Below are 72,089 nucleotides of genomic sequence, written 5' to 3' on the forward strand. Positions count from 1 at the left end.
TCTGTTGCAATGCCTAATGTTAGTAAAGACTAAAATATTTGATAACTGAATGTACAAAAACAATCATTGAGCAATTATTGTGGCCAAGTCTATGTTCCCCAAGCTGGTGTTTCAATTTTATGAAGTCCATTCAAAATTCTTAGCTGCCAAGAGAAAACTTGAGTAATGTCTCTTGGCAAATCACTATAATTCCTTTCATTTATCTCTGTTTAAAAGTGCTTTTCTCTCTTAAAAAAAGTCAATCTGTAAACAGTTCTAATAGATGCCATCTAATAAAAGAATACATGTATCTAAAAGGGAAAGTGAGCAAGACAGACAAATCAAAGATATTATGGAGAGAAAGAAAATCTAAAATGACATAAAGAGACTCCTTGAATTTTGAATCTAAGGAAGATCTAAGAGAACAAATATTTTATTGGAACAGTAGCAGAAAGAATATTAGATTTAGTTATTTAAAATAAAACAGTTAAAAACCAGTATCTTCCTGTCTGGAGGAAGAAAATAAGCTGGTAAATAAACACATGTTGAATGTACAAAAGAATTAACCTAGGGAGAGTTGTGTGATTAGGAATGAGAATGATGATGGTCTGGTATATATTTTTCACGTGTCACAAGAAAGAAACACCCATTAGAATCCACACAGTGGGCAATAAGTAGCTCAGTAGGAATGTTGAGCTGGGAGGATGAAGTTTAACAGAGCAACACTGTGAAGTATGGGCAGGCCTGGCCAAGCAAACATGTCGTTAAAAATCACACAATGGCAGAGCTGATAAAAACACATCTGCTTTCTTTCCTTGTACACAAGACAATAAATGCTTCTAGTTAACTTCAAGTCTTACCCCTGGAAACTTTGGTATTGCAGATGTAAAGTAAATTAAGACAAGAGGAAAAGAGGCAAATTTATTGGAAAAAAAAAAAAACAACATGCAAATTTAGAAAGCTCAGCATGTAGATAATTGAAAGCAGGAAGGAAATTTTTCTAGATAGTATTCTAATTCACATGGCTTAATTTTCTACTGTTAAAGGATAGCACAGCCCTGACCCTGAAACGTTTGATTTAACAAGCAAAATGCTTCAGAGGAAAGCAATGTATTTTCATGGCTCTCATAAGGAGCAAGGCTATTATCCCAGTTAGGCAGAATTTTCTGCTTATTAATTAGTTTTTAATTAATTTATTTATTTTTATCGTTAGGCTTTCTGAATTTTCTTAATTTTAGTCCTTAACTTAAGCCCATTAATTGTTTCTCACTGTGCACATGTAAGGCTCCACCATGATCTGCTGATCTGGGCCCGATCTCTTCCTCATCTCTTCTCCTATCACTCTTACCACTTCCTCCCTCTGCCTCCTCCTCACTGACTTCTGAGCAGCCCTTGAACACATCAAGGACATTCCCAAAAGAGGGGTTTTACCCCTGTTTTCTCTAACACAGGGACCCTTAACGCTTCCCTGTGCACAGGTCCTCTGGCAGTCAAGTAAAGCCAATGCACACTCTCTGAATGATGTTCCATAAGTCATAAAATAAAATTCACAGGACTACAAGTGTGACCAATTATATGGAGACAAACTTTAAAAATATTTTTAAGCTAAATGTGCTTTATAGTAACATATATGCTTCTTTATTAATTCATCAAAAGAACAAGATCTAGCCCCAAGTCTAGATCTAGCCCCAAGATCTAGCCCCAACAATAGCCATAATGTAAAAGTAGTGGTGAGTGTAAATGTCTGAACAATGTTATATAAGTAAAGATATCTGTAAATTTTTTGGGTAACAAAATTACAGTTGCTGTTAGGACTCCTCTGGATTCTTGATAAAATTTATAATTGAAAGAAATACTAATTTTCAGTTAAAGGTTAATGAGAATCACATTTTAATTTTTTTCTAAACTAAGTTCATGGATGACGTAAGTTCTAGGGGGAAATATAGATCAAAAACTCCTACTTAATGACACATTCTTTTCCCAGGTATCTCCTTTACTCACATTTCCTGTCCTTCACTTATCTACTTGTGTCCCTTAGAATGAGGTTTTCCTTAAGAACCTTAGTAAAATAGCACCCCCTGTGTTAGTCATTGCCTATCCTCCTTACACTATTTTATTTTTCTTCATAGCATATATTGACCTACTTTATATTTACTCATTTTAAAATTTTCTGTCTTCATTACTATTATCTGTTCATTGGTATTTAAGCTGTGTGAGGATAGGGGTTTTCTTCTCTTTCAATCACTGCCGTATGTTCAGCTTTTAGTACAGTGCCTGGAACAGATTGAGCCTTCAGTGGATATTTGTTGAATGCATTGGATGAATGAATGATCTTTTAACATGGCCTATAAAATTTTTTAAGATCTCACCTCTGATTGTTTTGCTAGTCTCATCTTGCACTGCTACCTTCCTGGTTTACTATGCACACCCCAGACACTCTTGTCTTCACTCTGTTTTCTGGAGGAACCAAGTACCATCCTGCTTCAAAGCTCTCACCCAGGCATCTCAAAGTCTTTGGAGTGGTCCCCTTCCCTCCCTCTCCCACTCCACTTGGCCTGGTGAACGTCTACTCATCCTGCAAGTCTCAGAGTGCCTTACTTAACACTGCGTGAAGCCATGAGACAGATCTCACTATCATATACACGTATAGCTTATATGTCTTTCATTACACTCTTCAGAAATGTAATCAAATGATCGTTTGCATAATCTTTCATACGGCATCTGTTGTTCAAGCTAGACTGTGTCTTTCTGGAAGCAAGTCGCTTGCTTTTAGAAGTGCCCATCCAACATTTTATAAAATAGAATGAATAAATCAAAGAAGTCACAGAGACTACCCACTACAGATCCTTCTAAATGTAAAACTTGGAACACAATAACAAAGTTAGTTGGCCTAGCTTGAGCAATCATTGCCTGCACCTGTTGTCTTTGAATTCAATTCTAATGAGATGGCAGAGACCACTCATAAACATTTACGAAGACAAGGAGTTTGGCACAAACTGGCACTGGGCTGAAAACTCTGTGATGTTATTTCTTGTTCAGTAGCTTTCCAATATCACAGCCACCAGTTCCATCCGAAAGTGTTGCCAAAAATTTGATCTCCAGAAGGAGCTTTTTTCCCCCCAGCTTAATTATAAAGCCTGAATTTAGAAGAAATTCAGCATTTTCATATAATTTTATCTTAGGGGTCATAAGCCTCTTCATGTTATTCTATAACCACTAGCTTTCAGTAAACAAAATACGGTATTAAGAGATATGCTTCATATAAAGCAAGCAGTGTAAGCAAAAGGAAAGGCACTCTCCTTTTTCTTTGTCCTATTGTTTACAGTCATGGTTAGGACAGTGATGCTTGATCTTAAGAGTGAAGAATATTCAGTGCAGATGCCTGAGTTGACAAAAGATTTGTGAAAACCAAAACCAAACCAAGCTAACAAATTCAGCAATGTTATTAGAGTCCTCCAGAAGTAAAGGGTGATAAATCTGAGGGGAGACTTCTAAATATAAATTCATCCCTTCAGGAAATACCTTCAGTTTCTCTATAAAATCAATACAGCCATTTTGTCACATTTCTGGAATACTTCATTACTAACTGTTCAGTTGTAATTAGGTGTTTGGGAATTTTTTATGCCATGCTCCTCTGTATTAACTGTCACAAGACTATACCACAGTGCCAGTATTTTGGAAGAAATCTCATAGAATAGTGAGAGACTGATACTCTCATCAGTGAACAGGACAGAAAACATCAATATATTAGAAAAAGAAACTCAAGGAAAATTAAATAAATTATTCTGAACTTTAATCCCAGGTAATTAAGAGTAGAAAAATAACTGAATTAGTGTCAACATTATTACTTAGAAGTAATTTTCATGTCCATCTAACACTTTGGGAAGTGAAGCAAACATACCCAAGAATCTCTTGAAAGTTCAGAAATATTGATAGTTGTAAAAGAGAATAATTTTTACAAACTTGAAGCTATTTTGGAAGGCTTTTTTATAAAGACAAAAGCCTGCTTTTGAAATGGTTGTAAGTAAAATGAATTAAATTACCTTGGATAAAGATTAACTGATATATTCCTGAATTATTTCTGCAGCAGTTTAGAGCATTTAATAAAAATTTCCATGGCAAATAGTATACTCTGTCAGCATATCTGTGGAAGAGAAATAGTGATTGATGATGGAATTATACGTTTCAGGCTTGAATTCCATGGATCATAGTAAAGTCCTGACACTGTCCTGTTGCACTAGAAGGATATCCATGGTTGGCGTGTTCATGGGTTTACATTCATATATATAATTGCCACTGACCATTGTTTAGGGCACTCTACAATGTGATCACTGAAGCAAGAGTTAATTTTGTCCTGTATACCTCTTTCTCCTTCCCCCTCTCTCTAACACACACACACACACACACACACACACACACACACACACACCAACATCCACGCACACACACACGGGTTCACAAAGCTAGTTTTGAGAAGAGAAAAGTCAGACAAAAACTTTTATGATAACTTGTCTACATTGCACAATATAAACAACTAAGCTTCATACCAGTAGGAAACAAGTGATAAGTCATTTCTTAGCAGCATCATAGCAATTTTGAAAAAATCCTTTTGGTTTGCCTTTATTAAAAATATTTGCTCATGGAGATTTTTTGCAAGTCAAACAGTGAGTTTGTTCACTTGTACACATCTACATTAAATGCATTTTTGTTCAGCTGGTGAGAAATCAATTGCAAAACAACTCTTCATCAAAATTAACATTTGAAAAACTCAAACTGGCAACTGGTCTCATCAGCTGCGATATATTCAATTAACATAAGTCATGTTCTGTGTGGCAGATACTTTTCTAGGCAACAGGAATATAAAGCTTCCGTAAGGGTTGAGGAGAAGGAAATTTATATTAGAATAATAGGGAATTCATGTGAGAAGCAAGCAGTTCTTAAGAGGAAGGGATCAACTCTTCTCAGGCAGGGAAAGGAAGAGTTCAGAAAGAATTGTACATTTGAATAAGTTTTTAGAGAAGAGTAGGTAATATCTACGTAGAAAAAAATGATGAGACAGCAACAAATCATTAAGAAACTGAGATCATATTATCCTTTCCTTGCACCAAGATCACAAAGTAACAGTCAGATATGCCAGAAGGGAGGGAGAGAGGAAAAAAAATATATATGTATATGTATATTTTTGACATGCCAAAATAGATGACATGTCATAGAATAGATCATGAAACATGAATATACATTAAATTAGTTATGCACTTTTCAGGAGAAAAAATATACCACAGTACTATTTATTCTACCACTATGTAAACAGCAAAGCAACTTGATTAAGAAAGACACTTAAACTGGAAATCATCTCTGAGCACCTCTTATCTTATTTGATCTGTTGCCACTGCTTGTGCTGGTGGCTGGGGGGCGAGGGCACAGACTGCACAGGTGCTGTGCAGGGCCCCCAGGCCCCACTCTGATGCTGCTTTAAAGAAGAATACTCAGGTAGAGGGAAATAGTACAGTGTGGTCAAAGCATGCGAATAGGGTGGCATGGATGTAGCTTCAAGTGTACCCCATAAGCATCAAATTATTTCTGACAAAGGTGATTTCACTGGAGTAGGTTACTTCTCTCAGGGTGGGAACAGGCAGGAAATGTTTGAGAAACAAGGGATCTAGCCTTTTCTTTTGGCTGAGTTGTTTTCTAAGGAACTGCCCTTCAGAAATTAGAATTTCAGGATTTTGCTTTCCTAAGTAGATTATTTAAACTAAGGTGAGAATCTGGAAAATGGGAGGGATTTGGAGAAGCTGTATAGAGAACATATGAAAGAAGCTGCTAATAGCCAGAGAGCTTGGAGGGGTAAGATTAAAGAATTTCAGAATATATTTTATAAAACTTTACTTTAAGGTGAGCATCTCTCCCTGAAATCTTTCATAAAATCTACATTACCTGCCATAAGCACTGTGGTTGGATTGTTGGTTTTCTAACAAAGACTTTGTATGAGCCACAGTGTGGAACAAGAGCTGAGAGTACTCATGAAAGACCAAGCAATTATGGATTCTAACTGGATTTTGTAAATTATAAAGAAGTATTATGCCATTTATTGAAAGAAGTATTAACTGTTAATGAAATATGAGCATTTGAACGTGAAGCTTTTACTAGATATAGCTTAAGAAAATAAACTCAAGCCTTCATTGTCCAGAACACGATGATTAAACAAAGTTAAAATAAAGAATTCTAAGGTAAGAAATATATGTAAAAATGGTAAAAAGTATGTATCTTTTAAGCTATTTTTTGGTGGAATGGAGAGATTTCTTCCCTTTTTTTTTTTTTTTGGTAGAAGGAACTTTGACAATGCTACATGTAGCCAGCAAATCGTATTTAAATCATGTCCATGTTTGCTTTGTTTAGATTTATAATAATTTCTTTTTTAAAAAAAAAAAGAATTAAATTAATTTATTTAATTTTGGCTGCGTTAGGTTTTCATTGCTGCGCGTGGGCTTTCTTTAGTTGCGGCAAGTGGGGCTACTCTTCTTTGAGGTGCACAGGCTTCTCATTGTGGTGGCCTCTCTTGTTGTGGAGCACAGGCTCTAGGCATGCAGGCTTCAGTAGTTGTGGCATGCGGGCTCAGTAGTTGTGGCTTGTGTGCTCTAGAGCACAGGCTCAGTAGTTGTGGTGCATGGGCTTAGTTGCTCCGCGGCATGTGGGATCTTCCCAGACCAGGGCTCTAACCTGTGTCCCCTGCATTGGCAGGCAGATTCTTAACCACTGTGCCACCAGGGAAACCCCACGGATTTGTAATAATTTCTTGTTGAGTACTTACTATGTGCTTGTCACTTGATCCTGCAATTTTCGCCAAATCCAGGGATTTAATGGGGAGCTCTGAGATATGGCCTGCAGTCTCCAATGGAGGGCTTAACACATATTATCTGATTTTAGCTCCCTTCATCAGTGCTGTGTCAGGACAGGAAGGGAACCATGGGAGGGAGTGTACCTGCGGGCAGGGAATTAGCCTGGGAAGTGAGAGGTGAGGCTGACTGGATGTGAAGCCTTAAGAAAGCTGCTCAATATTCCTGAGATTCAGATGCAGTGTCACTATTCTACCAAAGTTTAACTGAAATTGTAAATGTAAAATAAAATTTCTCCCCAGTAATATTACTGAACCTAATGTGGGTCTCCTCGTCCATGTGCAGTAAAGCCAATCTATTAACACTGGGTTGCAGTGAAGGAAAGTACATTTATTGCAGGACACCAGTCAAGGAGAACAGACAGCTCATGCTCAAAAGACCCGAACTCCTGGATGGTTTTCAGGAAAGGGGTTTTAAAGGCAGTGTGAGAGAGGGGGCTGCAGGGTATGTGATCAGCTCATGCACAATTCTCAGACTGGTTGGCATCAAAGTGAAGTTTCAAGCATCATCAACCTTCTGTTTTCAACCAGTCTAGGGTCTATGTTCTTGCAGTCAGCAGTTTTCATCTGGTGGGGGTCTGCTTCCTTTAAAAACAACTTAGGAATGTGTGTCAAGCCTTTATCTGTATCTTTCAGGGAACAGGGAGTTTGGTGATTCTGCTATGTGGTGGATTTATTGTCTAAATTGTCACCAGTTTCCCAGCCCGACAACTATTCTTTGTTTCTACATCTTCACATTTCCTGATCATTAACTCTTGAGTCAGTCTTTTGAGACTCAAGGGAGGCCTGGGATACTAAAGCAAAAGCCTTTTACTTCAAAGGACAGGGACACAAGGGCTTGTATACAGTTTCCAAAAATTCTAGTTATCTCCCACACAACATAACTGGTAGAATTTCACCCAAGATATCTGCAAATAGAAAAATTTTAAGATTCAATTATATTTTAATATTTTGCAATAGAAATCTTGATCTACTTATTTTTCTTATATTCCATATGTATGTATGCATTTTATATTTGTCCTCTTTGTGGATTCCATGCCTGTTACTGCTAATCTAACCATCTTTTCTGAGAGAAACAGCTCTAGAAAGGTAATTCCTGAGAGTATTTTTTAAATATTTGAGTTCTTTTTCTAATCTTCAAGGAGCTTTGCTGCTATTATTTCTATTCTACTGCTTTTTTTTTTGTCTCTATCACTTTACCTTACATACTCATTTATGTTTACTGGAAATATGATTTTAAGGGTGGAATAAGTTACAAGTATATGACTATAGTTTTCCTGATGGAGACCACAAGAACAACTTCTCTCATGTATCAAATTTGCAATCGTTCATTGAGCTTTACCAGAGGCACCAGTGAGATGTCATCTCTTGAACGCTCTGACCCCATATACCTGATTGTGTTTCTTTCTTTCTTCACATTAGCTGCTTGGATGGCTTTGAGATAAATGTGTTGCACTTCTAGAACATGCACAGAATTTCATGACCTGTCCTTGTGCATCTCATCCTGCAGCATGTTATTTTTCTATCCTACCATAACCCCATACCTCATTTTTCTCACTTATTTTACCTTTATTTTGTCCTGCAGACAACTCTGTCAACCTCCATTAAAACTTTCTAGACTACAATAAGGTATGTAACTTATATTTAACTAAAGAAATTCAACAAAGGAACTTCTGAGGAAAGGTTCCAGTTTGAGCAATAACAAATAACAGTTAAATGTAGTTACATCAACAGTTTAAAATGTTTTTAAAAAGTAACTAGAAAAATATAAATCCAAAGGACACTCAAATTTGTGGGCAAATTCACACCAAACTCCTTCATTTTTTTTTTTTTTTGAAGACTTTATGATGTCTAAATCAGGGGTTGGTGGGCTAAATCTAAATAAATTTTACTGGAACTCAGCTACATCCATTCACTTACATATTGTCTGTGGCTGCTTTCAGCCTATAATTGCAGAGGGAAGGAGTTGGAACAGAGAGTATATGGCCCACAAATCCTACAATTTACTATCTGACCAGTTATAGGACAAAATTTGCTGACCCATGCTCTAGGTGATTTTGTTAACTTACTGAGTTCTTTTCAGACAGTGAGTGTTGCACCTGTATAGTGCCACCTGTGGTGAGCCCAGGAGGCCCAAGCTGGAAATGCGGTATAGAGTATCTGCTAAAGAAATTCCTAACTCTGGTTTCTCCATCAGTATTAATTACAACACAGGCCTCTGGGGTCAAACATACCTACTCATCAGGGAGAGTTATTTATTTTAGAGAATGTGAGCAAACATAATTCACATATCTATTTTTGTCTGGTGAATAACCAGATGATCTATAATAGATTTGTTACATAAAACAATTTCCATGTACATGGAGAAAATATTCAATTTTCCTAATGGACTCATACATTACAGTTCATATACTTAAGATACTCTTCTATTTTTAAAAAGTGAATTAAATTTGTCGGGAGACCAAAAATTCTCTAGTAGAAACAGAATGGACAACCTCTGTTTTGATCAGCTTAATCCAATGACATATCTCAAAAAAGGAAAGCCATCTTTTTCCACCCGTATCACATGTGTCTGTCTGCCTGTTTGGGAAAGGGCTATGAAATCTAAGGGGAGTTATTATGTTACTGATGAAAAGCTCCAATCTGTAACACATATGTGCATTTCAGTATATAGTATCTGCTTATTTTCATTAAATTGCATTAAATGCTTCAATATGTAGCAGAGTCATCTTCCTTAGGAAGCATATACTTGTGGAATTCTTTGTGGTATCCTTGGGAATCCCTTTACCATGTATCCATGGCATCCTGCCCCTACTAGACTCATTCCTCCCTGTACCCTGGTATATTTATTGACAGGGTCATTTTTCCTTTCTTACTCTAAGATTTTGCTCTGTCCCTAAGCTGCTGTTTTTGAACTGAAAAATAAAGGGGGAGGGGCAAGGGATAATATATTTGAGGAAAAAATATAACACTACTAGAAATTACTGCATGATAACTGTTTTCTTACTTAAAGGCAGAGACAGAATTTTTCTCTCATTTTCCCCCACAAACTACTATACATTAGACCTAAGCTAAAGTTTGAAGTAGCAGAACAATGAAAGCTGATATTTTCCAAGCTGAGAGAATTTCACCAGTCACACATATTCACCATATTAGGTAAATGGAAATGAATAACCACTTTTTTAGAAACTTTTATTCTCTGTTACAAGGCATACAATCTATATATGAACTTTAAAAAAGTAGTTGATTTTAAAATTTCCTCTTTTAACATACACTGTTTTTGTTATTACTGGAAAAAATAATTGCAAATGTACCTCAACATTTAAGTATTATTTTACTTTATGCTTTTGTAAGCATCTGATAGCACACAAGTGTTTTTCTTTTCAGTTATTCTAGGTTAACCATTCATCTTTGTAATCACTTAGCAGTGCACCAGACACATAGTAGATACTAAATAAGGTTTCTTTTTAACCAAACTGAACTTCAAGTCCCCAAATCCATCTTATTTCCAAGTTTTCCACTTTATCAGCTAAAAGTCATCATCCTGTTAATTTTGAGGACAAATAACTCACTTTTTGAAACATGAAAATCAGATACAAGCTGTTATTTATTTATTTTTTGTACACCAGAAAAACAAGTGAAATGCCAGAAAAAATAATTCTAGATGAAATTCAATTATTGCTTGTTAGTTTCAAGTACAAATATCTGGAGGATATTTGCTTCCTATAAAGTACAAAAAAACTCCGGGTGGGTGGAGGGCACATGGCATACTGTGATACATAGGTGTAATCAGTAAAGTATCTGAAACTCTGGAAATCAAATAAGTGTAGAACTTGATGAGACTATTTTCTCTCATTTGGGTGAGTCATTATAACAAGCAAACTCACACTTAGAGTTTAAAAACTTGTGTTTACACTCAGCCAAGTATTGCTGTAGTTTCTTCCTATGCCTAGTGGGGGATCTCAGTAAGGTGGCAAAGATGACAGTCACAGCCTTAACCTGTAGACACCCATTAGTCACTGCATACATACTTGACCTTCTGTTTTCCTCTGCACCACTTTTGGGGTAGGAAAACCTGCATCAGACAGAAAGAGAGGGAAGAATTTCCTTCCAAGTCTAGGTGCTTGTAGCTATTTTGAAACAAATCAGCAATTCCTATCAAGTTACATAGAAGAAGTGAAAATATGTATTAAAATAGTATTTGTTTTTATTTATAGACAACGCCTCTCAAAACAACTCACTTATGTAAGAAGATAATTCAGAATTTGTTGTCATTAGTAATGGTAACAATAAAAATTAATAGCTTAAGAATAGTGTATATATCAGGCACTATTTTAAGCAATTTATACACAATTAATTTGTTTAATCTTCAATACTTCACAAGTCTGAGGCAAAGTAAGGTTAAATAATTTATCCAAGGTCACACAAAAGGGATAAATAATCTGTCTCCAGATCCAAGCCATCTCCCCAAGCTCATATTAAAATAAGCATATAGGTACTTTGAGGTCTCAGATTTCTATCAACATCCCTCTAACATTAGCAGGAAGCATGGGTTCTATTACAGAAGAGGGACTCAAATGAGTCGCATCCTATTTGAGAGGCTGTAGGCTACAGTGGTTAAAAGCACCAATTCTTCAGCTAGGATTTTGAACCCTGGATTAGAGGCCCTTAAAGTTACATAATCTCTCTCTGGTTTACTTTCCTATTCTGTTATGTGACGATAATGATAGTACCTACCTCATAGAATCATCATGATGATTAAACGGACTAATATGCATAAAATGTTTAGACTAGTACCTGGCAATTAGGAAGCACTATATAAATGTAATTGATGATTATGATTATGACTGTTGTGAGTTGAATTGTGCCCCCCAAAATATATGTTGAGATTCTAATCCCCAGTGAATGTGATTGTACTGATATTTGGAAATAGAGTCTTTGCAGATGTAAACTGAGATAGGTTTATACTGGATTAGGGTGAGCCCTAAATCCAATACTGGTGTCCTTATAAGGAGAGAGAGATTTGGAGATACAGAGAGACCTAGGGAACAAGGCCATGTGATAACAGAGGCAGAGATTGGAGTTATGTTGCCACAAGCCAAGAAATGCCAAGGATTGCAAACCAGAAACTAGGAAGAGGCAAGGAAGGATTTTTCCCTTCAGAAGGAGCATGGCTCTGCCAACATTTTGATTTTGGACTTAACTCTAGAACTTTGAAGATGATGATGATGATGATGATGGTGGTGGTGGTGGTGGTGGTGGTGGTGGTGGTGATGATTTCTTAGTCTTAGGTTGAAGTTTATTAATTCAGTCAGAAATTTCTGTCAACTATTATATGTCAGACATCAAGCTAGTCTAAAATTATATGGTTTAAATGGATTTATTAAATATGGCTTACTCATTACAAGCCTTAAATATTTTAGAATCAGAATGTAATATTTGGAAGTGAAAGTACCATATTTAAATTTGTAGTTGTTCACACAAGGTCACTATAGATGTAGAAGTGATGCAAGTATTTTGAACTAGTTCCCACATCATATGTCATAGATGGCAATTATCAATCTGAGAAACCACCTAAAGAATTAAACTAATAGGAATTCAGCACATATTTCTGGAGGATAATGTCATTTTGAGATCTGGAAATTCATTTTATTATTTGGTTTGTTCTGGTTAAATTATTTTAAAGATTTATTTTCTCATCCATGTATCAAGAATGTGTTTTCTGATGCTCATTCCTAGAGCAAAGGCAATGAAAAGTTCTGGCAAAGCTTATGACTTTTGCTGAATTGTAATATTGTAAATTAAATATTGTGATATAAATTTGACTATCTGATGAGATGACTTCATGCATTCCAGACCTGAAAATGAGTTCATGTTCTCTTTTTGGGCCACGACAAAAGAAAAGTATTGTGTCCATGTGGAAGAATATGGAGAAATAAACTATTTTTATGTTATGGAGCAGAGTTGCTAGCCATATACTTTTATTATATCTGAGTCAGTATATGCTTGTGAAGTGTATTTGAATGTCACTTGGTCTATCAGAAAAACGCATTGCAATTCTCAGTTGGTCATTACATTAAGCAAAATACATGGTATGAAAACAGCTAGAATGAGAAAAATAAAGATGGATACATTGATAGGAGTATTTTATATTCCTGTTATGAGCTATATTTCTTTGAATTCAACCTTCAAGGTCAAACATTATTACATCAAATTTTAAATCTTAGAAAGATGGAGAAGACAATTTGCACATAGTGTAATGTGTGTGTTTCTGTGTGCACATTATCAGATTATTCTAAAATCAATATTGCCATCTAGAGAAAAGCTCTAATTCAATCTGATAACAAAGCAGTGTTTTCTTTTTTAATAAAAAGTAGAATATTACTCTCATTTTTTCTCAGTGTCAATTCAGATTTCATAATAATGATAAGCCATTTGAAAGTAAATTAGACAGACTAAACTCTTCAGAAATTAATGTTGCAAGAAAATATCTAAAAATAGATATGTACAAAATCAAGTAAATCTAAGGAAAAACATGCTCACTATTTTCTGATTTATTTTTTCAATATAAATAAATATCTCAGATCAGATTTCAAGAGACACAGTAAGGAGATAGTAGCTAAACTGTTAATTTGGTTTTGCCAAATTCCTTACATAATTGCCCCCCTTCTTACTCTTTACAAATACACTCTTCCACATGAGTAGAGAAATGGCAGCCATCAATTGGTTTATCCATTCCTTCATACTAAACCATTTATCAAGTCCTGATACATGCAAGACATTAGGGAAAATGAGTAAAATAAGACAAGCAAGGGAACTGGTATTCATTTAAGAGATTTTATAGGAGCAGACAAGACAATCCTTCTAGATGTGAACAGATGTTTCTGCTTCCCTGGTTGGTTTAGCCTTGACCCAGGTGATCTTCCCCTGGCCATCTCTTCTTTCAAAGCTCTTATCCCTCTGGAGTTCACCAATCTGGGAAACAAGGGCAGAGACACAACCTCTCACACCATGGAGGAGATATACAGACTACTGTCAGTTACAACCACAATACGTGCTACCAAGCACACATGTTTAGTGGCTTTTTAGGAAAACCATAGGTAAGAAATTGCAATGGTCTCAGGAGTTCCCTGGCAGCCCAGTGGTTAGGATTTGGTGCTTTCACTGCCTTGCCTAGGGTTCAATCCCTGGTCAAGGAACTAAGATTCCACAGGCTACGTGGCGCCGCCAAAAAATAAAAATAAAAATAAAAAAAGAAATTGCATTGGTCTCAAACCATCTCAAAATGGTCTCTAGAATTTGGGCCATTGATCAAAGTTATAAATAATTTCATCTTGTACTTCTTATATTTTAGATAGTTTGCATGTTCATTCTTATGGGATCTTTTCATCTGAAGCTGGTCTTATTAACCAATCTGAAAATTAGATCTCTAGGAATTAAAGACTTAGTCCTTTTATATATACTTTTATATGAAGACCATAATAAGTCAGAGTATAAATTTTATATTACTTTTGGACTAAAAGATTATATTAGTTTGCTAGGGCTGCCTTAACTAAGTACTACAGACTGGGTGGCTTAAACAAAATAAATTTGTTTTCTTCTAGTTCTGGAGGCTAGAAGTCTAAGATCAAGGTGTTGGCAAGTTTGGTTTCTTCTGAGGCCTCTCTCCTTGACTTGCAGATGGCTACTTTCTCACTGTGTCCTCACAGGTTGTCCCCCTGTCTTTGTGTGCTGAGTCCTAAACTCTTCTCAGAAGGACAAAGTCATATTGAATAAGGGCCCACCCTAATGACTCCTTTTTAATTTAGTTGCCTCTTTAAAGACCCTATCTCCAATACAGTTACATTCTGAGGTATTAGGGGGTTAGGGCTTCAACAAAGGAATTTTGAGGGGACACAAGTAAGCCCATAACAAAGGCATAACTTAAAACATTCAAAAATTACTAGAAAGTTAAATTTAGCAGCTAAGGTGTGAAACTAAACACATCTTTGAAAGATGAAGTAAAACTTTCTAAAATATTAACTTTAATCAGATTGAAGATCTGTAGCTAATTAGTTTAACTGGACTAATATTTTTCCTGAAAATCTTCCAAAACTGTAAAGGACCCACTCAAGACAAAAATGAATGTCTCATAATATCTTAATTTTTTTTAACTTCCAAAACCTACCAAATTGGTAGCACTTGCTTGCCTATAGAGAGAACTTTTAAAATGCCATGGAATACTATTTAAGTAATTTCCTCTTCCCTCATATTTAGAGATACCACTCTTCTGTAATCTATAATCAGCCACAACAATTACTTGAGCTGTTTTATGTCAATAATTATCCTTTTTATTATAAGACGCAGATAAAACACTTGTTCTCTAAAAGCTGAACTCCACTCCTAAGAATGAGGGTCATTCCTGAGGACATGAAAAGAAAAAAAAAGAATAGTAGTGTGTAGTAGGATACACTTTTGTCTCCCAAATGTCTCTACTGTCCAAGGGGAGAGGTTTTTAAGGGCAGTACAATTATAGAGTTTAATTTTTAAAAACTATTGCTTTGATCTATGTTAAATTGGAACAAAAATCTCCTGGGGGAAATATTTAGGCTAATTTCTGTCATCTGAATTTTTTTAAGGATAAGATTTGTAAGAAGGAAGAATAAGGCATTAACACCAAGTGCCTAAGTGCACGTGTGTTTGGTGGTGGAGGCTGTGGTTGCAGTGGGTTTTGACGTGTCTAAGAAATTGCTGGGGAATACTGGTGGGAGGATGAGAGGCAGGAAGGTAGGATGAAGGGGTGGAACAGAGAAAAAGTGAGAACAGGACACTGAACAAAATAACCGGTTAAGTGTGTTATTTCAGACCAGCTCTTTAATCACACTGACATAGGACTGCCAAACATATTAGTGAATCTGTTTCTTTTGTGTGTGTGTTTGAGAGTTTCAAAAATCTCTTCTCCAGTTGCTGCCTAAAAGAATGATATTAATTTTAATCAGTGGTATCACTAAAGATTAGGCCCAGTCATTAAAAAACTTTTTAAAAAGACACTTTGTGAACACACAAAGTGAGGAGTAATAATCAGACATTACTCTGCTATTTATTTAAAATAAAGGTATTGGGAGACCTTCAAGATGGTGGAGGAGTAAGACATGGAGATCACCTTTCTCCCCACAAATACATCAAAAATGCATATACATGTGGAACAACTCCTACAGAACACCTATTGAATGCTGGCAGAAGACCTCAGACTTCCCACAAGGCAAGAAACTCCCCACATACCTGGGTAGGGCAAAAGAAAAAAGGAAAAACAGAGACAAAGAATAGGGACGGGACCTGCACCACTGGGAGGGAGCTGTGAAGGAGAAAAAGTTTCCACATATTAGGAAGCCCCTTCACTGGTGGAGATGGGGGGTGGCGGGGGGGGGGAAGCTTCAGAGCCACGGAGGAGAGCACAGCAACAGGGGTGCAGAGGGCAAAGCGGAGAGATTTCCACACAGAGGATCACTGCGGACCAGCACTCACCACCCTGAGAGACTTGTCTTCTCACCTGCCAGGGCGGGTGAGGGCTGGGAGCTGAGGCTTGGGCTTCGGAGGTCAGATCCCAGGGAGAGGACTGAGGTTGGCTGTGTGAACACAGACTGAAGGGGGCTAGGGCACCACAGCTAGGTGGGAAGGAGTCCGGGAAAAAGTCTGGAACTGTCTGAGAGGCAAGAGACCATAGTTTCGGGGTACACAAGGAGAGGGGATTCAGAACACGACCTAAACGAGTGCCAGAGACAGGCACAAGCTGCGGCTATCAGCGTGTACACCAGAGATGGGCATGAAACACTAACGCTGCTGCTGCCGCCACCAAGAAGCCTGTGTGCAAGCACAGGTCACTATCCACACCTCCCCTCCCAGGAGCCTGTGCAGCCTGCCACTGCCAGGGTCCCATGATCTAGGGACAACTTCCCTGGGAGAACACATGGCGTGCCTCAGGCTGTTGCAATGTCACGCTGGCCTCTGCCACCACAGGATGGCCCTGCATTCCATATCCCCCTCTCCCCTGGCCTGAGTGAGCTAGAGCCCCCTAATCAGCTGCCACTTTAACCCCGCCCTGTCTGGGCAAAGAACAGCTGCCAGAGGGCAACCTACACACAGAGGCGGAGACAAATCCAAAGCTGAAGCCCAGGAGCTGTGCAAACAAAGAAGCGAAAGGGAAATCTCTCCCAGCAGCCTCAGGAGCATCGGATTAAGTCTCCACAATCAACTTGATGTACCCTGCATCTCTGGAATACCTGAATAGATAACGAATCATCCCAAAATTGAAGTGGTGGACTTCGGGAGCAACTGTAGATTTTGGGTTTACTTTCTGCATCTAATTTGTTTCTGGTTTTATGTTTATCTTAGTTTAGTGTTTAGAGCTTCATTTGTTTATTGATTTAGTTGCTCTCTTCCTTTTTTTTATATATATAATTTTTTTTCTTTTTCTCTTTTTGTGAGTGTGTATATGTATGCATTTTTGTGTGATTATAGCTTTGCTTTTACCATTTGTCTTAGGATTCTGTCTGTCTGTGTTTTTTTTTTTAGTATAGTTTTTAGTGCTTGTTATCATTGGTGGATTTGTTTTTAGGTTTAGTTGCTCTCTTCTTTCTTTCTTTTTTTTTTATACTTTAAAATTTTTTTATTTTTAATAATTTTTTCTATTTTGTATTTTAATAACTATTTATTTTATTTTATTTTATTTTATTTTATTTTATTTTTTTCTTTCTTTCTTTCTTTCTTTTCTCCCTTTTCTCCTGAGCCATGTGGCTGAGAGGGTCTTGGTACTCTGACCAGGTGTCAGGCCTGTGCCTCTGAGGTGGGAGAGCTGAGTTCAGGACATTGGTCCCCCAGAGACATCATGGCCCCATGTAATATCAAATGGCAAAAGCTCTCCCAGAGGTCTCCATCCCAACACTAAGACCCAGCTCCACTCGATGACCAGCAAGCTCCAGTGCTGGACACCCCATACCAAACCACTAGCAAGACAGGAACACAAACCCACCCATTAGCAGAGAGGCTGCCTAAAATCATAATAAGTTCACAGACACTCCAAAAAACACCACCAGATGCAGTCCTGCCCACCAGAAATACAAGATCCAGCCTCATCCACCAGAACACAGGCACCAGTACCCTCCACCAAGAAGCCAACACAACACACTGAACCAACCTTACCCACTGGGGGAAGACACCAAAAATAGTGGGAACTAAGAACCTGCAGCCTGTGAAAAGGAGACCCCAAACACAGTAAGTTAAGCAAAATGAGAAGATGGAGAAATATGCAGCAGATGAAGGAGAAAGGTAAAAACCCACCAGACCAATCAATGAAGAGGAAATAGACAGACTACCTGAAAAAAACTCAGAGTAATTATAGTAAAGATGATCCAAAATCTTGGAAATACAATAGAGAAAATACAAGATACGTTTAAGAAGGACCTAGAAGAACTAAAGAGCAAACAATGATGAACAATGCAATAAATGAATTAAAAATTCTTTAGAAGGAATCAATAGCAGAATAATGGAGGCAAAAGAACGGATAAGTGACCGGGAAGATAAAATAGTGGAAATAACTACTGCAAAGCAGAATAAAGAAAAAAAAATGAAAAGAATTGAGGACAGTCTCAAAGACTTCTGGGACAACATTAAATCCACCAACATTCGAATTAAAGGGGTCCTTGAAGAAGAAGAGGAAAAAATAGGGACTGGGAAAATATTTGAAGAGATTATAGTTGAAACTTCCCTAATATGGGAAAGGAATTAGTCAATCAAGTCCAGGAGGTGCAGAGAGTCCCATACAGGATAATTCTAAGGAGAAACACAAGACACATATTAATCAAACTGTCAAAATTAAATACAAAGAAAAAATATTAAAATCAGCAAGGGAAAAGCAACAAATAATATACAAGGGAAACCCCATAAGGTTATCAGCTGATATTTCAGCAGAAACTCTTCAAGCCAGAAGGGAGAGGCAGGACATATTTAAAGGGATGAAAGGGAAAAACCTACAACCAAGATTACTCTAACCAGCAAGGATCTCATTCAGATTCGATGGAGAAATTAAAACCTTTACAAACAAGCAAAAGCTAAGAGAATTCAGCACCACAAAACCAGCTTTACAACAAATGCTAAAGGAACTTCTCTAGGCAGGAAACACAAGAGAAGGAAAAGACCTACAATAACAAACCCAAAACAATTAAGAAAATGATAATACGAACATATATATTGATAACTACCTTAAATGTAAATGGGTTAAATGCTCCAGCCAAAAGACATAGACTGGCTGAATGGATACAAAAACAAAAACCATATTTATGCTGTGTACAAGAGACCACTTCAGACCTAGGGACACATACAGAATGAAAGTGAGGGGATAGAAAAAGATACTCCTTGCAAATGGAAATCAAAAGAAAGCTGGAGTAGCAATTCTCATATCAGACAAAATAGACTTTAAAATAAAGACTAGTATAAGAGACAAAGAAGGACACTACATAATGATCAAGGGATCAATCCAAGAAGAAGATATAACAATTGTAAATATTTATGCACCCAACATAGGAGCACATCTATACATAAGGCAAATGCTAACAACCATAAAAGGGAAAATCGACAGTAACACAATAAGAGTAGGGGACTTTAACACCCCATTTTCACCAATGGACAAATCATCAAAAGTGAAAATAAATAAGGAAACCCAAGATTTAAATGATACATTAAACAAGATGGACTTAATTGATATTTATAGGACATTCCATGAAAAACAATAGAATACACTTTCCTCTCACGTGCTCATGGAACATTCTCTAAGATAGATCATATGGGTCACAAATCAAGCCTTGGTAAATTTAAGAAAATTGGAATCATATCAAGTATCTTTTCCGACCACAATGTTATGAGACTAGATTTTTTACAGGAAAAAATCTATAAAAAAATACAAAAACATGGATGCTAAACAATACACTACTAAATAACCAAAGGATCACTGAAGAAATCAAAGAGGAAATCAAAAAATACCTAGAAACAAATGACATGTAAACATGACAACTCAAAACCTATGGGGTGCAGCAAAAGTAGTTCTAAGAGGGAAGTTTATAGCAATACAATCCTAACATAAGAAGCAAGAAACATGTCAAATAAACAACCTAACCTTACACTTAAAGCAATTAGAGAAAGAAGAAGAACAACAAAAAAAAACCCCAAAGTTAGCAGAAGGAAAGAAATCATAAAGATCAGGTCAGAAATAAATGAAAAAGAAATGAAGGAAACAATAACAAAGATCAATAAAAGTAAAAGCTGGTTCTTTGAGAAGATAAACAAAATTGATAAACCATTAGCCAGGGATATGACTCAAATCAATAGAATTAGAAATGAAAAAGGAGAAGTAACAGCTGACACTGCAGAAATACTAAGAATCATGAGAGATTACTACAAGCAAGTATATGCCAATAAAATGGACAACCTGGAAAACATGGACAAATTCTTAGAAAAGCACAACCTTCCGAGACTGAACCAGGAAGAAATAAAAAATATAAACAGACCAATCACAAGCATTGAAATTGAAACTTTGATTTAAAATCTTCCAACAAACAAAAGCCCAGGACCAGATGGCTTCACAGGTGAATTCTCTCAAACATTTAGAGAAAAGCTAACACCTATACTTCTTAAACTCTTCCAAAATATAGCAGAGGGAAGAACACTCCCAAACTCATCCTACCAGACCACCATCAACCTGATACCAAAACCAGACAAAGATGTCACAAAGAAAGAAAACTCCAGGCCAATATCCCTGGTGAACATAGATGCAAAAATCCTCAACAAAATACTAGCAAACAGAATCCAACAGCACGTTAAAGGGATCATACACCATGATCAAGTGAGGTTTATCCCAGGAATGCACAGATTCTTCAATATATACAAATCAATCAATGTGATTCACCATATTAACTAATTGAAGGAGAAGAACCATATGATCATCTCAATAGATGCAGAAAAACCTTTGACAAAATACAACACCCATTTATGACAAAAACCCTCCAGAAAGTAGGCATAGAGGGAATCTACCTCAATATAATAACGGCCATATATGACAAACCTACAGCCAACATCGTTCTCAACAGTGAAAAACTGAAACCATTTCCACTAAGATCAGGAACAAGACAAGGTTGCCCACTCTCACGACTATTATTCAACATTGTTTTGGAAATTTTAGCCACAGCAATCAGAGATGAAAAAGAAATAAAAGGAATCCAAATTGGAAAAGAAGAAGTAAAGCTGTCACTGTGTGCAGATGACATGATACTATACACAGAGAATCCTAAAGATTGTACCAGGAAACTACTAGAGCTAATCAATGAATTTGGTAGAGTAGCAGGATACAAAATTAATGCACAGAAATCTCTTGCATTCCTATATACTAATGATGAAAAATCTGAAAGAGAAATTAAGGAAACACTCCCATTTACCATTGCAACAAAAAGAATAACTTACCTAGGAATAAACCTACCTAAGGAGACAAAATTCCTGTATACAGAAAACTATAAGACATTGATGAAAGAAATTAAAGATGATACAGACAGAGGGAGAGATATACCATGTTCTTGGATTGGAAAAATCAACATTGTCAAAATGACTATACTACCCAAAGCAATCTCCAGATTTAATGCAATCTCTATCAAACTACCAATGGCATTTTTCACAGGTTTAGAAGGAAAAAAATTCACAATTTGTACGGAAACAGAAAAGACCCCAAACAGCCAAAGCAATCTTGAGAAAGAAAAACAGGGCTGGAGGAATCAGGATCCCTGACTTCAGGTTATACTACAAAGCTACAGCAATCAAGAGAGTATGGTACTGGCACAAAAACAGAAATATAGATCAATGGAACAGGCTAGAAAGCCCAGAGATAAACTCACACATATATGGTCACCTTATCTTTGATAAAGGAGACAAGAATATAAAATGGAGTAAAGACAGCCTCTTCAGTAAGTGGTGCTGGGAAAACTGGACAGCTTCGTGTAAAAGAATGAAATTAGAACACTCCCTAACACCATATACAAAAATAAACTCAAAATGGATTAAAGACCTAAATATAATGCCAGATACTATAAAACTCTTGGAGGAAAACATAGGCAGAACACTCTATGACATAAATCACAGCAAGATCCTTTTTGACCCACCTCCTAGAGAAATAGAAATAAAAACAAAAATAAACAAATGGGACCTAATGAAACTTAAAAGCTTTTGCACAGCAAAGGAAACCATAAAGAAGACAAAAAGACAACCCTCAGAATGGGAGAAGATATTTACAAATGAAGCAACTTACAAAGGATTGATCTCCAAAATACACAAACAGCTCATGCAGTTGAATGTCAATAAAACAAACAACCCAATCCAAAATGGGCAGAAGACCTAAATAGACATTTCTCCAAAGAAGATATACAGATTGCAAAAAAACACATGTAAGGATGCTCATCATAACTAATCATTAGAGAAATGCAAATCAAAACTACAATGAGGTATCACCTCATACCGGTCAGAATGGCCATCATCAAACAGTCTACAAACAATAAATGCTGGAGAAGGTGTGGAGAAAAGGGAGCCTTCTTACACTGTCGGTGGCAATGTAAATTGATATAGCCACTATCAAGAACAGTATGGAGGTTCTTTAAAATACTAAAAATAGAACTACCATACGACCCAGCAATCCCACTACTGGGCATATACCCTGAGAAAACCATACTTCAAAAACAGTCATGTACCACAGTGTTCATTGCAGCTCTATTTACAATAACCAGGACATGGAAGCAACCTAAGTGTCCATCGACAGATGAATGGATAAAGAAGATGTGGCACATATATACAATGGAATATTACTCAGCCATAAAAAGAAACGAAATTGAGTTATTTGTAGGGAGGTGGATGGACCTAAAGACTGTCATACAGAGTGAAGTAAGTTAGAAAGAGAAAAACAAATACCATATGCTAACACATATATATGGAATCTAAAACAAAGAAACAAAAATGGTTCTGAAGAACCTAGGGGCAGGACAGGAATAACGACAGAAACATAGAAAATGGACTTGAGGATGTGGGGAGGAGGAAGGGTAAGCTGGGATGAAGTGAGAGAGTGTCATGGACATATACTCACTACCAAATGTAAAACAGATATCTAGTGGGAAGCAGCCGCATAGCACAGGGAGATCAGCTTGGTGCTTTGCGTCCACCTAGAGGGGTGGGATAGGGAGGGTGGGAGGGAGACGCAAGAGGGAGGAGATATGGGGATACATGTATATGTGTAGCTGATTCACTTTGTTATACAGCAGAAACTAACACACCGTTGTAAAGCAATTATGCTCCAATAAAGAGGTTAAAAATTAAAAATAATTTAAAAATGAAATAAAATAAAGGTATTAAACAAACCCAACATCATCATTTTGCTCTCAAAATTCTTAATAGTCCTTCATAAGCCTACCATCACAATCATATTTCCAACTGCTTTCGTACTTTGTGATGCTCTCATTTTGGCTTTTTAGATCACATTACTGTTTTCTTCCTGGAGAGAGTTTATTCTACATACATAATTTTAAATTATATTTTAATAATACATAAAGTAACAGGACTGTTTTCTCTAATAGTTTTGTTATCAGAGAGACCATTCTGATAACACAAAGACTACAATTGAATGTGCACTTGATATTGATTTAACTTGCTCTATAATGATGAGAAGCTCTGGAAACCACTTGGAGATTGTAAGGTAGACTCTGGGAAGGTGGGTCCTGATGGACTCCAAAAGCATGAATACTGCTGTCTTTCTGTTACTAGCTAATGGGAACCACTGTCCAAAATAAGCAACAGTGTGGAGAAGGACGGCTCTCCTCCACAGTCTTAACTCTTAGTGCCTGTGGGGTGAAAGCTTTGAGAGACAGGACAATACACCTCCTTGATGGGGTCAGGGTTAAAGCAGTTGCAGGATGTGCATGGAACCATGCTTATGCTTGGGGGAAGCAAACACTTACTACACACTATTTCATTGCTTTAATCGCTGAGGTTACAACAACTAATACATAGTTCCTGCTTTCCAAGTCTTTAGTTTGGTCAGAAAGAAAACAGTTAATATTATAAAAGCAATGGAAGGGCACCAGAAGTTAATCTTAAAAAAACAAACAATTTTTAAAATAAAGAATTAGTCATTTTAAAGTTGAATGTCTGACAATGTTTAAGTTTTTAAAATATTGTCTTAAATATTATATTTTCCAAAACTCTATTCAGGAATAGAATTAGTATTCATACTAATTGTTTAATTAAAGAGAATGTTTTTTTCTATGTTTAAAAAAGTCTGTACTGACATTTCTTGTTTCTCAGTTTTCAGTGCCAAGACAGAGAACTAATTTGCCTGGTTGGGAGAAGAGGCACCTTACTCTCCAGTGGATGTTAATTACTTGAAGGCAAAAAGCAGGAGTTCTTAACTTGGGCCTATAGCTTTCCTGAAGTTATTAGCTGAATGATGTGTTGATGTAAACATTTCACAGAAGAGGATTGTAACTTTTAATAGATTTTCAAAATAATGACCCCTAATTAATAAGCAACATTTACTTTGGAGGATAATGGGAAACTAAATGCCAAGCGTTTAAATTCTATTTTCGTGATAAAAACATCACAATGACTCATATTAGTTTTGCTAAACTTTTGTCCCTAAGATCATATTTACACTATCTTCAAATAAGTCCAACTTTCCTTCATCTTTATTTCTGGAATTCATTTTCTTAACTAAAAGGTTGCATTTTCCATAATGTCTGCCTACTTCCCAGAATATCAAAGTCATTTTTCATGTCAACACTATTCTCTAAATTTAATTCCCACAACATTCTACTTTATAATATTCTGGCCATACTTACTAAATCTTTTAACAATACTATGCATTCCAAGGTCAAGCTACAACTACTATTTATTTCTTCAAAAAGAAGAGCTAAGAACTAAAATTTTAGATGTTTTTATTTATTATACACATTTCAAAATTATATCTTATAAAATAGTGCATTAAATTACAAAATGACATTTTTCCTTTTCTTAGATGTATGAATTAATGTATTTAAATTTTGACCTCTATGTTTGGCATAAACCATTGTCATCTCTAGAGCCATTTTTTGAAATATAAAACACAATTTTTTAGTGTGCCTTGTTTTAATTTTCTTCTAATATGTTTGGGATATGACAACTATAAAATCTATGCATGTTGAAATTGTAAATTTTATCTCAAACCACAAACAGCCATTTATATTTGTGAACTCCACCATCTTTTTACTGCTAGTGCCTTTTAAAATGTCTGTTAAAAGACTTGTTTGCAGTATTCAATTTCAAAATTCAGTTAATTATTGAAAATAATTACTACTTCTGTATTAAATTTATTTTATTCCTTTTTTTATGATTTCTTCAGATGATCTCTACAAATACCTAAATATATATCAAATATATAGGTAGTTAATATAGATTTAAATAATATATATACTTATGTCTAAATATATTTATGTAAATACAAATATCTATAAATATCTAGAAACTAATAACAATGTGAGCCATCTTAGGCTTGTGTGTCTTCCCTGAATGGTACTTTGTTTGTTACAAAAAAGTAATTACGAGCACACCCAGGATCTTAAGAGATTTGTTTTACCCAAAGAAGTAATTTCCTAAGCATAATTGTGGAAAAATACAACTTGGTTTATTTTGTGATGTACAAAATATATTAAATTTGGCAATCACTTTATTTACAGTATAATACTCTACTGTTCATAAAACAGTCTCCAGTGAATGATTATTTCTTAGTTTTCACACACACGACTGAATAATAATAAAAATCTCTAAATTTATAAAAACTGATCTACTCAATATCCCAGAATTGACTTGATTGATATTCAAACACTTATAAATAACAGTAGGGGAAAGTGAACTGTAGTGTACTTTTGAATATAACAAAATTAATCATCTATGATATAATGCTCTATGTGCGCATGATGTCTTCTTATGTCTCCATTTTGGAAAAACAAAATTGATACCTAAATTTTTTTCTAATTATTCTCAGTTTCTTACATTACATTTGAAATCCTTAGGAAGTTTTGGAGTCAATTATAGTTTCTCTTTTCCTTTTAAATTTTTCCTCACAATTTCATATAACTTTTTTTTCAATAAGGCTATTTAATGGTTATAAACACTGGGTATACCAGAACATATTTGACATTAATAATAGTAATTTAAATCCCATTTACATAGGGCATGAGTCAAGCAACAAATTTTCTACTAGTCCTTAACATTGAGTAATTTCAGCCAATGCTTCCACATTTCTTAGAATTACAAAATTGAATATGCCTTTACATAATATCTTTTAATCTTTATTGCTGGTTATTCTCCATATTGAAGAAAAGATTACATAGTAATGTGTAAGATCACAGTCATGGATGAGGTAACTTAGAAGCCATAATAAAGCATTACATTCAGCAATGCCAATGAAGACACAGTAAGTTTTTCTTCCCATTTAAAAATTTCACCTAGTACAATTATTCTGAAGTACAGGAAACTTCCACATAAGAATGCTTTCTAATTTTCCTTCAGGTCATCACTTCTATCATCAGAATAAGAGACCAAGAATGAGTCAGAGACAAGAGGAAATGAAGACAACTGTAGCACAGTTTATATGTCAGATTTGTAGAGCCCAATGCTTTACAAGCTTTTTACATGTGTTCTGGTACTTTGCTAATGCAGCTACAATATCTCCAGGGCCTCTAACATCCTTTCTTTCATCTCTCAAGTGGCCCATAAATGATGGTTAGGAGAACACAGGAAAAAGAAAATGACCAGAGGGGTTTTCTAGTCATTTTTTCCAGTTTGATCATTTAAAACAAATTCTTTTTCCTTTTAATTGGTTCTACCTATCTTAGAGAAACTGTTTAAATTTTACAGAATCCCATAAGCTAACCAAATACCTAAAAAAAGTTCCAATCCCTTTTCAGGTATTGACAGTGATTTTAAGGGACCCACAGGTAGAGACAATGACATTCTTGCATTGGATAGTTTATGAGCAAGTGGAATATAAGCTTCCCTCTTTCTCCCCCATCAGCAATGAAAATAAGCCTAAAAATGGACTCAAGTTCAATTAGGGATTGTTTGATTGACCTGCTGTTGAGTCAGTCCTGATTTTCTTGTCACAGATTTTAGCTACAAAATTTAGAGTGTCTGAAAATGTTGCTGTTTACAATGTGTGTGAAAACTGTGTGAGCTGTAGCCCTCCATAGCTGCTGAAATCATGCAGACTGAACATTAAATTTACCCTCCTCAGAGAAATAACTTTTCTTTCAATGCATGACCTACTTACTCTTAAATACCAAAATGGTTATATTTGGTAGCTTCCTTTCTTTTTTTTTTTTTTTTGTTCATTTGTTTGCATTTTTTGCCTTTATATTGTAAGATTAAAATAAAATTAAGCAAAGCAAATGAATGTTAAAATTCAAAGGCATTTGAAGACCTGTAACTCAATAATGAAAATCAATATAAAGATTATTTTTTACTATGAATGCAGGTTTTATAACCCCGACAACTGTACACTATACACTTGGTCTAGTTTCACTGATAAGATTCATTCACTCCACTATACTATACTTCGAAAAATCCAGTCAAGTATACACATACACATAGTTAGTAAAATCTAGGCTATTCCTTCATTTTAAGAAACTAAAAATAATTTTTATTATACTTTATAGTTCACTATTATTTTTTAATTCTAAATATATTATTCATAAGAACTATTTCAATATAGTTTGCTTTTTTCTACTTAAGCCCTGCTGCCTGCAATGAAAATGCTAAGATAAACAAATGAATAACAGAATATTCTGTATCAGCTATCTATTACTGTACAACAAATCATCTTACAATTTTAGCGGCTTAAAAAGGAAGTATGTGCTACTATTCATGAGTCTACAGGTCAGCAAAGTGGTTGTTCCAGTCTAGGACCAGCTCCTTCCTCATCTCTGGTTTTGTGTCAATTACCTTGGTAGCAGCTCTGCTTCTAGGAGCTTGCTGGATGTTGATTGGGCTGCCCTGTTCCTCTCTCCTGCTAGTTGAGGTTTATTCATCTACTCACTGAAAAAGATTCAAGAGAATGAAGCTCTTTTGAAAGTACAGCTTAAAAACATTGTAGGCTTTCTCTGATTCAGACTCAGGTCCATCCTGATAGCCAAATCCACAATTATTTGGGAGACACGCGTCTCCCTCTGGATTTACTCATGGCAGCTTTGGCCATGTCAGAAGGTTATGAGACAAGCCTCTTAAGTTTCTCAGAAACCCTTTTATCTAGCTGAAAGGGAAGCCTGGGCACTGACTTAAGTCTTAATAAAGGGTTTTATAATAACACACTAGATTTGATCTTGTCCTCACAACTTGTTTTATGTTGGAACCCTTACTAGTTGGGAAGACAGAATATAAGAAACAATTTTGTTTTTATTTTTTTTTAGATCTCTCTAAATTTTTCTTGAAAACTGATCAGGTCTTTCTCTAGTTCAGAGACTGGCAAACTCAGAGCTGCAGGCCGAATTCAACCCACCTTCTATTTTTGTATAGACTATGAGCTAAGACTATTCGTTAAATTTTCTTTTTTTTGGTTAAAAAAAATCAAAAGAAGGATAACATTTTGTGATACATGCAAATTATGTCATATTCACATTTCAGTGTTCATAAATAGGGTTTTTTTGAAACTCAACCACACTCATTCATTTACATATTCTCTCGTTTTTGCACTGCAGTAACCTAGTTTGTCGTGGTCCGAACGCAGGTTGGAAAAGAATTTCCAGACACAAGGCAGAATGTAAAGAAGACAGAATTTATTAAAGGGAAGGGTCGCTGCCAGAACAGCGGGCCGACTTCCTGATAATCAGGGAGAGCCGACCCCAAGCAAGGGTTACTGGTCTGTTTTTATAGCTAGGGAACAAAGAACTTTCGAGTCACCTGCTGACTGGGCAGGGTATGCATACTTCCAGTGTGCAGAGCTGGAGAAGAACGGGACAAATACCTTTCCTTATATGGGCTGGGAAAGGGACAGGGCATGCTGCTTGGGAGGGCTCAGGGATACTGTAACAGCCACTATGTGACAGAGTGATAAGAGTCCTGTAACTCTTTGTTCTGGCAATGTTGGCCCTTGTTCAGGTTTATCTTGTTCTTTGTCCCTGGAGCACCACATTTCTCCCTCTCTTTGTTTATAGAGCCAATCCTTTGGCCCTATTCGACACCCTGCTCATGTCTACCTATCTGCTTAGCTCCTTCTCAGGCATTCGGGAACCCTTTTTGTAAGGAGAAGGAGGGATGATCTCTCTCTGGCTACTTCCTGCTGGGCAGGGGCGTCATAGGGGCCCTGGGTTCCTGATGCCTGCTCTCTGTCAGGGTATTCCTAGACAGGGGGTGGAGGCTCCATGGAACATTGATGGCAGCTTGTGCAAGTGTTTTCCGGGTGTTGACGGGCTGGTATCCCTGTCGCCTTACCATTTGGAGGTTTATTTGTTGTATTCTAGAAGAGACAAACTTAACAAAGAGGTTAAAAATATATGGCGCGAAGATCAGTAAAAGTAGGAAGGCTATTACAGGACCTAGGAAAGGGGTTAGCCAACAGAACCAGGACCAGATATTAGTCTTGAAATCTCACCAGTCGAATCCCCCTGAGGTTCCCTTCATGTAAAACCCGTTAGCTCTTTGGATAATATTCCAAAGGTTAGTTTGAATTTTGCCCGATTGGTTGACAAAAAATAGCAATCCTCCTTTAACACTGCACAGGTCCCACCTTGGTTAGCTGTTAGTAAGTCTAAAGCGCTCCTATTCTGTAAAATCATTCCTGCTAGAGAATTTATTTGTTCTTGCAGAGTGTTAATTTGAGCTGCTAGGTAGGCAAACTGTTGTGTGAATTCAAGAGAGAGCTATCGGGCGGTGAAAATAGAGTTTAAAAGTCCACTTGAGCCTGTTCCTACCCCTGTTAGGAGGATCAAGGAATGATGAATGGGACCAGAGAAGGAGGCTGAATAAGTAGCCCCAGTGTCAATGAGAAAGGTTATAGTAGCCCCTGCCACATCCAGGGTTACCCAGGTCTCCTCTGGTCTTATGGGGAACATAGGGGCCTATAGGTTAAGCCCCAGGCACCTTCAGTCATCTGCATCCAGGAGCCCTAGATCTAGAGCACACGCCGTTTCTTGTTCCTGATAATCAATTACCACTGACAAGGGCAATTGGCCTTGTCCTCGGCCCAGGGGGCCGGGACCCGAAATACCCTGGGTATTGGATGATTGTGGCATTGGCCTACCCACTCGATGGCAAGAGGGACAACTCCTCTTCCAATGGCCCTTTTGATGACAGTAAGGGCATGGGGTATAGAGTGGCGGGGTGAGGCAGTTCCTGACAGTGTGCCCCTGCTGACCGCACTGGTAGCAGGTCAGCGGTGGTTTTTGAGAAGAGGAGGGGATTCCCGTAGGTCCCTGTTGTGGGAGGGACTGACTAATGGCAAGAGCCGTATATTGAGCCTGTCGCTTTAATTTTTCCTCCTCTCTCAGTTCTTGCCTGTTCCTGGAAATTACTTCCCTGTTGTTAAAGACCTTAAAGGCTGTGTCAAGTAGGACAGAGAATGGAGTTTGTGGGCCCTGTTCTAATTTTTGTAATTTTTGTCTGATGTCAGGGGATGCTTGGCTTATAAAATGAACTGCAGGTATGGCCTGACCTTCAGGGCTCTCAGGGTCTAGCTTGGTGTATTTCCTCATAGCCTCTGCTAATCAGGCCTGAACAAGGGCTGGATTCTCAGAGGGTTCCTGTGTAACTTCTCTGAGCTTATTATAATTGACAGGTTTGATGATTGCCTTTTTCATACCTTCTAATAGACAGGTAATCATGTAATTTCTCCTAGTGAGCCCTCCTCTTGGCCATTTTCATTTGCTTGGTATTTCCATCCTGGGTCCACCCGTGGGACTGCTTCTGCCCCCACTTGGTTCTCATTAGGATTTTGAGAATGTGCCTCAACTGCCCAGGCCTGAGCCAAGGCCCAGATCCTGGTCTTCTCTTCATGAGTACAGCAGGTAGTTAGGACCACATGAATATCTTGCCAGGTTTGGTCAAAGGCTATGGTAAGGGCCTGAAATTCCCTGATAAAGTGAAGGGATCCTGGCTGAAGGAGCCTAGTTTCCCTTGGACATGAGAGAGATCAGACATGGGGAAGGGGACATGAACTCTGATAGTGCCTAAGTCTCCGTTAGAGACCTCTCATAGGGGAAGCATATTGGGACTTGGTTTGGAGCGTTGGGTTGTCCGTGACCGAGGGTGGGGAGGGGAAAGTGGATCCACGTCTGGGTCAGGGGGTGGAGGTTGGGGAGGAGGCGGGTGAGACCGGGGACAAGAAGGCTCTTCTAAAATATCTGCTGGAGGGGAGATGGGGAGGGGCGAGGCAGTCAAGCTGGTGGAGGGAGAGAAGGGGGAGGGCGAGACAGTAGAGCGGCAATGGAGAGACACGTGCGGCAGGAGTCCCTCAGGCTCGGATTCTGACTGAGGGCCAGGAAGACCTGGATGTACGGAACCTCAGAATCCTTTCCCAGCCTCTGGCAATAAAGATCAAGTTGGAAGATCGTGTTATAATTTAGCATCCTATTAAGAGGCCATTGTTCTTGGTCCCCCAGTTTGTACTGGGGCCAAGCTGTGTGACAAAAGAAAATGAGCCTCTTCTTTTTGAGATTGTCTGGGTCAAATTCCTTCCAATTCCTGAGAATACAAGAGGTGAGTCTAAGGGGATAGACGTACTTGAACCCATTCTTAGCCTCAATGCCGAAGAATGGGTGTACTGAGAATCACTGATGGGCAAAAAGGCGCCCCTCTTTGCCTCAGTGACGTCTCCATGCAACTAAGGCACAAAAATGTCGACCATCTCAGCAGTCACGTCCGACTGACAGAGGTGACCAGGGCGATGAGAAACCGTGTGGCTAGAGCACCAGTGAACAGAGAGGAGGATTCCCATAGCCAGCTGGGAATTGACTCACCATTAGAAGATCCTCAGGGACGGGGGAGAGGATTCTCAGGACCATCTAGAGGCAATGAGGTCCTTTGGAATCAGTCTGGGCTGAGGAAGAGGAAACAGAAGTAACAGAAAAGAAGACTGAGGGTCCCGCCTTTTAACCATACCGAGGAGGCGGTGGCCAAGGGACAGTGGGCTTTGTGGTTTGTTTCAACCACTATGTGCCTCACGTTGCACGAAAGTTGTCTTGATGGGGGCAGACGCTCTAAAAGCCTGGTCTGTTCTGTGACCCCCTTATCCTTTCATGGGAGTCTTCAAGCGGCGGGCTCCCTAATGGCTTTTAAATACCCGACGCGTGCCCGCACAATACCAATCGGCCTAGTCCTCAGTCGGAAGGAAGACAGAGGGACCCTCACCCGTTCTGGGCCGCAGTTATTGGGGCGAAGTGAGCCGTGGAGCCTTCAGAACACACCAGAGTGTGGCCCTGGCCAGAGTTTCTCTGTTGCTTCCACAAACTTTTCTGTTCACAGAGGTCCCAAGGAATGAGGAGAGGAAGTGAGGAAAGAGATCCCCATTCGGGCCAGCAGAAATGTCGTGGTCCAAACGCGGGTTGGAAAAGAATTTCCAGACACAAGGCAGAACGTAAAGAAGATAGAATTTATTAAAGGGGAAGGTCACTGCCAGAACAGCGGGCCGACTTCCTGATAATCAGGGAGAGCCGACCCCAAGCAAGGGTTACTGGTCTGTTTTTATAGCTAGGGAACAAAGAACTTTCGAGTCACCTGCTGACTGGGCAGGGTATGCATACTTCCAGTGTGCAGAGCTGGAGAAGAACGGGACAAATACCTTTCCTTATATGGGCTGGGAAAGGGACAGGGCATGCTGCTTGGGAGGGCTCAGGGATACTGTAACAGCCACTATGTGACAGAGTGATAAGAGTCCTGTAACTCTTTGTTCTGGCAATGTTGGCCCTTGTTCGGGTTTATCTTGTTCTTTGTCCCTGGAGCACCACAGAGTAGAATAGTTGAGACAGAGACTGAATAGTCACAAAGTTACTATCTGGCCCTTTACAGAAAAAGTTCACTGACCTCTGGTTAACTCATATTGTTCCTTTACTACCTTATCTTGTGCTGCTAAAAGGAACCAACTGACACTTTCAACATTTTGTCTGAAAATCATTTTTGTCAACATCTATCAATTTATTAGGAACGGACCTATCGGTATAGTCTTGCCAATTGTTTTGTTGGTTTTTATCATGGGGCTCGACTTTTCCGGCTGCCAATAGCAATCTCTCAGCATTTTCCAACCTCTGTGAAATTGCTTACTGTGTTTCCATTGTCTGCTCATTGCTTTGCTCTTAAATCAGAGTATCATATTTTAAGTCAATAACATGCACTTCTATGTACCAATTTCTATACCCATTACCTCTTACAGTTTAATAAATAAACAAAAAACTCTGTGGCTTAAAACAACAAGAATTTATTATTGCCCCTGAGTCTATGAGTTAACTGGGCAGTTGCTCTGATCTTGCCTGGGCTTGTTTGTGTATCTGAAATCAACTTGTATGCTGGCTGGTCTGAGATGATCTCTATTACAGATCTCTTATTTGGCTGGCTATTGGCTGGTCCAGCAGGAAAGACTGGGCCATGGGCCTCTTGTCCTTAATCAGATGACCCTAGACCTGTCCACATAATCATCGTAGGGATGCAAAAGGATGAGTGGAAGCATGCAAGGTTTCTTGAGGTATGGACTAGGAATTAGCACTCCATAACTTCTTCCAAAGAAGTTAACAAAAGCAACCCAGCCCAAATTTAATGAGTGGAGAAATAAATTCTGCATCTTGATGAAATAATCATACAACTTACAATATTGTTTTAAGAAGCTTTTGGTATACAGAGTATATAGGCATACCGAGCACACAAGCAAATTTGTGTCTGCTCATAGTCTTCAGTTCTGAATATATTATACACAAAAGAAGAATTGTTCTATCTTTTCTAGTCCTAACATTGTAATGATGCCAAAAGAATAATGAAACACTCCCAACAGGTTATTAGCATTGGTGAAGATCATATTCAGATAGAGAATTGGGGAAAGGACATGTAAAATAACCAAAGAAATATAAGTCCAGGTAACTCAGAGTATTTTTTTAATCCTTCTTAAGTCATCTACCTAGAAGCTGTTCCTTATATTTTGAGATTCTCCTCTCTGCTCTTAGGTCTGCCATGGGATGTTCTTTATTCTGTTGCTAGTTACCCCTTGAATGCCTTTGTTATATTCCCTTTCCCCAGGATTCTATTTTCTCTTGGTGGGTGTCATTGGAATAATAAATATATGTTAGTCCACATAACTTTACCATCTTGTCTCTTTATTTTCCACAATTTCCTGTTCAAGTACTAGTACAAGGGGATTTGTCTTTACCGATTGGTGTAACTAATTACTCAGAGTAGGGTCTGAGATTTTGAACATTGAGTGCAGGCTTCCTGACCCAGAAACCAGTAGTCTACAAGAGTCTTCCTTATGCATTTTCACTGTTTTCATGCTATTAAAATATAAGAGGAAGAGGGGTGTGTCTTCACTTTAATCACTTGGGGTTATCAGATAGATAAAAAGGAGGCAAAAAACCCCATGCATTTTATGTCTGCCTTGTGAAGCTCAGGCCAAATTTCCTACTGCAATTGTTAGGACACCCCTTGGTTGGAAAAATAAATCAGAGAATCAGACACCTAGAATCAAATAGTAGGTGGGTCCGATGGGCTTTTACAAGTGGGTTTCTTGAAGGGTCACAGTGTTAATTTTGTTAACTTCTGCTGGTATTGTTTCCTTCAAGCACAGAATTGTCACCAAGCTGGAAGAATTATTTTCCTTTCCTAGAGACTCTTATGATGGGGAGCTTTGTCTGGGATTTGTATGGTGGTTGCAAAGGCACCTTAGACTGAGAGTCTTTCTTCTAAACATAAGATGGGAGAGAAGCAAAGTTTTTAAAACTTGTTTTGTATGACTGCCGACAAAAGGGAAAGTATCCAAAGAATTAGACTTTTTAAGAGGTTGATTTATAGAGAGCCTTATTTATAACTTACTTCTTTGTAATCAGGGGTTTACCTCTCTAAAAGAGGAACTTGCTTTGGGGGCAACTCCACCTCCTACTTGTTAAGAGCGAGATGTGGTCTTCCCATTTACTCAGATGCTGAGTCCTATTCATTTCCAGTATTATCCAAAATGTCACTTCCTCAGACAATCCTCCACTCTGATTTTTTAAAAAAATATTTATTTACTTATTTATTTTTTAAGACTACTTTTTAGAGCAGATTTAGTGAAGAGCCTTTGTGTGTTTGTGTGGGACAGCCCCCAACTTCCAGATGAGGTCTTACGTTCTCCAGAGCCTGGTATTCATTGGTTACTTTAAAAAGACCCAGCAGACACATTTACAGTGTCCAATATCTGAGGCCAAATCACTTCTCTATGTAGGGTGTTTCCAGAGTAGTCTTTACAAATGAAATGGAAACAGTGAGAGGATTTATAATTCTCCTTTGTGAGATACCTCAAATATAGGAAGTGGGCATATGAATTGATCTTCCTATTAAACCCTTATGTACTTTCCCTCTAGTCTAATTCAGTGACATGTGCATTCAGTTAACTGCTCCATCTCAATTCTCCCATCTCCCTACTCATCCCCAGACAAACCTTAATCTGCAAGGTCATCTCACTCTTGGAAATATTACTGTGAACAATTAATTTATCACTTCTAGGTACAGTTTGCCCAGTTCAATGGAATCCTAAGAATTTTAATGTGATTTATGATCCTTGTTTATTGATAAGGCTTACCAGCTTCTTCAAATATGTGCTAGTAGGTATAGTGCCACATTCATTTCTCTTACTCTTTATTATTAATTTTTAAATAGCCAAGAATTTGTAATTTGGTGACACCATTATATAGAAAGCTTTAAAAATTACTCAGAAGAAAGGGATTACTGAATTAGATCAAATTTTAGCTGAAAATGTGCCAGCCAGCTTATTGATTATACTAAGCTTAAGAATTTTTTTAAATTTAAAGATAGATAAAACAATAGAAGCATGATTATTTTTTTGTTTTATCCATTTTTATCTAAACATTTATTAACTTTTTTGAAGTATAATTGTCCACATAAAAATGTACATTTCACAAGTGTATAGATTGATGAATTTTTGCCATTGAACACACCCATGTAACCAGCATCCAGCTCAACAAACAGAACAGTACCAGCATCAGGAACACCTCCTGCTCATGCTTCCTTCCAGAGGGTAGTATTTTTGAGGGAAAAAATCTAATGTGGGAGCAAATGTAAGGGCACCTGACACCCATCTTAGTTTTATTTTCTTCATCTGTAAAATGAGTGGAGCAATAAATATGCTGAAAAACTGCCTTATTGAATGTGATCATCTCTATGAAAACATGTTTTAAACCACAGCAAGCTGCACAAATGAACAGTATTATTTTAATTTTCTGTTACTACAAAGTACCCATTGCAGAGTTCACCTTGGAAAAATGATGAGACTTGGCTCAAGCCATGAAGAAGGGGGAGTGTTGCTAGGGAATGCCAGCAGGCTGCCTTCCAACAGGCCTCTTAGAGTCTCATTACCTTGGTAGATTTGCCTGGCTCCAAGTCTGGCCCTCAGCCTTTCCAGACTCTGAAACCTAGTTGTCTATTTCTAAAGGGCCTAGTGATATTAAATAAGCTCAAGGGACTGATTTTAAAAATCAAAGCCCTGATTTATTAATTTACAATTAATTTACAATTTACAAAGGGACCAGGCACTTGAGTCCTCTGGCCAGAACATTCTCTCCCTGCTGATGTTCCTTTGGGGGAGCCATACTGTATTCTCTAGCTTGCTCAGTGAGTGTGGTTTCAGAATAAGAATTAGGTGACAAGAAGCTCCTCCTATACTGTGTGATCTTGGTTCACTACTTTTTTATACCGATGCAACGCTGAACTTTTACTATTCTCTTTAGACCCACTCGGCTGCCAGCCCAATGAGAAAGCACTCTGAAGCCTCCAGCTTCGGAAATGAATCGTGTGAACTTTTTCTCCTTAGGAAAATCCTGTGTACACTGTATTATTATCACAGAGGTCGATGAGAATGAGACCCTTATAGGATTTGGGGCTCTCAGTTTTAAAAGATGAGTTATAAGTCCTCTGTGGGCTCACCTGCCTTGCAACTTCTGCGACTTAGGGCCCCTCCCTCCCTTCTGGCAGACAGTGTGTGTGCCTGGCTGGAGCATCCAAAGACTGTCAAATTTCCCTTGTCTTCTCTTCTTCTGTGTGGTAATTTTGAATGTTTACTTCTGAAGTTCATCTTCTTTCTTTTGTATAATTACTAGGGGAAAATTAGAAGATCCCCCAGTAGAGACATGTGAGCAACTGAGATGGAAGCTTACACTCCTGAAAGTAAATGCTGACTATCAGTGCTAGCAGAAGTTATGGTCACTTATCATACCCAGCACTTAAATATTTTTTATGTCTGGATTGATTCATTATGTGTTGATTCTAAGTTCTTGAGCTCATAACTGACAATACTGACAATACCTTTAATCTGTTTTCGGTGAACCTCATATTTCTAAGAACTTCGTTTCTTATTAATTTTAGTTGACACATTTTAAATATTTAAATATGAGAGAATCATATAACTGACTTAATAGTTAATCATCCAAACATTTTCCTCCACTCTTGATTTTTTAAATTTGGAAACAGAGTGTTACTCTTAGGATAATTTGATAAATGTTATGTCAGCAATTTTTAAAAAGAGTCTTCTGTTGCAATAAAAGTTGGCAGACACTAAACAGACAAAGTCTCAGAATAATTGATAAGGACAACAAAAGTAAGAATTTTGACTACCAGTAGGCAAACCACCTGTATAAACAACACTTCTAACGTCAATTTGAGTTGCTGGCTTCTGAACACTCAATTATTTAGGGCATTCAAAGGATTTCACTAATGAAAGAAATATTTACAGGCCTGAATTACAAAGGTGTTTTTTAATCATTAAAGATAAGGTTTTAATAATAAGTATTGTTATTGGTATGCTTTTCCATCAGCACTAGAACCCTTCCATTTTAATGTATTATTTATATTTTTGTATTCAGAATGTTTTAATACTATTTTGCCTTGAAATCTTCAGTCAGACATTTTTAGAGGCAGAATCTAGAAAGACAGAAAATGACCATCCAGAGGTTACCACATTTCAAGGTTGTCACTGCCTTGCCATCCAGACAGAGTCTCTTTTGGAAGCTTAAAAAATCAGTTTGAGTTAGGGGGGTGAACTACATGTACAATGTTCTCTTTTTGCATTAACATGCATTGCATAGCCTATTACAATGAATTGACTCAGAGTTCCTGACCCATGTTTACAGGGACAATAATATTTTTTTTGGTATTGTTTTATTGAAGAGTTGCAAATTAAATTATTTTTAAATACACATTTAAGATAAAACGGTTTTAGATTTACAGAAAATCATAAGGATAGTACAGTGATTTCTCATATTTCTGTACCCATTTTCCCTTATTAGTAATATCTTACATTAGTATGGTACTTTTGTTACAATAAGGAGTTAATATTGATATGTTATTATTAACTAAAACCCATAATTTATTCAGATTAGTTTTTACCTAATATTCTTTTTGTGTTCCAGGATTCCATCTAGGATAGCACACTACATTTAGTTATCATGTTCCCTTAGACTTCTCATGACTGTGATATCTTCTCAGATGTTCATTCCTTGTCTTTGATGACCTTGACAGTCTGAGGAGTACTGGTCAGGTATTTTGAAGGATGTTTCTCAATAAGAATTTGTCTGATTTTTTTTTCTCATACTAGGGTTATGGAGCTTGAGGAGGAAGACCACAGAAGTAAAGTACCATTTCCATCATATCTTATCAGGGATACATGACTTATCACTGCTAATATTGACCTTAAGCACCTGCCTAAGGCAGTGTTTCTCAGTTTTCTCCACTGAAATTTGCTGGCCCTCTCCCACCATTCCATACAGTCTTCTTTGGAAGGAAGCCACTATGTGCAGTCCACATGTAAGGAGTGGAGAGTTACGTTTCACCTCCTTGAGGGCATGATATCTACACATATTATTTGGAATTCTTCTATACAGGAAATTTGTCTCTTCTCCCAATTTATTTATTTATTCATTCATTCACTTATTTATATCAGTATGGACTCATGAATATTCATTTTATGTACTGAGTTACAATCTAATACTCCTTTATTTTGTTGCTTAAATTTATCCAGTTTTGGCCATTGGGAGCTTTACAGTTGGCTCCTGTATCCTTTTGATATATCTCATCTGTGTGTGTGTGTGTGTGTGTGTGTGTGTGTGTGTGTGTGTGTTTCAGACATTCTCTGTTTCTGGCATTACAGGGTGCTCCAGAATCATCATGCATATTTCCTGCTCCAGTCCTAGAATCAGCCATTCTCCAAGGCGTGTGGTTCCCTTTAATGGAGGACAATATTAGAAACCAAGATCTAGGTGCTAAGTGTGTACATAGATATTGGTATGTCATTGATTCTAGGTCCTCTCAGTCAATAGTACAAGGAAATGTATTTATATATGTAAATATACTAACCCCTGAATCTATACACATCTTTAAGTATTTGTATATGTAAATATCTGTGTCTATATCAGTTAATTCTGACTTCATTCTGATGACTCTGTTGACCTGAAATAAAGAACCTGCCAGATATTTCTCCAACAAAGATTCAGGATCAGCAGAGAATTGCAACTCAGGTCCTGCAACCATGGCAAGCAACATGCAAGTTCCCTGCACTCAAGGGAAGGAGAACACTTTATAGAGAGGAAAAGGAAGTTGGGAGGGCTATAGTAAACAAAAAGATTATGGCTTTTTATTGGCTGAGTCCTTGACAGGAAAGAAGATGAGTCTTTCTTCTTCCTGTTGGGCTCTGCTATCATCACAGAACATCAGAGCTCCCCCTTCTGGTTTCCCAACTCTCCTTAATTGAAGTTGAAGTTCCTGTTTATAAATTTTTTACAAATCCAACTCTAATTAATTACCAAATAGATCATTCTAGCCTCCTTCCCTTGCTTATCTGCAAACTACTACCCCAAGAGTAAGAAACCTGGATTCAACCAACATACAATCCATTGACTTAATTTCAGTATACTTATACAGCAGTTACAGAATTGTTAACCAGTACACCTGTAGGAAATAAATTTATTAACTAGAGTGCAGCAATGCTTTATTCTCACAAACTCCACTCATTTCCAAAATTGCCTAGGTCAGCAATATTTTTTAAGTTGTTTCATGTATTAGTAATATTCTTTTATCATGTTCTACATTCCATCCTGGGATTTCCCCCAATCTCGTAAATAATTTTTTTGGAAATTTGCATATATTAAGGTTCACCTTTTGTGGTGTAAAGTTCTATGGATTTTAACAAATACACAATGTGTTGTATCTACCATTACTGTATCCTTCATAATACTTTCACTGCCCTAAGAAATCCCCTGTGCTTTAACTATTCAGCCCTCTTCTCCTCCCACTAAACTGGAAACCATTGATTTTATTATCATTGTTATAATTTTGCCTTTTTCATAGGTCATATCATTGAAATTATAGACTATGTAACCTTTTCAGGCTAACTTTTTTCACTTAATATGAATTTAAGATTCTTCAGTTGCTTTCTATGGCTTAATGGCTCTTTTTTTTTTTTTTTGCTGAATAATACTTTGTTGTATGGATGTAACACAATTTATCTTTTGCCTACTGAAGGACACCTTAGTTGCTTCTAGCTTTTGACAATTATGAATAAAACATACAAGTTTTTGGATGGACAAATATTTTCAAATCAGTAAGGTAAATAACCTAGGAGCAGAGTTGCTGTATCATATTTAAGATTATGTTTAGATTTGCAAGAAATTGCCAAATTTACTCCCAAAGTGGCTGTAACATTTTGAATTCCTACCAGAAATGAATGAAAGTTTTATTGCTCTGCATTCTTGCCAGGGATTGATATTATCAGTGTTTTGGATTTTAGCCATTCTAATTCATTTGTAGTGATATCTTGTTATTTTATTTTATTATTTTTTTAAATAAGTTTATTTATTTTATTTATTTATTATTTTTGGCTGCGTTGGGTCTTCGTTGCTGCGCGTGGGCTTTCTCTAGTTGCAGCGAGCAGGGGCTACTCTTCGTTGTGGTGTACAGGCTTCTCATTGCAGTGGCAGCTCTTGTCGTGGAGCACGAGCTCTAGGTGCACAGGCTTCAGTAGTTGTGGCTCACAGGCTCTAGAACACAGGCTCAGTAGTTGTGGCGCACGGGCTTAGTTGCTCCGCAGCATGTGGGATTTTCCCAGACCAGGGTTTGAACCCGTGTCCCCTGCATTGGCAGGCAGATTCTTAAACACTGCGCCACCAGTGAAGCCCTATCTTGTGTTTTTAATCTGTAATTCTCTGATGACAATAATATTGAACATCTTTTCATATGCTTATTTGCCACCTATATATCTTCTTTGGTGAGGTATCTGTTCAGATTTTTGACCTCTTAAAGAATGGCTATTTATTTTCTTCTTGTTGAATTTTAAGAGTTCTTTGTATATTTTGGATACAAGTTCTTTGATAGATAAGTGTTTTGTTACTATTTTCTCCCAGTCTGTGGCTTTTCATTCTCTTAACGGTGTCTTTTGCAAAGCAAAAATTCTAATTTTCATAAAATGCAACCTGTCTATTTTTTCATGAGTCATATTTTAGAACATGATTTTTTGGGTGTTTTATCTAAAAACTCATCACCAGGAAAATATTTTTAATAGCAATATATATTTAATATTTTTAATAGCAATATACCTATTTTTGGATATTGAAATAGTAACTTTGAATACTTTCTGAATACTTTGAAATAGAGTTTGAGAAACACTGACTTAGAGGAAAATCAGTTGAAACTACAGCCTTGTCCTCCCACATTTTGCCCAGGCCCTGGTAGGAACTCAGATGGCAAATAAAGATATGTGAAAGTATGTAAAATAGTCATGGGCATTTTCCTCATGGGGAAAAGAGTAGAAGGAGGGCTTCGTTGCTTTGGAGAAATATTTTTCTTTCCTGCCAAGGGACAGACTTACAAAGACTTACAGACTTTCTCTTCTCTCTTTCTCTGCTCTCTTTTCTCATTCTTTTTTTTTTCTCACTTTCTCTTTCCTTTTTTCCTTCTTTTCTCTGTGGCAATAAGTAAGCTAGAATACAAAGAGTGTAATTAAGATAAGCTGGTAAGTTGATGATGATGACTTTAATCTATCCATTTTCTTCAATGGATTTTTTACCTAAAGGTTGGAAATATTCTTTTGTGATATAGTTATTATTTGTATGCTAGCTTGTTGGTAGTAAATTGCCTGTAGTAGTAACAGAGGATACTCTAGCAGTGCACCAATTAATCAAAATCAATATTTGTAAAACAATATAAATTAATTATCAATAGATAAATGTATACTGTTATCTTATCAATTATTAATACTTATTCAAAGACAGGTATGTTCTCAGAAAGGATTCCCTATGAATGAACACAAAGTTAATATTCGTCATGTTTCCTCCTCTAAAATCTAATAGAGGAAGACATACACGATGCAATTTGTGAATATAAAAAGCTATATTACATAGGGTATAAGCAAGTGTAAGAAGACCACATTGATGCTATAAACAATGTAATGATTGATGAATGTAAAGAGTGATGAGTGCTGAGTATTCATGGAACATTTTATGAAGGAGGCAGGGCTTGTGCTTGCCACAGAGGATGATTATAATTTAGATAGTCCAAGTTAAAGAGGAAAGGATGCTCCAAATGAAGGAAAACATGAACAGAAGCATGGTGTGAGAATGAGTACTACTTATTGGGCAGGTATAACAAATCTCTAGCCAAATGGCTTTTAAAATCAATATGGTAAGTAGATTAGTAGATTAGATGTGGTTAACTAGGTGCTATGAGTTTTTTTAATAGATAGTTGATGCAACAAAAAGGATTTTTTAAGACACATTGTGAGTATTCAGGCCTCTGTTATGACATAGGGCACTCTGAAGCCCTCTCAGCATATGGCATTCTCTTGTCCCTTGTGATTGGCTCAGATGTAGAAATATAATCTAATTGGATCTAACAGAGGAAAATTTATGATTTTAATTTGATAGTATTTGGAAGAAAATTCTCCCTCCTGAATAGTATGACATACAGATGGGCCATTTGAATTTCTGCAGTCATTTCAACTCCATGAAGGATAAGGCCTGCCAATAGAGGATGATGACACCAAGAGGATCACAAAACAACAGAGCCAGAAAACTGCTCAGAGGGTCCTTGGAGCCTGGCCTACTTCTGGATTGTTATGTTAATTGAGCCAGTAAGTTTCCATTATGTGCCTTTTTCCAGGTCCTCAGAAAATTTTTTCTCTTTCTCTCACATACCACATACAGCCTCACACTAGGAGGTTTTTTTTTTTTGTTCTACCTTCAAAATACATTTAGATCCTACTCTTTATTTCTCACATCTCTATCCTGTCTCCCTAAGGCAGATCAGCATCAGCTAGCACCTGAATTAATATAACAGGCTTCTAGCTAGTCTCCCTTTTTCCACCCTTGCTCCTTCACAGTCAATTAATCACACAGATGGCAGTGATCTTTTAAACATAAAAATAAGATTTAACTACTTCTCTGCTCAGCTTTCTCTAAAAGTTCCCCTTATTGTATGAAATAAAATCCAAAGCCCAGATGATGACCTATCAGGCCCTTTACGATTTGGGGCCCTGCTGCTTCCATAATATTATCTCTTACTATTCAACCCTTGTTTCCCCCTGCCATAAAACTTCTTTTTCCTGCTTCTCAAACACATAAAACACATTCTCATCTTAGGGCCTTTGCACTTGCTGATGTTTGTACCTGAAACATAGTTTTACACAATATTGTTGTGTCTTTTCCCCTCACTTGATGTGTTTTCCTTATCAAAGAGGATTCAGCTTCCATTTGGTACCCTGTCCTCACTGGTACCAGGTAATATTTTTAACATCCAGCTTCATTTTTCTTCAAAGCCCTTGTCACCAATAGAGACATTATTTATTTGTTGATTTTTTTAACCCTTTCACTAACACTAGAATGAAAGTTTCACAGATAATTCTGTTTTTTTATTAATGTCTTCAGAACCAGGGCAGGCAACACATAGTATATGATTTTAAATGGAATCAAACTCTTCTTAAAGCTAGAGTCATTCTTATTTCTATTAATGTTGTTTTGCTGCTAAAAGCACTTTCATTAGGTAACTGCTAATCTGATTAGTCTTTAGTAAAATTTAGTAGAGGATATAACATGTCCAAATAGAAAGACTGTATTGTAAATTATATAACAGTGCTTTAAAGTGAATTCTTTGTATTTAATATTTTCCATTTAAAGGAGAATATTACACAGTGAATAAAGACTGAAATAACAATTCATAGAAATCTCTTGTATTGGTAAAAGAAAAACAACCAAGAATGAAGCACTTCCCATTATAAAAATGTGAATGTTTTAATTAAAAAAAAAAAAAGCCCAGCACATTACTCTACGAGTACTATAGTATTAGTTTTATGTTGCACAACAAAAAACAACAGTGTTGTGATTTAAGAGGGATTCAGTTACATAAAAGGTGGAAACTGAGGAAGTATTCATTTATAGATCTCATCTTATGTGTCAAGCTCTTTGCTGGATGCTTTACAAATATTATGTCATTTAAAATTTCAAACCCTTATCTGGTGAATATTAGTTATTATTAAAGAAGAAAACAAATGAGGTTCAGAAAGAAAAAAAATTTCCCAAGGGCTTGCAACTCGTACTTGACATCCAAATCCAAAGTTTCAAGCATCAAAATTCATTAAGAGAAATGCTTTTTCCAATAAATATGTAAAGCTATTGCTATGCACACAAAATTTTTTTAAATTTATTTTTAATATTTATTGAAGTGTAATAGACTTATAATATTATATTAGTTTCAGGAGTACCACATAGTGATTTGATATTTTTATACAGTATGGGATGATCACCACATATAAGTCTAGTTAGTGTCTGTCACCATGCAAAGTTATTACATTACTGACTATATTCGGTATGCTGTACATTACGTCTCCGTGACTTATATACTTTATAACTTTAAGTTTGTACCTCTTAGTTCCCTTTTCCAATTTCACCCATCCCTCCACCCTTTCCTTTCGAGCAACCACTGGGTTGTTCTTTGTATCTATGAATCTGTTTCTCTTCTGTTATGTTTGTTCATTTGTTTTATTTTTTAGATTCCACGTGTAAGTGAGATCATATGGTATATGTCTTCCTGTCTCACTCATCTCCAGCTATGTGAATCAAATGTCAAGATACCACTCTTTGTTATGGCTGAGTAATATTCATATATATATACACATACCATATCTTTTTTATTCATTCATCTATTGATGGACACTTAGGTTACTTCCATATCTTAGCAATTATAAATAATGCTGTAATGAACATAGGTCTGCCTAAATATTTTCAGTTTGCTGTTTTTGTATTCTTTTGATAAATACCCAGAGGTGGAATTTCTGGGTCTTATGGTAGTTCTATTTTTAATTTTTCGAGGAACCTCCATACTCTTTTCCATAATGGTTCTACCAATTTATATCTTCACCAAGAAGTGTACAAGTGTTCCTTTTTCTCTACATCCTTGCCAACACTTGTTATTTGTTGTCTTTTTGATAATAACCATTCTGACAGGTGTGACAGGTGTGAGGTGATATCTCAATGTGGTTTTGACTTGCACTTCCCTGATGTTTAATGTTATTGACCATCTTTTCATGTGTTTGTTGGCTATCTGTATGTATTCTTTGGAAAAATGTCCATTTGAATCTTCTGTCCATTTTTAAATCAGATTTTTTATATGTATTGAGTTGTATGAGTTCTTTATACATTTTTTGGATATTAACCCCTTATCAGACATATCATTTGCAAATATCTTCTCTCATAATGTAGGTTGCTTTTTTGTTTTGTCGATGGTTTCTTCACTGTGCAAAACATTTTTAGTTTGATGTATTCTTATTTGTTTAATTTTGCTTTTGTTTCCACTGCCTGAGGAGACATGTCCAAAAGAATATTGCTAAGGCTGATGCTAAAGACCATACTACCAATGCTTTCTTTGAAAAATTTTATGGTTTCAGGCTTTATATTTAAGTCTTTACCCAGTTTTGACTTTATTTTTGTATATAATGTAAAAAAGAGGTCTAGTTTTTATTGTTTTTTTTTTTTTAGCTGTCCAGTTTCCCAACATCACTTATTGAAGAAGCCATCTTTTTCCACTGTATGTTCTTGCCTCCTTGTTGTAGATTAATCGATCTTATAAGCATAGGATTATTTCTGGGCTCACTATTCTGTTCCATTCATTTATGTGTTTTTGTGTCAGCACAATTCTGTTTTGATTACTGTAGCTTTATAGTATAATTTGAAATCAGGGACCATGATATCTCCAGCTTTGTTCTTTCTCAGAATTGTTTTGGCTGCTCGGGGTCTTTGTGGTTCCATACAAATTTTAGAATTATTTGTTCTAGTTCTGTGGAAAATGTCATGGATATTTTGATAGGGATTTCATTGAATTTATGGATTCTGTGGGTAGTATGAACGTTTTAGCAATATTAACTTTTCCAATCCATGAGCATGGTATACCTTTCCATTTATTTGTGTTGTTATCAATTTCGTCAATGCCTTATTGATTTCAGATTATAGGTGATTCACTTCGTTGGTTAAATTTATTCTTAGGTATTTTATTCTTTTTGATGCAATTGTAAATGAGATTGTTTTCTTAATTTCTCTTTCTGATAGTTTGTTATTAGTGTATAGAAATGCAACAGATTTCTGTATATTAGTTTTGTATCCTGCAAATTTACCTAATATATTTATTAATCCTAATCAGTTTTTGATGGTGTCTTTAGGATTTTCTCTATATAGCTGTATGTCATCTGCAAATAATTACAGTTTTACTTCTTATTTTCCAGTTTTGATGTTTCTATTTGTTTTTCTTATCTAATTGCTGTGGCTAGGACTTCCAATACTATGTTGAATAAAAATGGCAGTAGTGGGCAACCTTGTCTTATTCATGATCTTAGAGGAAATGCTTTCAGCTTTTCACCATTGAGTGTGATGTTGACTTCATGTTTGTCATATATAGTCTTTATTATGTTGAGGTATGTTCTCTCTGTATCTACTTTGTTGAGAGTTTTTATTGTAAATGGATATTAAATTTTATCAAAAGCTTTTCCTGCATCTATTGAGATGACTATATGATTTTTATTCTTCAGTTTATTAATGTGGTCTATCACATTAATTGATTTATGGTTACTGAACCATCCTTGCATCACTGGGATAAATCCCACTTGATTATTTTAAAGTACTGTTGATTTTGGTGTGCTAGTATTTTGTTCAGAATTTTTTGTAGCTATGTTCATCAGTTACATTGGCCTGTAATTTTCTTTTTTTTAGTGTCCTTGTTTGGTTTTGGTATCAAGATGATACTGGCCTTGTAAACTGAGCTTGGAAGTGTTTTTTTCTCAATTTTTTTTTTTTTTTTTTTAATAATTGAGAAGGATAGGTTTTCACACGTGTTTAAATGTTGGTAGAATTCTCCTGTGAAGCCATGTGGACCTGAACTTTTGTATGTTGAGAGCTTTTTAAATTACTGATTCAATTTCATTACTAGTAATCTGTCTATTCAAATTTTGTACTTCTTCCTGATATAGATTGTATGTTTCTAAGAATTTCTCCTCTTCTATGTCCATTTTATTAACATATAATTGTAGTAGTCTTATGATTCTTTGTATTTCTATGGAATTAGTTGTAATTTCTCTTTCGTTTCCGAGTTTATTTATTTGGGTCTTTTTTTTTTTTTTCCTTGAAGAGTCTGGCTAAAGGTTTATTTATTTTGTTAATCTTTTCAAAAAACTAGCTCTTAGTTTCATTGATATTTTCTACTGTTTTTTAGTATCTACTTCATTTATTTCCACTCTGATTTTTATTATCTCCTTCCTTCTACTAATTTTGGACTTTGTATGTTCTTCCTTTTCTAGTTCCTTTAGGTGTAAAGTTAGATGGGTGGGGGGGTTCCTTGTTTCTTGAGGTAGGCCTATATGACTATAAACTTACCTTTTGCTTTTGCTGTGTCCCATAGATTCTTGGAAAGTTGTATTTCCATTTTCATTTGTCTCAAGGTATTTTTTTTGATTTTTTTTTTGTTTTTTCATTGACCCACTGCTTATTAAGTTGTATGTTGTTTAGTCTTCATGTGTTTGTATTTTTCCAGTTTTCTTCATCCAACTGACCTCTAGATTTGTACTACTGTGGTCAGAAAAGATGCTTGATATGATTTCATTATTCTAAATGTATTGAGTCTTGTTTTGTGGCCTGGTATGTGATCTATCTGGGGAATGTTCCATGTGCACTTGAATGTGTATTCTGAAGTTTTTGGATGTAATGTAACATTTATATCTATTAAGATCATCCAGTCTAATGTGTTATTAAAGACCAGTGTTTCCTTATTGGTTGTATTCTCAAGCTGCCAGGGGAAGGCAAAAAATGAAACTCTCTGGCACCTCCAACTCCAGAGAGAGTTCCATCATCATTTGGCAGATGATCTAGGAATAATAAATGGATTTCCTTCACAAAAATAGTGTAAGTGCCCTTTCAACTGCTGTTTTCTCACTGTGACCCAGGGTGGGTGAGTCTGCCCATGGGCTGCTAAGTGATATTTATCCCTACAGCAGGTTGCTGGGTTGTGGATGGGAGTCTCATCAGTACTGTGTCTCCATATCTCCAGGCTATCTGTCTGTGATCCCTCTGTGGTTTGTCATGCAGAAGCTGTTCAATCAGCCCTCAGTTATTCCTCAGTAGGAAATCCTCTATATATAGGTGTAGATTCTGTGTGTCTGTGAGTAGAGGTGAGTTCAGGGCCTTCCTAAGCCACCATATTGGACCCCTTCATCACACAAACATTGTTGGAGTATTGTCTTCAAAGTCCTTGTTTGGAAAATATTAAAATTCTTTCAAGGTTTGTCAATCTATTAGGTGGAATTTTAATTTTTTATTGAAAAAACTAGCTTATTGATGTTTTACAGATGAATAATGTTAGCTTGTCTTTAATTACTTAAACATTTATGTAATTATATGAACAAGGAGCCTGAAATTTGAACTCTGTTCAATTCTTGCTATGCTGAACAACTCTTTTCTTGCGAATATAAAACCCAGTTGTGTATTTTTTTTTTTTTTGTAAGCAATATTTCAATTACATCTCTGACCAGCAAAGCCTTTTATTTAGTGAGTGGCTCTAATACTTGCTAATGTAGTTTTATATGCAAGTATTATTAACCACATGCTAAAATAAATTATATCAAAGAATAGGAAGAGGAATAAAAAGGCAGACAATAAACAAAAGTGATATTTATCATTAACAATGACTGAGAGGAGAACTTTAAGTCTATTTACATACTTCTGGTAACAGTGAAGCATCAAAGAAAATATCTTCTCACTTCAAACCATTCTGTGAGTCTATTTTTCTAACATCAATCCAGTAATTAAATTGAACCTCAGGAGATTTATGAAACTTTGATATTTCTCCTTACTCTGAAATTTGAACTCTGTTCAATACTTGCCATGCTGAACAACTCTTTTCTTGCAAATATAAAATCTGGTTGTGTATTTTTTTTTTTTAAGCTATATTCTGATTATATCTCTGGCCAGCAAAGACTTTTATTTAGCCCAGTGTTAATAGCTGTGCTTTTGTTGATAAGGTTGACACTACATAAATACATGCATATTTGTTTCTCATACAGATGAAATGACCTCTAGTGTTTATAGTAAAATCAATTTGTTCTTTGATAAAGACCTCTTGAACTACACTGAGGAGCATCTTTTATACAGAATAATATATACATTTATGCACATGTATAAAGTATGAATTCATGGAAAGAAACTCTTGCCTCAGTGTATCCTTTTCTTTTAGGACATTTCATTTTTCACAGTTTAAACTTCAAATCTTCAGTGCCTGTAGAAGGATGAGTTAGAGGTACCAAGTCATTGAAACTGGTCACTTTAAAACTTGTTGAAATAGTTACTGGCCTAAATGTTTGGCAGACTCAACTCTGTTGTCTCTTGTCTTCTTCATTTTTGTTTCTACTTTGACATTTGGCAGTCCGTCCAAAGGAAGAATGCTGTGAGTCTTGTCAAACAACTTTTCATTATCCTATATTGATCACCTTTAGGATATTTATATGAAGTGGCTTTTCCCCCACATCTAAGATGAACCACCAGGAGCATATTTTCACTTCAGTCACATTGATTGAATGCAGGTGAAGGATGTATTATTACTTTAGTGGAAATTTTATGAGCTCTTCCAATGCAGACTTAGTTCTTGTACAGCTATTAATATTGACCCCAAATGGAATGACTTCTACACTTCTTAATATTTTAATGGTTTAATATAAAGACAACACATTTAAAAAAATATTCTTTATACTAACTAAATTTTTCCCAGTCTTACCAGTGACCAGAGAGACAGATAATAATGTCCAGGCAGGTCAGAACATTATATCTGTGTAATGTGCTTGTAATAACATTAATAAGAGGAGAGTGGATAAAAAGGAAAGCCCTTTGACAGAGAACTGCCTTACCCTTTAAGAGAGAAGCAAAACAATTAGATTGACCTATTTACCTTTCAACTGCTGTTTCCTGATGTAATCTGAACATGGAATGTCATTGAAAATAGTTTAATTTTTTTATATAGGTTTAATAATTGTAACAAATGAACACTTTCAGAATCATTGCACCAAAGAGGCACTATTTTTCTAAAATAAATATTGTATATAGGTATATGTTTTTAGTAAACATTAGCTGATTTTGATTATAAAAGTGTTATAAAACTCTGTTTTATCTACCTGCTTATAGCAATGATTGGCTTTTCTGAATGAAATTTTTGCAACTTTGATGCATTAAAAATTAGAAAAGATATTTGTTTCTGAGCACTGAACTTTATTTTTTATTCTTCTCTGTTACTGCAATTCCCAAGCCCAAATCATACAAAAGGGTACGAAAAAGTGTGATTTTGTGTTTTGTGAATTACTGTCAGAATTAAGCGCATGATTACATCACTATTTTTTAAAAGGACATTGTGTTGATCTGCAAAAATCCAAACATATTTCTTACTTTTTAAATGTAATTTGCATTTTAATATGTTAAACTACTAGAAGTTTTGTAATGTAGTGATTCATGATAGGAATTTAGATGGGTTGTCCTTATTTTCATTGTCTTCACTTTGTCCAGAATCTACCATTATATAAATAATGTAATTTAGTGTGTCAATTGTTAAAAAAACAAATCAGTATATTTAAAGCAAGCATATTAAAGGATATGAAAGTGATTGAGATAAATTGCACTACTTCAATATGGCTTTACAGTCTTTACTTTCTGATGATGTGGAACTCATGGTAGTGACCCCAGTCGCTGGCCAGACGACCTGCAGGGCTGATGAGATTGACCACTTCGATTGACCTCACTATTTCACTATCAGTACCAAAAAATCCTTCTTCCATTACCATGAATTTTAAGCACTGGAGTACTGTAGAAAAGTCAAAGAATTATACAGTTCAGAAAACTCTGCTTATCTCAAAGTGGTACATTATTTAACACAGAAACACTTCTTTTCCATTATAAATTCCACAGCCCTCAAGGGCTCTTGGCATTTATGACATTCACTATGACATCTGCTCCAGACGGTATTGCTCCATTTTCCCTTGTGTCAAAAATTATATAACTTCTACACATGAGCTGAAAAATTTGAAATCATCTGTGACAAAATGAGTATGGCTTATCAAGGGATGCCCAACCCTCATCCCTGTTTAATAGATAACAACTTGCAAGGTAACAGAAAGCTATAATATGGACTGGTTCTGCATACTCATGGGGAAGAAATTACCCAGAGCAGCCTGGCCTCCAGATCCCTGCTGTCTAGATAGTTGTCCCGTTTCCATGTGAAGTCACTCTCAACACATGCAAAGTTTCACTTTCAATTAGGAATGATCAAGGGACCAACAAGAAAGCAGTGCCCAGCACAGCTTCCTCTATTAAATCCTAATAGGGAAAACTAAAATGGGACTTTCTGCTGCCAAAGCATCAGGACTCAGATGCACAGATAGGTCTTGATTAGAGAAAGGAGACTGCAATTTATGTTATAAGAGAAATGGAGCAGAGAGTCTGACCATGGAGATTCAGGTCAGGTGTGGGCAAACATGCTAGGCACATTGAGAAGTCATTTCTCCCCACTTTATTTTCTCTGCTGTTTATCTGTTGCCAACCTGCTTTTTGTTTATTCATTTGTTTATTCCACAAATACTTATTTTTAATTTTTTAAAAAACTATGTTAACTCCTAGACGTCAGGACTATTAATCATGTCACCAAGTAATTTATAATAAATGTTTTACCATTTCCAAAGAATTTTTAAATTTGCTACCATCCACATTATCTTTTCTTATATTAATCATATATCAGTTCTTCCTAAATTTTAATGTGTGCATGAATCACGTGAAGATTTTATTTACATGTAGATTATTTTTCATTAGATTTAGGGCATGAAGAGGGGCTGAGTTTCTATATTTCTAATGAGCTCCCAGGTCTGCTGTTGCTGATTTTCTGTAAACTACATTTTTGTGTGGCAAATATCTAAATTATCTTTTTACTGTTTTATACATTTTTTTTTGGGTCTAGTACTACTGTAATCCCAAGACTCAGTGCTTCATTGTGATCTTTGAAAAGATTTATCTTTTATTTCCTATAGCCTATTAGTCTCTAAGCTTGCTATGCTTTTACTTTGCAATGCCTCATATGCCTGTCCTTTCCTTAACACTATGCTCTCTTAACTGTAATTCACATTACTTCATGTAACAAGTGTTTATTAATCATCTACTGTGTCTCAGTCACTGATACCGTATCAGACAATGTCCCCCTTATCCCAGATTTCAGTCTTGCCTCTCATTTCTAGTGTTTCTTCCTTTCACTTACTTTGTTCTACCATTATTTTCTCCTTTGCTCATTTCAAACAGCTTTATAACTCCTTCTCCATGCATGTGCCCGCAAACTCCATTACAAACTTGGAGATGTAACAAGTAGAAATCAAGGCTACTTTTCATAATCAAATATGCATATGGCCGATGGTCAATATTAGCAAGAGACCGGATGTTTGGTCTTATCTCCTCTACTCTAAAGAATCTGAAAGATCTTAAGTATATATCTGCAAAGATATAAACAAGATGGCATTGGAGCACGTTCCTTGAGAAACTTAGTTGTGCAGAGCAGAAACATGACCAGCATGAAGGAAAGAGGGGACATTGAAAAACCAAACAAACAAAGAGTTTCATGGGAATAGTTAAGAGGGAAGGGGCAGGAGAGAAGAAACAGAAGCTATTTCTGAATTTCCACCAAAAGCAGACTCCACCAAAATGGAACTTAATGGTAACTTGATGAGATAAACCAAGGAATATTATGTATAACCTTCTGGATTATATGTGTGTTTGTGATAAGCAGTTCTGAAAGGCCCTCTTCTAGAAAGTAATGAGCAATCTAATTTATAATAATAATATAATAATTAAAATAATGAAAATGTTTTGGATAAGTATAGATAGTCCTAGATTTTAAAAGATAATATATTTTCTAATAGAGTTATAAAGAAAATCTGCCCAAGGCTGAAACTTATTTGAAGTTCTGTCTCCATTATTTGCTCTCTGTTAAGTAATAATTATTTTACCTTAACACAAATGTTCATAATCTCTTCCAGAAAATGGAAGAGGAGAAAACACTTTTCAGCTCATTTTATAAGGACAGTATTACCATGGTAGCAAAACTAGACAAAGACAGTACAATAAATGAAAGCCACTGACTAATATACTTTATGAACTTAGACTCAAAAAAAACCCTCAATATATTAACAAATCAAATTTTTAAATGTATAAAAATTTATAAACCATGACCAAATGAGATATATTCCAGGTGTACAAGGCTATTTCAACATTTGAAAACCATCAGTGTAATCCACCATCCATAGGCTGAAAAAGAAAAATCATATGATTATTTCAGCTGATGAAGAAAAAAGCATTTGACAAAATCCAACACTCATTCGTGACTTAAAAATACGTCTCTGCAACTTAGGAATACGGTGGAACTGTTTCAACTTGACAAAAATCATCTACAAAGAACTTTCAGGATTATTAAAGATGAAAGACTATAACCAGTGACTAATAGCCACTGCAATAAGGCAAAAATAACTCACTATATAAATAAATAAATAAATAAATAAATAAATAAATAAATAAAAGGCACACAAGTTAGAAGAAAAAAAAAAAACTGCCTGTTTTGAAAATGATATGATTGGCTATGTACAAAATACCAATGAATCTAAAAACAACAACAAAACTCCTAGGAATAAGAGGTGTGTTCCACAAATTTGCAGATCATAAGATCAACACACAAACATCAGTTACATTTTTATATACTATATAAATACATGAAAACCAAAATGAAAAGCACAATACTATTTAACATTTTCAAATTGCATATTCAACAAAGGACTAGATCTAGATTACATAAAGAACTATAAACACTCAACAGTAAAAAAAGAAAAAGGGAATTAGAAGATTGAGCATGAACAGATGTTTAACTTGAGAATATACTGATAGCAGATAAGTACATGAAAAGATGTTCAACATTATTAGCCATGGTGAAAATGCAAATTAAAACCACAGTGAAACACAATTACACAGTTAGAATGACTAAAATTAAAAATAGTGACAATATCAAATGCTGGCAATAATGCAGAAAAACTGGATTACTCATATATTGATGATGGAAATGTAAAATGGTATAGCCACTATGGCAAACAATTTGACAGCTTCCTGTAAAACTAAAAAGACAACTACTACGTAACTTTCATGCACTCTTGGGCACTTTTCCCAGGGAAACTAAAGCATATTTTCATAGAAAATCTATATATGAATGATTATAACAGGTTGTTTCATAATAGCCAATAACAGAAAATGACTTGGTTGTCCTTCAACAGGTGAATGATTAACAAACTGTGGTGCAACCATACCATTCAATACTATTCAGTAATAAAAAGGAATTAAGTATTTTGCATGCAACAGCTTGTATGAATTTCTAGGGTATTATGCTGAGTGAAGAAGCCAATCCCTAATGCTGCATACTGTATGATTACGTTTACAGAACATTCTTGAAATGACAAAATTTTAAAATAGAGAACAGATTTAGTGGTTGTGAATGATTAGAGACTTGAGGAGAGGGTAAGGAGGTAGATGTGACTATAAAAGTGATATTTTTAGTGGTAGAACTCTTTGTAGCAATATCTGGTTTCGCTATTACACTATACTTTTGTTAAGATGTTACCCTTGGAGAAAGCTGGGCAGAAAATACACTTGTATACTCTCAGTATTGTTTTTTTACAACTGAATGAGAATCTATAGTTATGCCAAAATCAAAGGTTTAATTTAAGAAATTATCATTTTCTTCTATGAATTATTTTATTTTGTGACAAAGATAAACACTTTTTTTAATACAGATGTATGCCAATGACATGACTTTGTCCAGCGTTGTGATACAGATATTTCCTTCAAGATTGTTTGTTAACAACATATCTACTGATTTAGCCTGAGAACACAATGGTTGGTAAAATGTGCCTTTCAAATGACTCTTAATGAAGAAAAATATATCTAAATGTGGTCTCAAGACAGGATGGTCAAGATTTAAACATTAACCTTATGATAACTATGAATTACTGACAAATGCCAACAAACCTTCTTCTTTTTACCTCTGTAAATAAATAATAGCAAACTAGCTATCTGAATGTCTGCTATCATTTTCCTATTTCCCAGAATAATGCTTTGTTTGTTTTCTGAATTGTTACCTTCTATTTGTAGATTTTCCCCTAAATTTAAATAAATAATGCCACCTATGCTCCACCCCCTACTGATTTCTCGATATATCCATGTGCTTTTCATTTTTCAGAGTCTCAACCTTGCTGTAAATGTAAGTTTTGGAGGTCACAGAGGTACATTTTTATAGTTGACAAATGATTCTGAGCCATTTCTGCTTCTGCTGTGTCACTGGAGATTTACATAAAAGCCAGAGTTTAGATGAAATTATTAATTTTCCCCCTTACATAGTAAGATGAATGAAACTTGGATTAAATAACACAAAAGGGGACAATTTTGGGTGGGGAGGTCATATGATTATAAAAACTACTCTAACAGCATCAGGATCCTTCCATCAATTCAAGAAGGGACAAACACTGAAACCCATTTTATAGCTATTAACCCACTGGTTCTGATGCTATTTCCTAGATTTTTGCAAAAGCCACCTAATTCATCTTTTTGCTTCTGTACTTTCCATGTTCCTACAAATCTGTTAGAATAGAAGCATCATATGGTTCTTCTGTTTAAAATTTTCTAATGGTTTCCAGTTATGTTTAGGATGAAATTCATACTCATCCCAGGGTCAACAAGACCCTACCTGACCGAAAGCTGCTAGCTCTCTGGTTTCCCTCTCTTTTATTATATACTATATAAATTGATATTTGTTTTATTACTCAAACATTGCAAGTTTGTTCCCACCTCAGATGTTTTACTTACTATTCCCTCTGCTTGGGAAACTTCTTCCTTCTATGTTCATATAATTTGTTCCTTTCTTCTTAACACCTTTCTATTCAAATATTCTCTCCTCAGAGAGACATTAATTTAGTTGCTAAACATTCACATGATATTTAAAATATTAACTGCTTTCTTGTCACTTTCTTTTCCATTATGCTTTGTTGTATTTTTCAGAAGACTTATAAATATCTGAAATTATACTATTGACTCTTTAACCTACTATCTCACCGTTTGTCTTCATCCAAGAGTCTAAAAACCCAGAAGAACAAAAGTCTTGTTTATGGTCTCACCACTGTATCCCAGAACCTAGAATAGTGCCTGCTACATATCAAGTGTTCACTAAATGTTTCTAAATAAATGCATGAATCCTAGTAAGAATGATGAGAAGGGATCAACAGTGTTTCTCATCTGAAGTGATCGTTAAGTTATCCAGCTAAAGAGAAGAGATGGCATTACCATAATGACTGAATTTAAAGTAGCTTTGATATTTATTAGCCTGACAACCTCAGGTAATAATTTAACCTGTCCAAATTTCAGTTTCTTCAGCAATAAAAATGAAGTGTTAAATCAATCTTGCAATGTTAGAATGTTGTAGAAAATTACACGAAATATTAGTTACTCAATAGATGTCAACTGTAAAAGTTAATGTTGCTATAGTCCTAGATTATAGAAGTGACAGGTCCAGGAAGGAACCCAATGTGCTGCTGACATGATGAGACACAAAGTGGATTTAAAATATTCAGAATAAGAATGATAATAGAAAAAATTCATGGATCGAACCAGTATCCAGACATTTTTTTAACAGATCCTGGGTAAAAATATTTCCTCAACTCCCTGGTGGCAAATGGTTGAAGTTAATAACAAAATTTACATTGGTAAATCACACTGTTTACAGCTGGGTGTATGCATATGATTGAATGCTTGTGTCATTTAGTAGATTACATGCATTTGTTCAGGGATTATCAAATAATCTTTTTCGTATGTATAGGTTTTTATTCTTTTCAAGAATTATTAAAAGTCCCTGAGCTCAAATTGTAAGTAATGAATGAACAACATATTTTTCACAGAATCATGCCTGAAACCCATTTATATCTGACTAGGTGTGTCTTGTGTCATACATTACATATGTCAGTCTGGAGTATGTCATTTCTGTACTAATTTCTTTTACCTTCTTTCCTTAAAACGTTCTACCCACTTGAAGAAGAAAGGCAGGGAATTGCTAAAGTGCCAACCCAATGCTCTTTTACCTTTAAGCTGTGCTAAAATCTTAAGTAAAATGATATTCTAAGGAAATTATTTTAACTGCTAGCTAAATAGAAACAGTAGAATAAGATATTTTACTTCATAATAATATTAATATCAAAAATTTATTGAGTTTTCTTATATATCGGGTGCTATGCTGATATATGAATTATCTTATTTTATCCTCACAAAATCCCCATGCATTGAAAATAGTCTTATGCTCATTTTTACTGATCAAAAAACTGAGACTTATAAAGGTCAGATAACTTGCTCACACTTACCCCATACAGTGTCTAGAGCCAGGGGTTGAACTGAAGGTTCACAAACTTTACAGTTTGACCTTAATTAAATCTATGACTAGTTTAGCTACTGCCAAGTTACTGTTAGACCTTCTGAGTTTATGATGCACAATCTCTGATACTTAGCCTGTTCTGACTACTTCAAGTACCATATCTGAGTGAGAGGAAAGGAAGAAACAAGTTTAATAAAATGCAAGCAACTGGATCGCATGAAAAAGTAAATAGTAACAATGTTCTCACTTGCCTAAACTCAACCAGCACTATGTCAAAAAACCTAGTTAGTTTATTTTCAATTCTGAAACATACTTTAACTTCATTTGATGATTTTTTTTTCATGTTTGATATCCATAGTAATTCACCTTACTTCTTCCAAAAGTAAGGTGGTTGTGATAGTCACTCTGAGACATTAGTTGGAAAGGGGTAAAAAGATGTTATATTATCACAGTTGAAAGTGAGACTCAGAATTCAGAGGCAGCAGTTGCTAGGGAAAGATGGGGGAAAAAAGACCTGCTTTGGAACAAGCAGCAACATTTGTAGAGTTTTGCTTTAAGAAAAGAAATCAGAATCTTGACTTGGGATTTCTTTTAAAGTTTGAGATCAAAATGAAGCTTCTGCTAGACTATTTCTAGATACTGGAAGCTCCACTGTTAAATAGGCCTAATTACTTAAAAACCATGTCTCAACCTGAATTTACTTTACCAGTCCATAAATTTTGCTTGTTAAGCCTTACGTCTATATTCCAGAAATGAACCAAATGAGTCCATTGCCTCTTTAACATAACAGCCTTCCAAACAATTGAAAATTGCTGTCCCCTTTTATTCCTCTATAAAAGCCCTTTTCTTTAGGAGGGCTCTTCCAAATTCAAGAAAAATAAAGTCAGTTGGTATGCTATATCAATACTTATTAATAGAGCCTTGTGTAAAAGCAGATGAAAATAAACAACACAAATGAGTCAAAGTATATTAAATATCTAATAAGAACGGATAGCAATTTTCTTGTATGTACTTGGTTTTCATCACTCTGTATTTTTTATTTCTGGTTGACCACATAGATTAAAGTTCTGTTACAGTGAATAACTGTTCTATAAATGGGTGCTGATGTGGTATTTTTTATATACCCTCAGTTATTTAATTCTGCAGTCCAAATCATAAACACAGTGACTATAAAGCGGCAGTAAGTTACCTACTGACATAAAAAAGGGGAAATTCACAGGAGAAGAAATATCTACCCTTTAAGAACTTTGTTATTTATTCCAATTACTTCTCCAAAAGGTAGTTTTTCAAAGTTTACCCTAAATCTTCATATGGTTTCTTCTTTCCCCACTCTCTTCTCTGCTTAAAATCCTCTAATGACTTTTAGAATAAGGTCAAAATCCTTAATGTGTGTTATGGATTCCAGACAGACTTCAAATTCTATATAGTCATATCCTCCAATCTGCACAGCTTGATTTCATTCAGTACTCTCCCTAGCTCTCTGCAACAGCATCACATGACCTTCTTTCAGGCCTCTGATTGTGTGTTCCCCCATCACACCAGGTTCTATGAATGGAACCCTCATCCCTGAACCCTCAACCCATTTAACCTAGTAGATACTTCCTCATCCTTTAAATCTTGGTCAAATGACATTTCCTACTGAAAGCCTTCCTGGATCATCTTTCTCTTCACATCTCAATCATTATTTACTTGTGTAATGATTTGATTTATATTTTCCTTTCCCAACAGACCTAAACTCTGTCAAGACAGGGACATTGTCTGGTTTGGCTGATCATGTTATCCCCAGCATAAAACACCCAACTTGACCCATATTAGGTACTCAGTAAATACATCTTGGAAGAATAAAGGCATAAACAAGATGGATATTATGGACCCTGCTTTCTGGTTCTACTGTAACTTGATCCTCTGTTATTCTGATAATCATAATGTCATTTTACTGTCATATTTTTTACATGAAAGTAGAAAAAGTGTAAGCAATCACATGAGGAGTTATTATTCCATGACAATATCATCCAATTTTATAATTTTTGACATGTGGTAAATAGAAACTTAGGTACTTTCAAATACTTTCTTCTTTTTGGCAATCTGTTTATGTGACATTTTACCTTTAACCAGTTAAATGAGCCATGAAGAGTGTCTTCACTGATATGTGTACACACACACACACACACACACACACACAAGTACTTAATGAAATGAATGCTTGAATATCATGTACCTTCCAACAAAATAATCTTTTATTCTTACCCCTTAGCCCTTGACCGAAAGAGGCAGACACTTGGGAAACTGTGCATATTGTGCAAATGGGTGGTCAAGAGTGAGGGAAACAGTAAAAATCTATTGATTTACTTACTATGTGTCAGCTGCAGTTCAAATTGTCTTTGTAATATTGTCTATTTAATCCTCATAACAAACTCATGATGTAGCTATAAGCACAGAAAAGAAAAATGATGTACAGTGAAATTTAGGATCTCATCCAAAGTCCCACTGCTAATCATTGAGGAGCTAAGATGCAGTGCTGACATTTTAACACCAGCAGGTAGTCTCTTGACTATGAGAAAGAAATCATCTTCTCCTAAACACAGCTTTCTGTCTACAGTAACATGACTTTACTATAATCTCAGGAGACTGTTGCCGAGGCAAACAACTTGGTTGTTCACTTTTGGAGTGTCGCCCAAGTCCCATGAGCTCTTCAGTAGATAGCATTCACTGTTGGTTATACCCAAAGACTACTAGAACCCGTTGTCTCAAAATTCTCACCTTTCTCTTTTCATCAATCTTAAAACAACTGTATCGTTATACATATCCAGTCTTAATTGAGTCTCTGCATTTCAAAGACACACCGGACACCACACTTTAAATTCTAAAAGAGGGCTTCCCTGGTGGCGCAGTGGTTGAGAATCTGCCTGCCAATGCAGGGGACACGGGTTCGAGTCCTGGTCTGGGAAGATCCCACATGCCGCGGAGCAACTGGGCCCGTGAGCCACAACTACTGAGCCTGCGCGTCTGGAGCGTGTGCTCCGCAACAAGAGAGGCCGCGACAGTGAGAGGCCCGCGCACCGCGATGAAGAGTGGCCCCCGCTCGCCGCAACTAGAGAAAGCCCTCGCACAGAAAAGAAGACCCAACACAGCCAAAAAGAAAAATGAATAAATAAAAATTAAAAAAGAAAAAATTCTAAAAGAAATCCACTTTGCCCTTCTCCCTCAAGATACTGCCAAAGTTCTGTTGAGGTCATACTCTCTCTTACTATAGTAAGCAAGAAAGTCATCTTTCTATTATCAGCAGGTTGTATTGGTGATATTTGAGAAGATGGCAATCAATAGCTACTGTTACAGGCCAGGATATAGATGTTGAGATGATTTGCAAGTATCACCTGAACGTATTTCAATAAACCACTAACACTATGAGATTCATTCAGAAGCGTGAAGACATCCTTTCCACTAGACAAATAACTTTGTAGAATATAATTTTATTTAGTCATTTGAATTCATAATTCCATATCACTGGAATAATTTATTTTACTCTAATAATTCTCTGGATTTAGAACAATCCTAAGGACTAAATAGTTTATAAGCAAACAAAGCCAATTTTATTTTCAAATAAAAATGTAGTACTTGTAGCACAAAACATGACTTCATATATACTCTTTTAGAAAATGAATTATACTATTTCTCTGGAACACTTTGTGTTACCCTTCTATTACTCCAGGAATATAGAATAATTGTATGGTTCATGATTTAATCATTATCTAGAAGCCAGAGAAAAAGAAGATTAGGAATAAGTAATAGGCAAGTCTTAGATCAGGTCAACATTCTCTTTCTTATAAATTTCAGACCTCCTGTTGATGTCTAGAGGTGCTGCAAACAAAAATATCATTGTCTTCAATTTTCATATATTCTTATTATTTTTATATGTAACTGTAGTTAAATAGATGCATATTCAGTACTTATTTTTACATATTTCAACATGTTCATCAGCTTAGAAAATAAGCATTATGAAAATGTCTTGCTACTACTACTTCATTTTTGTAATGGGAACATACTTTTTTGCTTATAATTGAATGCTGTTTTAAAACTCAGTTCTAATTGAATTAACGAAAGGAGAGTGAAATCATGTAAATTGGTACAAAATGATAGAAAAATTTACAAAATGCTAACATAGAGTTACATGTGAGACAGGAATAGAATTTCTAAATTTCGAAATACAGTTTGCATTTTGGTACAAACACTTTTTACATGTGTAACTCCCTCTGGTGCATGCTATATCGTGCCACCGAGATAACCCTTCAAGAATAAAGGACGTATTCCCAAGTTTCTGGGATGCTACCACACAACTGTTCTCTGCTGTCACCCTCTTTAGAAATCAAGCCCAATGGTCTTGCCAGATCTGACATCTGAAGGGTCATGCCAGATCCTAGAACCTTCCATGATGTTTACTGAGGCCTTCATTAGGATGGCATTGCAACTCCACTTCTCCCTCTGCCCATCTCTCATCTTTCTCCTCCCTTCCACAAATAATGACCTCAAGCATACTTTCACATAAATGTCATGCACACAAATCTCCATGTCAGAATCCTGGGAACTTCAACCTGTGGTAATCTTAATTTTCCTACATGTGAAATTAGGCTAATAATAAATAATATCACCTATTTTACAAGGTTTTGTTTTTCAAATGAGAAAGTGAAAATATTTGGAATGGGAAAGTATTATTTAAAATTAAATTATGGCCATTTTGATAATTAGTTTTATCCAGGTGTTTCCCTTAACCAACATATCTCAACCACCCCATAGTCAACTGAATAGAAATTCAATATTTATGTCAATGAAAAAATATGCAGCTACCATCATCTATGAATGACATTTCACATCAACATTTATGTGCCTATGTGAACACTCAAATATCCTTAGGGTGTGTATAGTATAGTATTTCCCCTACTAATGGGCTAGTTCTCAAAAGCCAGTAAGTATTTATTTTGCATCATTTTGCAGCACATAGTACATATCTTGCTATAGGCTATTTGACACAGTTTCAGTACCCCAGAATTAAAATCACAGTTTTAAGGCAGAGGTAGTATGTGATCTCTAGGGAACTTTACCCCCTTTGCTTTTTTAATGAACTCTCCGGAATATAGCCCAAAACTCCTTAGCTGGATTTGGTTGTCTGCCCCTTAGGGCAAGTCAGTCCTTTGAGCCCTGTTAACGGGAGTCCTTTTCTTGACTTCTGCTGGACTCTGAAGGATGCAGATCAAGGAGAGAACATATTTTTGTGTGTGCATGATCTTGGCAAAATATTCAACTTTAAAAATACATATTTCAGATCTCCAAGTAAAACCATTTAAAGGTTATTTAAGAGCTTATTCTTTTGTAAGCAATTGTGTTCAAGTTATAAGCTTGTTCAAATTAGGGTTTTTTTAAAATATATTGTTCAATCTAACTTTCTTTGTTGCTATGGTAATTAAAGAATTACTATCCATTTGCATCTGCTTAATAATGAAGAAATAGAAATGAAGAACTGGATAAGAAATATTCCCGAGTCTTTAACACAAAATTAATCTTTAAAAGTACAGATATTTTGACTGAAATGAAAACCTTGTACTTAAAAGCATCTCCAAAATAGCCTTGAACAGAAAATAGGCCCAAAATTCCAGGCAACACTCCTCTTAGTGAACTATTTTCAGGCCCAAAACAACTACACAAATATAAAAGTACAATTTGAGCAGAGCGAAATGGAAAAGTCCTTTCAAGTGTTGTATTTAAATAAACATACAGATCATATGCACTGATTTTCAGATACCAGGGTGATGTTTCTGAACCACTGTGGATAGATTCTGTACTCTGAGGTCCCTTCCTCTCAGTGGCAGGCACTTGTTCTAAATCACCTGAGCACCTTTATAATCATTGCACTGGGAGTGTCAACCAACACACCCATACTAGTCTGATTCACCTGTACCAGTCTATAGGGAAAATTTTATTAAAAAGTGTTAAAAAGTGAAGTTCTGTGCTAAGTTAAAAAATATTATAGTGTCAAAGTTAAAAATGGTGAATTGAGAACAGTATTACGATAAAGCATTAGTTTAAAATGTTTAACAATTGCGGGTTTATAGACAACCCACCTATGGTTAATTCCTGGCTCTGGAATATGTGATCCCACTTGAAGAAATATGATAATGATAATATTATTTTTTAATATAGCAACATCCAGAGTATTATACTATATAAAGATATTTAATGCAGATTAATATTTGTTACATAATTATAATGAAGATACTGTTACTTTGATATAAGATTTAAAAGTTTGCAAGGAGCTTTGAAATACTTCATTTTGGTTTCAGTGTCCCTAAAATTTAGTGGACAGGTGAATGGAGTCCATGGGAATGATAATTAGAGTTGAGCAATATTTTTTTATGCCTTATCAAATCTGGTGGTAAGCTAGGAGTATTTAAATGGTCTAGAGATGAGGGTCACCAGCGTGCAGAGAATGATCTGACTGGACAAGCCTCAGCCTCTGATTCCGCAGGACTGAAGGGTCTGCCGACCTGATTGGGTGTTTCCCAGACATGGTTAGTCAAGGATTCCACAGAAAGTTCTGCTTCTGTAGCTGAAGATGACAAGTTGCTTCTCATCTGGCTAGCAGAGTGATAACTTAATAAAGGGACAGACTTTAGCAAGACTGACATCAGGAGGAGATTGTGAGAGAATTTTAGATTTGAAACAAATGCCCTGGATGATGAATGACTAAGAATGTAAGAACTTATAGAATTAAATACATTTCCATAAAAGAGTACAGTCAAGTAATCAATTTAGACAGATTTTGTGTGAGAATTCAATTGATGTCTTTTCTTTCTTGTACAAGTAATCTTTTGAAGTTAGAATCAAATGCATGGAAAAGTCAACTGTGTAGCAGCGTAGAAAGGACAAGGGAATTAAAGCTAGTAAGACTGACTTCTTCCTCTGGTCCTGTCTCTAGGTCATGTGACATTGGTAAAGTCATGTAATATAACTAAACATTTGCTTCCTGCTAATCTGCAAAATGATGATAATATTATAGAACCTAGGGGGAATTATAACTCATAAATATGAAGCATCACATAAATTATAGTTAACTTTGTCTTTCAGTTAATGGTACATGTGTAGTCACTTGGAGATTGCAGTCTTTCTTCCCTACTAAACAAGTCCCTCACCCTCTGGAGCAAAAGATTCCTCAGAAACACTTAGAGTTATTTTTCAATGACTCACTTAAAGATTAATTTGAGTTGGATTACATGCCCTATGGCTATTTTTCAAACCTCCAGGGAGTTGTTACCTACTTACTTTATATGCATTTTCCTAGACTCAAAGGCTGACTGTGAGTAAATAGAATAAAATAATAACACTAAAAAAATTAAAGAATGTACCGAACTGTTCAAGTTGATTTCTCTTGTCAAATAAGTAAGAGTGCCCATAAAAAGGGGAATTTTCTTAGCTCGATGTACATCAACTATACCTATATCTGTTGAATAGATAGATAGATAAAAATACCTAACTAAAGCCAAAGCTATATCATGTTCTTTTGCATATTTTACTAAACATTGTAAAGATGTGTTTTACCCAAATTGATCAATGTAATCAATGTAATTCAGACAAAATCTCAGGTAGATTTTTTGGAGGGGACGCACTTGACACATTTATATAAAATGTATATAAAAGAGAAAAAGGCCCAAATATAATAAAAAAAATCTGAAGAAGAAAATGGAATAACTTGCCCTATCAGATATTAAGACTTACACTGGAGCCATAGTAATTATGACAATGTGGTATTCATCATGGGGACATGTGAAAGCATAGAAATAGGCTTTCTTATATATACAGTTTATGATGGAAGACACGATATAAGTTAGTGGGGAGCAGATGGGCTATTTAACATACACTGTGTTAAAATTACATATGCATATGGGAAAAAATAAAAATGGATACCTACTTCCCACCGTGCATATATACATAAAAATTAAGGTAAAATAAAGACTTGTGTCTAAGGTAAAACTTAAAACATTTAGTTGGCAATATAGGAAAACATCTTTAAGATCTTTGGGATAGAAAATGAATTCTTAAATAGAGATTTGACAGTACATATCATAAAAACATGATTAATTTGACTACATTAGAATGAAGAATGTCTATGCATTATTAGACACAATAAAGAAAATATAAAGACAAGCCATGTAATTTTGGAGAATATATCTGCATCACATATACCAGTTAAGAATTAATATTCATAAATTTAATCCATAACTATACATCAGAGAATTAATCTAATAAAAAAATGAATTGAAGACAGAAGCAGACATCTTACACAAGGAAGCAAGAATCACCAAGTTACTGGCAGGAGTATAAACTAGTACAGCCACATTGCAAAATAGTTTGGCATAATTTAGCAAAGTTTACTATTTGTTTACACTATGTTCCAGAAATTCTACTCCAAAATATATACTCAGAAAATTTTTGCACATATGTGTCCAGAAGATGTTTATAATAATATATTTAACATCATCTTTTTATTAGCAAAAACTGTTAACAGGCCAAATGTCTGTCAACAGTATAATGGGTAAATAAGTTATTGTAGCATTGCAACAAAGTTCTACATAGACCAACTACATGCCTCTCAAATTATTAATATTCAAATATAATAATATATGAAACAACAAAATCACAGGACAAAGACAAAATATTTGCCTTTATATATAACATGAAATAGGGAAGAGTAAACCATAAATTTTTCAGGGGTTTATCTTTACATAACAAAATTAAAGAAAATTAGAAAATGGGTATTAAGTATCCAAGTTGATATTAACTTTTAGGGGAAGGAGTGAGGGAATTTGATCAAAGAGTGATATACTGGGCTTTCAAAGTTACTAATAAATTTTAGCTTTAAACTGATTGTTAGGTCAGTTAGTATTTTTGTAATATTGTTTCAATTATACATGCATTAGTATTTTATGTACGTTTCATCAAAAACAACATTTAAGATACATTTGTGATAAGATGTGATAAGATTTGGTCTAATTGTCTCCCAGAGAAGTATCAGTTGAAATCTATGAATTGGTTTATTTTTGAACACTCAATCAGGAATTTTTGGAAAAAGTGTTCTTTTGCAGATATAGGTCACACTTAGGAACTGAGTCATGAACTACTGCTCTCAGAGTTGTGATCGGTAAGGAATTTAAGTCCTTCCACAGTGACCATCACTCGTGTATTCCTCTCCTTCATTTTATAATGTGGTAACTGTAGGGAAGAATTACATTAACCCTAGGCCTCACCTGGATATTGTGGTATATTTCTTCTTCTTTCATTTCATCCCCTCTTCTTTCTCTTCTTTCTTCTCCAGACACTGTTTCTGAAAACAAATTAACTCTGCTATAGGCAGAAATCACCACAGTCTCTGAAGAATTATTTTATGTTTATGATCAGAGAATATTTTGGGTTTTACTCCCATTTAGGCTCAAGGTATTTCTTCTCTGAAATCACTGAAAGAAGGCAGAATACTCAATTAGCAAATAATTCTCTAGAGAATTTACTTAAAATGGCAGTATAGTCATCATAAATTACCTGAAATACTGACAGCAGATAAGACACAATTTGGTGGATTAAAGTGACATGAGTACTACTCCAGAGTCTTCATGGCAAACTTCAAATATTAATACATAATAATACATTTATACTCTATTGAGATAATTCAACCCTCTAAGTCTTAAGACCTGATCAGTTAAAAAATATATAAGACAAAACCAACAACCAAAACAAAAACAAAAACAAAAACAAAACAACAGCGTTTAGACTGACCAGGTGTCTCCATCTCCTTCAAGAACAAAGAGAAATGGGGCAACATAATCAACCATTCAGCAAAGCCAAGAACTGCATGGGAGTAAGCACTTAGCTCCACCCCTGGATAGTATAGTTTGATCAGCAAAGTATTTTTAAAATGTATGGCATAAGGAAATGAGTCATTAGCCTTCATAGTCTTTCATCTTTTTGAACTTCCCTGCGCCTATCTCTAACTGCTGTATGCAAGTGAATCAAATTTAATTGTTAGTTTTCCCAGCCACTCACATGTTATACATATATCAGCTAGAAGCAATTCATAAGTTTCTAGTATCTATGCCTGTAAGAGATAATGCCTGTCAAATACACAACACAATCTCCTGGCATGTTGTAGGTGCTTAGCCACCATTAATCTTTAATTTCTTTCTTAAAAATTCTTTCTGTTATTCTTTTTGTATTCAGCCCAATACCTTGAATATATCTCAGGGGTTTGGTTTAGAAATTTTATCAATCCCCGAAAAGGTTCTAAAGATAACGTGAGTGGAGTTTCTAATTATTATTCATAATTTTTTTGTAAACAGGTCTCCTATTAGATTCTCTATTATTTGATGGGGCAAGATATATATATATATTTTGATAAACAGAAACATTTACAACTAAAATAGGTCACTGCCACATACAAATCATTGAACTTGTTAAAATGTGTAATGAAACTCAAGACTGGACCGCCTGACCTACATCTTTTCACAAACGCTCTGAAAACATAACAATAATAAAGTGGAAGGTATGTCTTTTCCTTTTTAGCTCACTTTGCTTAGCATTACATTGGTACTGGATTTACATCTCCCTTGTTATTTCTTTCAGGGGACTGAGGTAAAGTCAGTGCTAGGTGGCTCTGTGGATTTGCATTGACTATGGAGGCTATTTTAACTTGGGATCGTTTTTCTAACAATTCACCATAGTGACAGCAGGAAATTGTCCCTATAGAAAAATCTAGCAATGCTGGGAAAAAAAATTCTAGTTTCGGAGCCTTGTGTTCCTTTTTCACAAATACTGCAGTCATTAACACGGATCATATAATGAATGAAAAACTTGTGACAGGCAGTTGAGAAGATCTGCCCTGGTCATTAGCAAGTGGAGGAAGTCTCCCCAAGTCTGCATGAGTAATTTGTAAGTGAGACAGTACCAAATGATATGTCTACCCCCTAGCTTTTTTTCCTAATGGCTGGAAATCCCTTGGTATAGGCATCAGCTTGGAAGTAGTTGTGGAATTTTACTTAAACTACATACAGTGAAGGATTGACCCTTTAGGTGTGAGACTTGGCAGCTGAGTTACATGGAAAACACATAAGTAGCCAAAGAAGAAATCCAAACACTAGGGAGAGGTGGATGGCCAATGTATCCTTCCCATTTGCGGCAGCCACTGTTGAGTGGGTGCTTAGGTTAGAAAACAATATAACAAGCACTCACTGCATCCTTGCTATACCAGCACACAGATGTTGCCGTGCAATTCTCAAATGCGATGAGAGATCTTTTTTCTTTTAAAACCTTGACAGGGATAAAAGCTGATTCTCAGTTTGTATATCAAGCTGCTCCTATCTAAGCTTTGAAATAAATGATAGAACTAGAAATCAGAGAACTTCAAATGACATTTCAGAATGGACCACCACCTTCTAAATGGTAATCACACTGCCTTCCAAATATAGGTATTCAATAAATATTTGTTGAATTAAGCTGAATTCCAAAACAAACAGTTCTGTAGTTATTATTCAGTCTAAGAACTACTTAGGCTTATTCCCAAGGATAATAAAAGGGAATACTTTAAAATTTTTCCTATACAGATGAGAATCATATGCGCAATTTAACTTTTAGCAAGCTGAAAACCTGATAGTTTGGAAGTAGTAGCCTATTTTAAGTGTAGAATGTGGAGCAGGTCCTGGATATAAATTCTGTTATATTTGATATTTTCTTTTTAATCTTAATACCATGGTGATGGGGAAAAATACAGCATAATTACATGATGAAATCAAAGTTAAATGTTTAGAAATATGTTGGATAATAGAACATACTGGTAGGTATCTTTGTACATTTGCTATTGAGAAAAGATTGGGGGGAGTGTCTGTCTTACGACTACCAATCCTTCCTTTTCAGATGAAGGATCTGAACTTGATTATAAAGAAGAAATCCAAGCACTTCACTTACTAAAACACATTGCCTCTCTCAGTATATCAGGCAAATATAATATATTTCAGTCTGTTGCAGACAAAGGGAACCTGGAAACTAAGGCAGGCTGTAGAATGCTATTTGGGAGTTAGTACAAGTTGGATTCTATTTTTATAATGCAGATTAAAACTAAACCTTTGCTGTTTATGAATTGTAATTTTTGACATATCTTTCTGAGTGTTAGTTTCTTTGTGATATTAAACTGTTATTAGAAACAAAGGAAAAGTTTTTAAAGCAGTTTGCACAGCATCTAGTACATTGTTGATACTCAGTGGACACTAGTTACCTCCCTGTCTCTCTCTTGTTACCTCCTAGGAGTATTTTTCTCTTCCCGTTCGTGGTCATCTCTAATTATTTTGCTACACATGCAAACTGGCCATACCTTTTGTCCTATTAAAATGAATAAAGAGCTTCAAGAAATTGACAAAAAAAATTAAGATAAAAAGTCTGTAAAGTAACAAGAGGGGGTCCAATCAGATATTGAAGATTTAATTCTAAGACTATAAAGATGAGAAACGAGATACTACAGGATTTTTGAAAGAAACAAACACTGAATATTTTGGTTAGCCAGTATGGATATACTGCTATTGGCATTGAAAGAAAAACATAGATATTGATAAAGGTTGTTTTTCACTGATAGAATCAAGAATAACCACTGACGAAGATTCTCTCTTTGACCCAACTCTCGCGAGGCTCCATCTCAGCCCTTTCTTGGCTTGTAAAAACTTGAACAAAACAGTAACATAGTTTCTAACAACTCAAGGCCACATCCCTAGGATAACCCTACCCCCCCCCCAACACCACTACTGTAAAGTGTCTGAGAAAACTCAAGGCTGCAAAAAGAATTTACTGTTTGTTCCAGCCAACACACCTGAAGATAAGAGCCCTTGTCTCCCAGGCTTTGTGGGAGGGGAAGAGCCTAACTTTGACGAGCATCAGTTAACAAAACAAAACCATACAGGTTTCACATGGCCCAACTCCCCCACTGACCATTTTTCTGTAATATTTTTGCTTCTCTAACTCTTGAGTCCCTGCTCACTCCCTTCCATATTCTCCCATTCTCCCTTTAAAACTCTGAGTCCCCTCTGTACAAATTGAAGTTGAGCTCAAATCAAGCTGGACTCTTTCCCCTATGACAATAGTAGATTGCTGATTAAAATCTGTCCTTATCTCCTTAACTAGTGCCTGGTTTTTTTTATCTTTGATGCCATACATAGACCTGATACGATTAATTAGGGTCTATGGTACTCTCCCAGAACAGCTACTTATGACAAGTTGTTAAGGACTGAATGTTTGTGTCTCCCCAAAATGCATATGATGATATTTAATCTTCAACGTGATATTTGGAGGTGGGGCCTTTGAAGGGTAATTAGGTAACGAGGTGGAGCCCTCCTGAACAGGATTTGTGTCTTTATAAGAAGTGGCCGCAGAGCAAACTCACTCTCTTTTGGCTATGTGAGGATACCATAAGAAGTCAGCAGTCCAAACCTGGAAGTGGGTTCTCAACAGAACCAGACCATGCTGGCAGCCTCATCTTGAACTTACAGCCTCCAGAACTATGAGAAATAAATTTCTGTTGTTGATAAACTGTCCAGTCAATGGTACTTCATTATAGCAGCCCAAACAAAGACAAAGGAAACTGTAAGATTTATCAATCCCAACACCTACTAAGTTCCTTCATGGTATATGCTACCAGAATAAATCTGAAAGACATCTTTTGTGACATGGAAGGAATTTGAGGATTTGGAAATACAGATAGTGTTTACATCTCTTCTTACAATTGACACTCATGACTTTAAAAGCAAATACATTTATATTGGGAGTGAAATCCTGACTAGAAAAATTGTATTGGATTTGATCTTCTGTATACAAAACCAGAATGATGAGCTTCTTCTTTACAGAGGAAACTGAGTCCATCAGATGTGCTTACCAGCACTTT

Source organism: Eubalaena glacialis, chromosome 5 (genome assembly GCF_028564815.1).
Source record: "Eubalaena glacialis isolate mEubGla1 chromosome 5, mEubGla1.1.hap2.+ XY, whole genome shotgun sequence".
Taxonomy (NCBI): domain Eukaryota; kingdom Metazoa; phylum Chordata; class Mammalia; order Artiodactyla; family Balaenidae; genus Eubalaena; species Eubalaena glacialis.